This window comes from Tasmannia lanceolata, unplaced genomic scaffold (genome assembly GCF_043159265.1).
Source record: "Tasmannia lanceolata isolate RefF3 unplaced genomic scaffold, GAP_Taslan_0.1 ptg000048l, whole genome shotgun sequence".
Classification (NCBI taxonomy): Eukaryota; Viridiplantae; Streptophyta; class Magnoliopsida; order Canellales; family Winteraceae; genus Tasmannia; species Tasmannia lanceolata.
This window is the reverse complement of record NW_027518725.1, coordinates 2961455-3022585: the sequence shown is the minus strand read 5'-3', so window position 1 is coordinate 3022585 and position 61131 is coordinate 2961455. Positions and strand designations below refer to the sequence as shown.

General features: G+C 38.3%; 2 protein-coding genes, 2 long non-coding RNA genes and 1 pseudogene across 5 annotated transcripts; 2 read left to right on the top strand and 3 right to left on the bottom strand.

The window, feature by feature from the left end:
• Nucleotides 1-3345: 3345 nt before the first annotated feature.
• On the bottom strand, nucleotides 3346-21074 carry LOC143864175 (Major facilitator superfamily protein). Its single transcript, XM_077375049.1, has 14 exons — nucleotides 20746-21074; nucleotides 17850-17961; nucleotides 14909-15021; nucleotides 8132-8254; nucleotides 7612-7811; nucleotides 6832-6907; nucleotides 6153-6239; nucleotides 5977-6057; nucleotides 5859-5891; nucleotides 5596-5649; nucleotides 5463-5504; nucleotides 4050-4128; nucleotides 3900-3970; nucleotides 3346-3821 (listed from the first exon to the last, which is right to left on the bottom strand). Exons 1-14 carry the CDS (start codon nucleotides 20905-20907, stop codon nucleotides 3732-3734), a joined length of 1323 nt encoding a protein of 440 aa, XP_077231164.1. The 5' UTR covers nucleotides 20908-21074; the 3' UTR covers nucleotides 3346-3731.
• Nucleotides 21075-39248: 18174 nt separating this feature from the next.
• Nucleotides 39249-40733, top strand: LOC143864362 (uncharacterized). The gene is made up of 2 exons (XR_013241144.1): nucleotides 39249-39982; nucleotides 40398-40733. It is a non-coding gene; the product is annotated as an uncharacterized LOC143864362 (long non-coding RNA).
• Nucleotides 40734-41768: 1035 nt separating this feature from the next.
• On the bottom strand, nucleotides 41769-43370 carry LOC143864382 (24-methylenesterol C-methyltransferase 2-like). The gene is made up of 3 exons (XM_077375312.1): nucleotides 42817-43370; nucleotides 42053-42672; nucleotides 41769-41933 (listed from the first exon to the last, which is right to left on the bottom strand). Exons 1-2 carry the CDS (start codon nucleotides 43288-43290, stop codon nucleotides 42076-42078), a joined length of 1071 nt encoding a protein of 356 aa, XP_077231427.1. The 5' UTR covers nucleotides 43291-43370; the 3' UTR covers nucleotides 41769-41933; nucleotides 42053-42075.
• Nucleotides 43371-46475: 3105 nt separating this feature from the next.
• Nucleotides 46476-50334, bottom strand: LOC143864352 (uncharacterized). 2 transcript variants are annotated; one of them, XR_013241142.1, is made up of 4 exons: nucleotides 50183-50334; nucleotides 50000-50098; nucleotides 49102-49179; nucleotides 46476-46709 (listed from the first exon to the last, which is right to left on the bottom strand). It is a non-coding gene; the product is annotated as an uncharacterized LOC143864352 (long non-coding RNA). The 2 variants fall into 2 exon arrangements; XR_013241141.1 differs by lacking the exon at nucleotides 46476-46709 and adding an exon at nucleotides 46713-46964.
• Nucleotides 50335-56170: 5836 nt separating this feature from the next.
• LOC143864455 (pentatricopeptide repeat-containing protein CRR2, chloroplastic pseudogene) lies at nucleotides 56171-57574 on the top strand (annotated as a pseudogene).
• The last annotated feature ends 3557 nt before the right edge of the window (nucleotides 57575-61131 follow it).

Genomic DNA, 61131 nt, shown 5'->3' with positions numbered 1-61131 from the left:
GCGATTGGGTTTTTGAGAGGCCAACTTCAGTTTAGCATTCATAAAGAATATTATATATAATGGTAAAACATGGGTGTCATGAGCATGCCCCAAGCCATTTAAAACTATACAAACAGTTATATGTAGCTTTCCATAGATCCTAGATATTTTGGGAAAACTTTGGTGGTCATTCGAGGCGGTTTAAAAAGAACAAAAGGTTCTCTATCGCAACACTTCTGCAATAAAACAAGGAAGATACGTTGAATCCCAACGAAAGCCAAAAACACTGTGAAAATGCCCAAATCATCTGTCATTTTCACTTCCGTCTTTATTTCCAGAATGGGTTTTTGTTTTGGGAAGTATTTTCTTAGGTTTTAGCATAAAACTGTTCCTGCAGAGCTCATTGACTGATCATTGGTCATAAAACTTGCACCCAACTTGACACTGATTTAGTTTATAATTGAATCCTCTATAAGATCACTACAAGAAATAAAGTTTTTGGCGATGAACATAATCTGTCGCCAAAAGGTACAAATCCTTCACTATACAGAATTGGCGATGGAGAAAACCATTGCAATTAGGGGCATTGCTAAGGGCCTTTGGCGACGGAACTAGGGAGAATTAGTTACCTGTTACCATTTGCTGGATAAAAGGCGAGAGATATTAACCGTTTCTAAATTTTATTTAAAAATAAAAGAAATTAATTATGTCATTAGCGACGGATTGTAACCATCGCTAAAATACTTCGGGGGGGTGACAAAGGAAACCGTCCCTCTTCTTTAAATTCAAGCATTTTCTACTAATGATGTATGGAATTGCCCATAATGTGTATTGTGAAGCTTGCTGGAACACTCGCTGTTGCACTTGATTAATTGCTCATTGTTCTTCAAAATAAAAGGTTTCATTTTTGTAATTTTCTAATCGTTCCAAATTATCGTAACTAGCATTAATCAAACTCTCTTTTTCTCGTTCTATCTCAGAGTATACATTCACTCGAAAGTCGTGTGCTTCCATTTCCACTTTTCTGTAAGTGAGCCTCAGCTTTTTCCGCCTGCTCAATGGCTCTTCCATGTAGTTCTTATGAATTGCGAATAATGCTCAAGATCCTCCATCTAATAAATCACTTAGGGCCCGTTTGGATACCTCATGCATTTGTATTTTGATTTGGATTTGAGTTTTGGATACAAAACACATCAATCATCTTCACGATCATGTTTTAAGAGAGAGAGAGAGATTTCTCGTTGCTGCCGGAGCAACGTCGAGGAGCAGCGATGGTGACGGAAGTTGCCACAAATATTGATTTCCAAATAATGTCTCGCATAAAAGATTTGAAAATCGGATTTTTTTGCACTGCTGTAGCTGATTTGGAAATCCGGTCCAATTCAAAATATCAACTAAATCCAAATCTAAATCTTGTTGGTATCCAAACATAATGAAAGTAGATTATCTTCTCCATCAGATTGGGCTCCACAATCCCTTATGAGTAGTGGAGTGAGAACACTTTTACTTGTTGGCAGGCCCAAAGGATGATAGAGGGCAGTTTCTTCTTTGTATTAATTGATTTCCCTACATATTTCATATTTTTTTTTCTATTTTGTTCTATTGTTATTGAACATATCGGTCATTGGGCTTCACCCCTTTCTATAATAAAATTTCACTATATGCAAAAAAAAAATGACAGCGGGCAGTTTCTACTTCAACTTAGTTATGCAACCTCTCTCTTTAATAATTACTGCATTTACTTATAAACTAAAAGGGCCATGCTAGGAAGAATTACCCAATTACTCATTTTCTTTTAAATCGGTCTGGCCCACCATACACGTGGCACTTTCTTGGGATCAACTTTATTGATCTCTAGATGCCACCCTAACTAGGTATATTGCATTCGGTCCGACCATGATCGGATGATCATGAGACATTGATCATCAGATTCAGTTCGCCTGCTCCCGGATCCAATAATAGTTCGAAAGGTTGACCTATTTAGGAATCTGTGAATCTAGGCTTATTTTCAATTCTCAGGAGCATTTCGTCCCTTGCTATGCCCTTCTTGATCGGAAAAGGATCAATAGAACAAGAAATAATCGGAATCGACGAATGTCTTTCTCGAAACAATATTCAGATGAAACATTAATAATGAATAACTAAGCCAAGACACCTTTTAGACATTTTTTTTTATCAATGTGCCGATCAATGGCTTAGAATCAAGTGATTATGTTTGAAAAAGAGAGAAAGGTTCAGATTAGTGGTGGACCACTAAATCAACAGAGCCAATCACCACGAAGTACCATATGTACAGTGAGCCAGACGAATTTACCAAAGGCTGAATTGTATTTGAATCAAGCACTTTCCCCAATTAAACCCCTCTTAATGTTTTGATAAGATTAGATTATGGGTGTAATTTGGGTCAGCTCAGGTTAAGCTTTAACCTATGATTTGTGGACACGGACACGGAGTGTCAGACACGGCAAATCCCCAAATTTAAGAAACGGAGATACGTTAAAATAGAAAGTATATGCAATCATGATTTGTGGATATGGATTCGTGTGTCCAGTTTCGATATGGATACGAGTTGTCTAAATAAGGAAAACACAATATTCAATAAAAAAAATAGAATCTCACACTTGACACGGTACAAAAAATGTCTACACACCCACATTAATTCTAACACTTCCAGCAATACAAGTAGAAGTGTCCAAAGGAGTGTTGACACGTGTGGACACGGGTGTCGTGTCAGACACGGCAGGATATGTGAGTCGGCAATAAATTCGAAGTGTCGGCCAAATAATAGGCTTTAACTGAAAAATAAATTGGAATCAATCCGAACCCAACCCAATTTTACAGTAAAAGCTCCAAAAAAAAAAAAAAACACCCAAAGATCGACCCGACTTGCACCCCTAGATTAGATCTCCTCATGCTTGGTGTGTTTCTTGATGTGTGGCCCATCCATGATAGGGCCCACATCTCGGCCAATTTCAATCACCATACAAGGCCCAGTACTGTACATTGGAGATTATCCAAGGAAGAACATCAGAATGTCCAATCTAATGATCTCAAATACATGTTTAGTTTGTCACCATTTATTATTATTCATGTTACTAATTGAGAGCTGACTCTATAATCTTTGGTGGTAACACAAGAGTCTGTTAAAGGTATAATGTAGATGCTTGCTAAACCATTATACCTTTGCTTGATCTTCCAAATCATCATTGTTTTTTTTCTTTTTAAACTCTTGTTATGATTGCATCAATGAGAGAAAAAATTGGTTCAGACAGCACAAAGTTGCATCAATGTTAGGAATAGAATAGATTGAATTTCCAAAGCCAACTTTTAGTTGTCATATGAAGACAGACATAGAAAGAGAGAAGGTAGGCCAAAGCAAGATATAGAACAACTAAACATAAGGATTTACATGCAAAAACAATACAAATAATAGAATGATAGGTTACATTGCGGTCATGCTTACAAGGTTATCCTCAATTCCAGGATCAAAGCCTCTTTCATATTGGGCTGAAAAAGATCCAAACTAACTGCAATTGAGTTCATGCGAACAATGGAGAATAGTCCTCCTTGGTGTGGGATCACTAGCATATTTTTCAAGTTGTATCATTTTCATTCAACTCAAGAACGTTGGTTCCTCTGCATCTCAGCTTTCTTTTGTAGATGTAAACTTTTCGATCAATTGAGAGCGCCCATTAGGAACTAGTCAACGGAGAGTTGTGGTTTGAGCTTTCGAGCATTCACACCCACAAAATCTAGGCATGCCCATAGCTGTTATTGGTAATATCATGTCCTGAGATTGGAGGAGCAGTCCTCATCATAACACTTTGTATGAAAGCTATCATCTGCAAGGAAAGTAAAACTTATCAAAATCAATTTCTAATTGAAGTAACAAAAAAAGCATACATAATGCAGGTACTTACCGATGCTAATCCAGCGCACATTATACTGAGACCAGGAAAATGAAAAGGTGCATTTTCTGAAAGGAACAAAGCTGGAAGAGTGCAATTAACGTTATTTAGTGTAGGATTACCCAATGCCTGAAACAAGGTTTAATCAAAGAAAACAGTTACCTGTGAGGGGAGTGAAAGCTAATGGGGATATGATGCTTGCAAAGGAGCATATTCCTGAAATGCACCCTTGAGCCTTCCCCTGAAATAAGTTGCAGCTCTTAGAAAACTGAGCAGCATTGATATGCTACATGACACAAGCCTAGTTTCAAGTAGCTGTAATTTCTCTGGAAAAGAAAGGGACAATTCTACAAAACTATAAATTGAATTTTTTTTTGGGGGGGCTTTTGTTATTAGGTATGCCTACCGTACTCAGATTAACTATCCAGAATGTGTATGATATTCTCTAACTTTGCATTACTCAGAGCATTTATTTTAGTTACATGTCGTTTAAAATTAAAGAATAATGGTTGGTTATTATGATTATGAATTGTGGTTTTATTTAGTGCCTATTATGTTAAAGTATAAAAGATAAATAACGCCTTTCTCCAACAGCTTAAGCTTCTGGAGAAGTTGGTAAATTAACATGGTATCAGAGCCAAAGGTCTCAAGTTCAAACCTCCCGGATAGCAAAAAATCCACATGCGATGGTCGGCCCAAAGTGGGACCACACGTGCCACGTGTTTGCCAAGTGGGCCACACGTGCAGGGGAGTGTTAAAGTATAAAAGATAAATTACGCCTTTCTCCAACAGCTTAAGCTTTTGGAGAAGTTGGTAAGTTAACAATTAAAGAATTAGCCTTGGATAATTATGGGAAAATATATCAGTGTAACAATTTCAATAAAAGTATCACTTAGCATCTGTGACAAAGCTACAAGTTTGGACTTCTATTGACATCTGCATTCTGGGTAAGTTGTAATTCCACAGAAATCATCAATTAGAAAGTACTTGTATCAAGTTTTGGCTTCAGGATCACAACTTTGGGTACTCCTTACTTTTTGGATCCATATCTGGAATTCCAGTGAAATCTATTCTTTCTAGGTTTTTCTTCAGAAAAAATAGTAGTAGGGAAGATCATTAAACCTGCCTTATCTGCGAGTTCATAATCTTGGTTATTTACATAGTCTAGGCTATATGGGAATAATAGTTCATCAGTACTTCATAGTAGTGAAGGCACCTTCAGTCAAACTCTCTTAGAAGATATGATAGCCAAGGAACAAAGGATGATTTGATACCATGAAAATTACATATTAATAGTAAAATAGTACCTTTCTATATTGTTGGAAAAAAGATACAACAAAAAGAAGGAATGGAAAAATATTGAATAAAGAATTAGGGAAAGATAAGAAATGACTACTCAATAATTATCCATTTAAATTATAGAAAGTAAATAGGAAAATATTTATGCTACTGAAGAACTCATCAACTATTGCTAAACATTTTTCAAAGAGAAAATAGCGCTTGGATCAAGTTTAGAAGGAAAAAAAAAAGAAAAAGAAATACTGGAAGTTAAAAACTCATATATGTAATAACTACCTGCTCATCAGACCCAACTTGTTTGGATGCAATGCTCCTTATCTACACACATGGCACATGAATAAGAAACATAACCTCATCAAAGTAACACTCAGACGAGCAGAACAAAACTAAGGAGACGTAAAATACATACACATGGGGGGGTGAAAACAGCCAGAACCCAGAACAACGAAGCAACATATGGAACCTGCAAATTATTAAAATGTCAACAAAGATAATATTCTAACTGGTGGTTAAGTTTAACATCTAGCACTAGATCACAGAGAACACATACTATAAATTGCACTTGGATAAAACTTAGGGAATACTATAACAGACAAGAATATTCATGAAAACTACAAAATCCACAGTGGAAATAGCAAGAGGAAACTAAGATTTAGTTGAAGAGAGATGTACCCAGAAAGACCATGCTATGCCAATAAGAAATATCTGCAACATTGCGGACCAAATATTAATAACACTTAAATTAACAGATTTTCTGCATACAGAACTAAAATAGACGAGGTAGACTTACATGTGCCCAACTTGCAAAGAGCCCTATAGTAAGCAACTTCCCTTCTCCTAAATAAGGTGCTAATATGGGCATAAAAAGCAACTGCATGACCAAGTCAATTTTTAGCTGTGTACAACAGTTGAATAAAAATGTACAAATAACAAGCATAAGAATGTGGCATCACATAAAAAACATACCTGCGAGACGGCCCCTGCAACCCCGGTAATCAGCAACAAATCAGCAAACTGATTTTTGTTGAAGTGAAACTGTGCTTTTAAATAGTACTGCAACAAGACTCAATTAGTGAGAATTATAGTTTTGATCAATGGCCATCCAATGATCCAATAATGAGTACACAATGAGATCCCAAAAGCACATGAAACAGAACTATATTTTCGTATTCCAGGCACATAAAATTAATAATTGAATCAAATGCTTGTACAGTTTTCATCTTTGTCAGGGTCTACTACATTTGGTGAAAAAAATCTCATTGAAGATCATTGAGTGAGGACTACTAGTCTACTATCTTTAGTGAAAAAAAAATGCTTGTATGGTTTTCCTGGTTGTCAGAAGACGACTACATTTAGAGACAAAGATCATAGAGCTAGAATCTCCTTTAAGATCATTTCATATCAAATATCAAATCTTGAGTTCTTGATGTTTCTATGAGTTTATCTTTGTTCATTTTGAAAGTCTATTGAATTCTCATCAGTTGTACTTTTTTGGAGATTTTCTATGAAATATGGTTCTGATTGTATTTTGACATGGCATTTCCGGTCTCCAAAATGCTGTGAAAATCTTCGTAATTCATAAACCTCCCTGTCTTTCATCTCTTGATTTGAGTTCCTTTATATAAATGATAACAAAGAAAGGTACCAGTAAGGAAGCTTGAAGGCCACTCTCCCCAAGACTGTTGAAGAATGCGATGATTGCTGTTTGTGAGAATGTCATGCTGCATCATGATTTTCTATTACCATCCAAAACATGTGACATATAACATAGTAGAGTGAAGATGCATAAAAAATCCAAATTCTAAGCACTCAGCAAATTTTTTAATTCAGAAAAATATGGATGGAGAAGATATTTAATAGAGGTAAATTCAATATTCAATAAACCCTATATCCTTGTATTTTTGTTGGGTACCTGACCAATACGCCAAAATCACTAGAGCTAATGGGAGGTGTTAAGCTAGGCCCTTTAAGCCCATCCCATACCATGTTGGGTCCCACCTAGGCAAGCCACTGCTAACATTTCACCATGCTTCCACATCCGCCGTCCTCGGCGGCCCAGTCTCGTCTTTTTTCAATGTAGCCCTTTCCACAGGTCACCTATCCTATGACTGAAGTGGAATATGACTATGATACGAAATGTTAGATACCCAATACGCCAAAAGCTCTAGAGCTTATAGAACACATTAGGCTAGGCCTTTTAAACCTGTCACATACTAGGCTGGGTCCCACCTAGTCTCATACAGTCATACCATGGCAAGCCCCCACTTAACAATTCTCTGGTACCTTTTTCAAAAAATAATCATTAATTCAATAAATCCTAAAAATCTCAACTCAACTCAACAAAGCCTTTGTCCCAAACTAGTTGGGGTCGGCTCAATAAATCCTAAAAATAAAGTAGTTAATTAATTCAAAGGAATTCATTTACCTGCTCCTCAACAAGCATGTCATATCATCCAAAGATGGAATTTTTCTAAAGATCTGCTTCTTCCGAGAATCCTCGCCGTCCAAAAGAACACCTTGCCGAATTTTCAAGATAGTCTGAGAAGCGTCTCGTGGACAGCTACTTAAATCCGTCAAGAAATATTTCATATAAATGGCTGCTAGAACTGCGATGGATGCGGCCACCTGGAAGCCATGAACGAAATTTTTTTTGTAGAATCTGACAATGTGTTGAAATATAAATGATTAAATAACATCAACTCTAACTGCATAAGCTTTTGGAGTAATTGGTTGTTTCACATGGTATCTGTCAGAGCGTAGTCCCGGGTTCAAAACCCAACAACTCCTTAATATTTAAAATCCACACATGTAGCGCTAACACAAAAAAGTGGGGCCACACATGAGGTGGAGTGTTAAGTATAAATGATTAAATAATACCAACTCTAACAGCTTAAACAATTTGATGAAGATGAAATTGAAGAGAAAAAAGGAGAAAAGAACAAAACCTGAAAAGTGGAAGAAGTGGAAAGGAAACGAGCAGTAATGGTTCCGGCGACAAATGCGGTGGAAGTGACTCCGGAGAGGAAGCCGAAGGCCGAAGCTCGCTGGGTGTGTGGAACATTGTCTGCCTGAGGAAGGAGGGAAATTTTGAATGAGTGCAATGACCAAAATGCTACTCATACAAACTGAAATATACCAATGGCCCCGCTGAATGAACCAATAAGGGCGAGTCTGTATTGTTTCCAGTAAGACGAGTCTGATCTTTTCATTTACGTTGAACATTGTTACTAAGTTTTCCCATGAGTAGAAATCCTTGGATAGGCTATTCTTGATATTGAATGCCTTGCTTGGATAATTTTTATTCGGAATAAGCCCCTGAGATAGGTAACCTTTCTTGCTTATAGTATTAATTAGGGCTGCAACAGGGTCGGGTTGGGTCGGGTTTTTCAAAACCTTAGCCCAACCCCGGAACCCATTATCGAGTCAGGGCCGAAAAATCTCAACCCATTGCCCGCCCTACAGGGCTCAGTGCTGGCCCTGGCCCGCCCTGATTGGCCCTGATTGGGCCGGGCCGGCCCTAATTGACCCTAGTGCAAATACCTGTTAAGAGTGCCAAAAATAAAGCAACCACTTATCATATAGAACAAAATGATCAATAAACAGAGAAAGGGAACAAAATATGACAATATGAATTCAACAACATGACGGGCAACAGAGACAATTAATAATAATAATCTAAAGAAACATCAATCTAAGATAATAGAAAACATTAGCAAAAGAAACATGCACAGATGGCTCAATTCTATAATAGAAAGCTTATGGTCGGGCCGGGTCAGGGTACCCGAGGCATTAACCTAGAACCCGACCCGACCTGAGCCAGGGTCTTAAAAAATAAACCTTGACCCGCCCTCAGGGTTGGAAAATCCAGCCCTAACCCTGTTCAGGCTCAGGGCGGGTAAGGGCTGACAGGGCCAAACTTGCACCCCTAGTATTAATATATCGTACGCATTGGACTGTTCCTCACACGAACAGAGGAAAGCAACCCTATCCAAGGATAAAATAAGCCTCGGCTTACTATCTCTATGGGGTCTCAAATTTATTTTTTTGGGAATTTTTTCTTTCCACACTTTCAAAGTAAATGATATGATTATGGTTAATGTAGAAGGATATAATCCTTAAATGAAGATCTCTCCATATAAAAATTGAATCGGGTTGGTTCAAATTATCTTTTTTTAAGAGAAATAGCTCATTTTGTAGAGCTCCGCTCTTGGAATTGGGTCGTTGTAATTACAGGTTGGATGTCAAATTGTGAAGGCCCTTATGGGCCATGCTGGCGGAGGTCACGACGATCAATGGAATTAATCAATATAAGTGTCATGTGTATGAGTATCAGATCATGTTATCAAAAAAATACTAACATGAATGTATAACCAATGACTTTTCTAGATTAATTTATTGTAAGCTAGGGGAAGAGTGTCAACGTCATAGTTACAACATTCTAGGTATAAATGATAAAATTCTTAAAAAATCTTAAACATTTGATCCCTCATTTTAAACTTTTAAAAACCTCGAATAATTTAAGCAATTTTGATGAATATTTCATTAATTTCTCATAAAATTGAACTCACATCCTAATCTACCTACCAAACACACGTACCCATCATTTCATGCCTTCTGTTGTTTTTTTTTTGTGTGTGCGTGCGCGCGTGCATACTAAATAGAAAAAAGAAAAAGAAATAAGGCATGCGATTATTTCAAATATTTCCAAAATCTTCTCAAACATATAGTAATTTCTACACCGAAGCTCATTTATAGTATATCAAATTGACATAAATGTGGCCGCATGCCTATTTGTTGATCAACTATAGTGAATTGTGGCTCGTCACGATGTTCGCATAACATTCGCATTAGCCTGTTTTTAGAGAGTTGATATTCATACTCACAGGCATGGTTTTAAATTTCAGTTTCGGCCTCAGCCGAAAACAAAATTTCGGTGGCAATTTCGGTTTCGGTGGGAATTTCGGTGAAAATCTTATAATTTAGGCTGAAATTTTTAAATTTCAATTTCCGTTTTAAATTTCTGTCCCTGCCGAAATCTGAAATTTCAGACCTATTTCGACTGAAATTTAAAACCATGCTCACAAGTGCCAGTCCACTTTTTATTTTGTAGTGTACTAATTAGTTTTTAAGGAGGGAATTTGAATGTGCTGATTTTTCTTTTCAAATTCACTAAAAGCTTAAAATAACAATTTTGTTTAATGATATAGATTTCATTTTACTCTCTTCGAATGGCATGGATCTTGTATTTCATAACGATATTATTTCATCCGGTATTGATGATTAAGAGAGGAAGAGATAGAAAATAGATGACGCAAGTGGAGAGGGAGAGACGGCCTCACCCAATTCAGTTGTAGAACAAAAATGGCAACAAAAATAGGGTGTGATTGCTCTAATATAAGGGGTGAAAATATCATTTCTTATTAAACAACTAGAAATAAAGAGAGTGCCTAATTTTTTTAAATTTTATTTTATTTATTATTTATTATTATTTCTTAAGTGTAAATAAAGAGATGAGTGCCTATTTTTTATTTTTACTATTTATTCTTATTATTTAAAAAAAAATTATTTTCATTTACTGAAATGTAAATAAAGGGTGGCATTTTTATTTTTATTATTTTAAAATTGGGAAAATTCTCAAAAAAAATGTGTTTTTGATATGAAAATCTCAAAAAAGAGTGAAGTTGGCTAATTGCTCAAAAAGGGGTGAAATGCATCCCAAGGATTGTTTTAGGACCAAAATGCCCTTCTGTTGGTTTTTCCCCCAAGAAAATAAGCAACGGATCCCAATGCATTTCACCTAACATTTTGACATTTTTACCTTCTTTTTCCACACGCCAAAATGAAACTCCATTGTCTAGGAAATGTTGTAAAAATCCGTTTAAATTACATTGCAGAGAGGTGAAAGTCCCCTTACCTAAAATCAAGATTTTATAGGATCTCTTTATTTTGCTTTGGCTATGAAACCTAAGCTTTTCTTTTAGGTCCATTGTGATACATATGCATAGTTTTAACATGTTCCTTACAATGCTATGGTGTATTGTCATCATCTTGGGTATTTGTTAGGGATTTGTTATGGTTTTGTTAGGCATTTGTTATTGTCATCATCCTCTTTATAATGTTATGGTGTATTGTCATAATCTCTATATCTCTTTACTGCCCTCTATGTTTCTATTTAGAGTAAACCTGGATGAAAATCATGTCTATACAATTACAACCACTATTTAAATATGTAGGAGTAATATTTTGTTATCGGAACCACTGTTGATATCTGGGAACCAATATTTAAACACTCATAAGCACAAATTATACTTAGGAACCACTATTTACCACTGTGTAGTGGTTTCGAGGTATAAGTAGAAGATCCAAGGTATAAATGGTGGTTCCAGAGTAGAAATATTGCTTCACACAATCTAATAGTATTTCAGAGCGTGTCAAAGTTGCAATAAATGGACAATGGGTTAAATAGTTGTCTAAGCAGTCAGATCTTATGGTAGTTCATAGTTTAGATAGCTTAATGCTTGTTCCGAGAGTTTAAATTATGAGATTGAAAAGTTATGCAGTCAAAACCACTATAAAAAGTGAGAATGACTGTATTTATAGGGTTTTAATCACTCAGAAACACTCATTATACTTAGGAACCACTATTTACCACTTTGTAGTGGTTCTGAGGTATAAATAGTGGTTCCAAGGTATAAATAGTGGTTCCAGAGTAGAAATATTGTTTCACACAATCTAATAGTACTTCATTGGGTGTCAATCTTGGAATGAATTATGTAGGAACCACTAATTATACCTAGAAACCACAATTTACCATTATGTAGTGGTTCCAAGGTATAAATAGTGGTTCAAGAGTATAAATATTGCTTCACACAATCTAATAGTACTTCATTGGGTGTCAATCTTGCAATGAATTATGTGGTGGTTCCTATGAACCACTAATTATTCCTAGGAACCACTATTTATCATTATGTAGTGGATCTGAGGTATAAATAGTGGTTCCGGAGTAGAAATATTGCTTCACACAATCTAATAGTACTTCATTGGGTGTCAATGTTGCAAATGAATTTATGAACAATGTGTTAAATAGGTGTCTAAATAGTCAGATCTTATGGTGGTTCATAGTTTAGATGGCCTAATACTTGTTCAGAGAGTTTAAATTGTGATTATAAGAAGTTATGCAGTCAAAACCACTATAAAAAGTGAGAATGACTATATTTATAGGGTTTCAATTACCTAGGAACCACTAATTATACCTAGGAACCACTATTTACCATTAGGTAGTGGTTCCAAGGTATAAATAATGGTTCCAATGTATAAATAGCGGATCCAAGGTATAAATAGTGGTTCCAAGGTTTAAATGTTTCTTCACACAATCTAATAGTATTTCATTGGGTGTGAAAGTTGTCATGAATTTATGTACAGTTGTAAAATATTAACTTAAAGCCTCAGATGTTACAATGGAAAGAGGGGAGTGGAGAAATTTAGGGTTTGGGGAGGAAACACACGGTTGTAGGGGGGGAGGTGTGGAAGTGGTCTTTATGGGGAGTGGTTTCCGCAAATGACGTTTGGTTTTAAAAAATAAATCGCAAAAAACCAGTTGACCTGTAGGTTGACCTTTTCATATGTTTTAAACCTGTCTGACGGGATGGTGGAAAGGTCGATATCCAGGTCGACCAGTTTTTTTGCGATTTTTTTTTACATTCTTCTTCCCCATGATGACAATAACAAATGCCTAACAAAACCATAACAAATCATTAACAAATAAACAAGATAATGGCAATACACCATAACATTGTAAGGAACATGTTAAACCTATGCAAAATGTATCACAATTGACCTACCTGAGAAGCTTAGGTTTGATAGCCAAAGAGAAATAAAGAGACCTAATAAAATCTAGATTTTAGGAGAGGGGAGTTTCACCTCTCTGCAATGGATTTTCAATGGATTTTTACAACAGAGAATGGAGTTTCATTTTGGCTTGGGGAAGAAGAAGGTAAAAAGGTTAAAATGTTAGGTGAAATGCATTGGGCTCCGTTGCTTACTTTCTTGGAGGGAAAACCAACACAAGGGCATTTTTGTCCTCAAACACTCCTTGAGATGCGTTTGACCATTTTTTGAGAAATTAGCCAACTCCACCTTTTTTTGAGAATTTCAGATAAAAAACACATTTTTTTGAGAATTTTCCCTTTAAAATTTTAAATTAAATGATATTTTTTATCGGTAAGCTAGGGTTAGGCGGATCCCTACCTGAATATTAATTAAAGAATAAAAGAAAGAATGCCACTCCCCAATCCTTTGAGCAATGAAAATTAAATGAAAATATCTATTATCTATTATTTTTATTATTTTTAATTATTTTTAATTTTACTTTTTTCTTCTGTCCTAGTGAAAAGGAAGACAGAAGATGATTTTAAGTCGATGAAAGATAGCCAGGCTGTTCTTCTCTTTTCATGTTCGGGTGGGTGGATGACATTTTCATCGAATTTATGTCAATTTATGTCAAATTCAACACTATTGAATATTGATTTAGAAGAAATTCACTATCGAAACCAAACCGTGTAGAATATCCTTTTACCTAGAAAGATAAAATGTTACATCCAAAGGTCCCCCTAAAAGTTGATACAATTCTAAAGATGCTCTAACCAGTAAAAAAGTATATTGGTCAAGGACTGCCATTATCAAAATAAGGAAGTGTGGATATTATTAACTTTTCTTTCTGTCTCTGTCTTTGATATGTAAGCTGTGATGTGATTGAAGTCGTGACTTTCAAGTTCCATACATGGCAATTAATCAAATAGTCATCAATATCCAAATGGAAGCACATTTCTATAACACCCATCATGATGTGGCTCACCAACTTCATACGTTCAAGTTTCAACCATTTGTCACTAATATCTTGAAGATTAGGTTTGCCACCACTTGGCGTATTGACCAAGCTATCATACTAGGTTTTTATTTCTCATTGAGGGTCACTACGAAAACATAAATTCATTAAGGTCATGATGTTTGGAAACCATAATTTTTTTTCCATGGAATATTAGCTTGCCCAATGGTATGAGACAATGGTGAAGGAAGAAACCTGAGAAGGACTCAATGAGGATAGTGCAATAAAAGGAAGAAACCTGAGAAGGACTCAATGAGGATAGTGCAATAAAGGCTGAAACCGGAAGGGGTGGTGGTGGTTGTGGTGGTGTAGCCATATCTTATCCTCCTGTCAAGTGTCTTTCTCCTACTCTCTCTCTCTCTTACCACTTTAATTATAAACTAACATTCCATGGAAAAAAGTTTCAAGGTGGTCAGACATGGCCTAAAGCTCGCTTTCTTTGAGGCTCTGTTGAAAATACCTGCTTAGGCCCTGTTCATTTCAGATTATGACAGCCGATTGTGAGCCCCCCAACCGATTGTTGGCTAAAAATTATGTTGAATTTTCAGCAAATAATCAGATGGGCCTCACAACCGGTTGTCATAATCTGAAGCGAGCAGGGCCTTAGTGGAGATGGACCAATGGGGGTGCCCTTGCAGCTTGTTTTCGCAAGGGCACCCTTCATTCTATCATTCATCTTATAACAAATTGAAGTTCACACTATTAAAAGTTGCACGGGGTTGGGTCAAGTTGTCATTTTTAGTGTGTCAAACAAATAGGAAATTTTAGAAATGTTTTTCTTTTCCAAAATATTCCTCCGATCCAAAGAGGGAAAACAAAGGAAACTAAAGGAGCTTACCACATAAGCCAGAGCAAGGCAGTGGACACTACCCTCGCAAACCATACCACTGAAAATCTTCAGCACATAGTACGCATAATAGTAGTTCTTCGTCCTGTTGTAGCCTAATATAGCTGAAATAATCATGTGTTAACCACATCAGGCTCGAAATAAACGTTTATTAATACATGCCAAATAATTCATGTATAACCATTCAATATCATGCAAGATATTTTGTAATTTATCTACAAATATAAATATGTTGTTTTGTCAAAAGAAATTTTTGAAGTCTAAGTAATGAGATCTGTAAATATAAAATTTTTGTGGGCCATGGTTAGACAATGATTTTTATTCATACATGCAGTAAAACCTATAATTAAAACTAAATGATCCTACCAAATTCCACTCTAACTTGGTCAATCTCTTGAAATTTTATAGCTATAAATCTCAAAGAAGCCATCATCTCCAAAATTTCCTGAAACTCACATTGGAAGAGGAGAAGAAGAGTTATATCCTTAATCCCTTTCTTTATTATTGTAATTTTTTATGATCATTCATGTAGAGAAGATCCTACTTAGGAACACATGGCAATTAGAAGGTTTCTCGACCACCTTCACACAAGTGTGCCTTCATGCTATTTTGCTTGATAGATCGAGATTGAGTCTAAGAGCACCATATGGATACCACTTTAGAGTTATTTGCATATAATCTTACAGGCAAATAATGGTTAATGGATAGGTTTATATCTATCTTAAATGTTTGCTTCCAAAGTAGCCTAGTCTCCCACTTACAAATAAGATGAACTTAAAATAGTCTTACTTACAGATAAGGGCCGATTTTGGTGGTCCCTAAGGGTGGAAACCTCAAAGTATTTGATACAATCTTATATGCAAATAATGGTTACAATAGTTTATATTTATCTTCAAATTATATGGTAATGGCTTCCAAAGAATCCTTAGGCCATGTTTGTCAACCATGAATTTTTTTTCATGGAATATTAGCTTACCAAGTGTTGATGGAGGGAGAGGGAGAGGGAGAGGGAGAGAATTGAGAGAGTCTGAGTGAGGGAGACAAATTTTCTTTTCTCTATTTTCAGCCACTTCTCAGTTCTCACCCTCTCCTCACACATGCCCTCACAATTCTCTCCCTCTCCCACTCTCCTTGTCCCTCTCCCACCACTTGATAAACTAATATTCAATGGAAAAACAATTCATGGACGCCAAACGTGATTTTAATCTTCACATTGATCTTAAGATCTTACCATCTTACATGGACCCGCTTAGAGACACTGACTCAACAATAGCTGAGATCGAGGTGCCCCGAGTTGGCATCATTGATGGTGACTCTCTCAACGTTTCATTGATGGTGACTCTCTCAACGTCACCATTCTTGCTAACACGGATTCCCATATGTATCATGGTGGATTGCTGACTCCTCGAGGTTCTCAAAATCTTTGATCAAGTACACATCCCTAGGGTCAATTGTTAGTTAATGGTGCCATCGAAAGATTGCATGCCGTGTGTTTTCAAATCAGCTTTGATGCTTTTTAAGTATGTTTTTCAGCCAATAATACACCAAAAGGAGAAGATAATGGAATCTTGCTCTTGCCCTTGCCCCACCAGAGTACTTAGTGGGAGAAAATTCTTTTAACTATGGATTGAACATCATGGGGCATTTTAATTTTGTGCCATGCTCGGGAAAGAGCAACAAAAAAGCATTCAAATATACAAAAGACAATGAAATAATCACACTAGTGTGTCATAGTGACGCGATTCGCCATCTTCACCGACACTTGGTGCGGTGTATCGTGGTCGGTGGTGTTGATCGATGGCCCACCATTTGGATGCCACTTACAAAAACATGTAATTGGAAGATGATTTTTGACTTATGCATTCTCCTTATGAAAATCATTATAAAGCATTTGACAATTGACTACAGGCAAATTTGGTGTATAGCGTGTATAGACTGTTCCCCTTTCATCTAGCCACGTCGTATTTTATGAACCCACAATCGAATTTAAATTCAATTGGGGCCTGTTTGGATACCTCCCATTTTTTATTTGGATTTGGAATTGAGTTTTGAATACAAATTCAATACATCTGGCAGCTCATGTAGAGGGAGACAGAGAGGGAAGGGGGTACTTCCTAATGGAGGGGAGAGGTTGAGGAACAAAGAGGGTGAAGGAAACTGCCAGATTTGTGGATTCCCAATTTCTCATTTCCATAGCAAATTTAGAAATCTGATTTTTTTTCACTCTCAGCTGCTGAATTAGAAATCCAGGCCTGCAAATGTGAGAAATCCAAATCAAAATCTTCTCAGCATCCAAACGGGCCCTTGATTCATTCATTTTTAGATGCATAAAATAATTAGATATCTAGATTTATGATTAAGTTATTTTCCGGAATCATCTGAAGGAAAACCTAGCAAGTACTGATTGATTCTAAAGCAAATTAAACTAGATCCAAATTTAAAACCCTTTTGATTTGCATCTTGATTTTTGCCTATGCCTTTTGATAGGTGGCATTGAATGGATCTAACGGCTCAGATCATTTGTGGCTCCGCTTAATCGTCTAAGTGCACTACATATTTATGGAAACCAAAAGCTGTGGATATGGAGAAGGGAGATTTTATTTGGTGTAAGCCCTTATAGTCCATTATTTTTCAAAAAAGTATTGTACGGACCATATAATAGGATGATCCAAACCGTACATGTGATGGAACACAAGTTAAATAGGTTGTGCACCGAAAATCATTTCCATATTATGTAGTACAGTCCCTCTATAGATCGGAGGCTTGGGATCATCCTATGGAAATGATTTTCGGTGCACAACCTATTTATGTTGTGGCTCAACGTATGGACGATTTGGAACATCCTATAGTGTGGTCCGTACAGTACTTTTTGAAAAAATACAGGACTATAAGGGCTTACACCATATAGAAACTCGAAGAGAAGAAAACCTACCTAGGGGAAGAATGGTGATGATCATTGGGAGAGTGAGCAATGCCTTTCTCCCATACTCGTCTGAGAGATTTCCGACCAGCGGAGTCACCATAAGAGCTCCCACCCCTGTGATCTGCATGAAGAATACATTGATTTATAGATTATTATTTACTTAGCTCAATTATATATGTATATATAGGTACCATTCAAAAAAAAAATGTAGACATCGGTATTTGCTAGGAAATTTCATATAATGCCATTTTGCGGTTGCAAAACCACTTTTGCAGGAGAGAACAACCACCTCAGATGAATTAAATGAATAAGACAAAATCTGCTAAAAGGTGAGCCTGTGTGGTTGTTCTCTCTTGCAAAAGTGATTGCGAAATGGCTTTCGCGGCCTAGCTAAGTAGCTGAGAAATTTCATAAGAAGCCATTTCCCGTCACTTTTTTTTTTTCGTTTGGTGACGCAAGGTGTCTCCACCCCCTTCGGGAGTAGGACTATTTCCTACCGATGCACGCAGTGGCTCACAAACCACGCGCATCAGGATAAGCCCCGGGGATTCGGACACTCGTCACCAGGGAGCAAACCCTTGACTTTATGCCGAAGAGCAAACACCCGTTTTGAAGGAGAGTGACCCCATGATTTCCCGTCACTTTGGAAGGAGAGTGACCCCATGATTTTTTTTTTATTGGAAAAAATCATCTGAGGTGGTTACTCTGCTGAACAAGACAAAATCTACTGTGAGGTTGTTGTTCCCTCCTACAAGTTGTACCGATATCAGTAAGAGAGACAGATATAGATAGAGGAATGCTAAACTGAAGGGCGCCCAAACAAACACAAGCGACAAGGGCACCCCATTGGACAATCTCACTAAAGTGCCACAAGGCACCCCTATCGGACAATCTCACCAAAGTACATTTATAATGGCACAGAAAAAAAAGAAAGGAATATATAATTCTGTGAAATACTTAATGCGATGGTCCCTAGCAAATCACTAATTATTATAATAGTTTTAAAGATGATATAATTAATGGCTTCCAAAGAGGCCTTACTAACTAATCTTCAAAATAAGATTGAATTAAAATAATATTCCCTGCAAATAAGGACTAATTTTGATGGGCATCCCAAGAGGCCCTTAATGTCCCATTAGAAAGGTGACCTCATGCAATCATTCACACCGAATTTTCGGTGTATTCAAGCATTGAAAGCCTTGGTTTCCACGAATAGAAGATACCTGTAGTGGAACACCATTCGAAACGAACAAAGTGTGGGCATATATACCAAGCTAGTATCTAGGGGTGCCGCATGAAACAGATCATAAGTGTGGCCCACAACTGGTGGTCCCCACATGCAAACAGAATCCAATTATACTTCACAATCCTTGCACCGAAAATTTTGTGTAAGTGAATACACCAGATCATTCCTCTATACCAAAGATTTCAATGAATATTACACATGTATTTGTGTGTATATGCTTGCCTAGGCCCAAGAATCATCTTAATTTTGTTGTAACTACCTTACTAGGATCCCATTCCTCAAAAAGGATCCCTCCCTAATAGCAGGGATGAAATATCGAGAAAAAATCACCATAATTTGAGGAAGAGTGAGAGAATCAGGAAGTTGAGTACGAGGATTAAGGGTGTCAATTTTGGCTCGGGCTCGGAGGCTCACTCGAGCTCGGCTCGAATCCTTAACGAGCCGAGCCGAGCCGGCTCACCAGGCTCGTTAAGCTTAACGAGCCGAGCTGGCTCACCAGGCTCGTTAAGCTTAATGAGCCGAGCCGGCTCACCAGGCCAGGCTCGGCTCGGCTCGTTAAGGCTCGTTAAGAATTTAATATATTTAAATATATATTATATATTAATTTATACATTAAAAGGGTTGTCCAGGGAGTGAAAGGGGGGGGGGGGCAAAATATGTCACTTCATTTTTGGAACCCCATTTGTTACTAGGACCACCCCCCATAGTGTAAAAAGAGTAGTCAAATTACACTAGTAGGGCTGTCGAGGGAAGATGAGGGGTGTGAACATAATATAACCCGAGCTCGGTAAGGCTCGTGAGCCTGACTGAGCCTTAGCCCGAGCCGAGCTCGAGCCGAGCCGAGCTTTTGAGCTTAACGAGCCGAACCGAGCCTGGCCAAGCTCGGCTCGGCTCGGCTCGTTTACACCCCTAACGAGGATGATAGACGTTCTTGATTATTAGGGGTCAATTTGGTTCTTGAGATCCTCTCTGTTTTCACTTTTCCTTAGATATTACTTCTAAGGATAGGTCTTGTCTTTGTTCCCATGGTTTGTGACCCTAATCTTGTGAGAGGGTTAGTGTTTTGTTAGTAGAGTGTAGTATCTTCCACATTTTAATAAACTAGTAGGGGTCCCCGCCAAACCCCGGCTCAGCTATGAGAGAAAAAAAAAAAATCTTACTAGAGATTGTCTAGGAAATTTCTCAAAAAGGCATTTTGCGGCTACACTTTTACAGTAGAGAACAACCAGATTCCAATTAATTAAAAAAATAAGACAAATTCCACTACGAGGTGGTTGTTCTCTCCTGCAAAAGTGAGCTGTAGAATGGCTTTCTGCGAAATTGCTCAGAGAGTCCCATCTTATTAAGAAGAATTATTCTAACCTGGAATTTACGAGGCAATTTTACGGATTACCTCATTTTTCCGAATAAAAAACAAAAAAGAAAAACATCTATATGTTTTAAAATCAAGTTAAAGACTCTGGTTTTTTCCTTCCTATACAGTCTAAACTCTAAAGAGAGCATTTCTTATTCCATGTGAAGGTTTAAGAACATAAACAAGTTTTAAAATTTGCATAATTCAAGAGATGAAAAGAAAACAAAAGAGGAAAAAAATATGAGAATTAAATAAGAAAAAATTATTAAAAGAGAGGGTATGATAAGGAAGAGGCATAAACATACAGCTTGTTGAAATCCAGTGAGATAAATGGCGAGAGAGCATTCGTCTTTTCCAGGGCAAAGCGCGGCCATGGTTACATCTGTTATGGCCGGAATGACCATGAATATAGAGAAATTGTAGAGAAAAACAGTCACAAATAGGTGACCCAACACTGCAAATTCCATCTCACTCTATCTCTCTATCTCTATCTCTATCTCTATTCTTGTATACTTGTAGTAGAGTTTTAATCTCTATTCTTGTAGACTTGTAGTAGAGTTTTAAGGAAGCAAGAAAAGATAAAAGCAAAAGAAAGGGAGCACAAAACAAAGGGAGCACCAAATCTTTATCTTTAATAAAAGCACGAATTGGATAATAAAAGAAGAGAACCCCTTAATTTAAAGAGAAGAATACTGATATTGGCACTACCTGTTTTGATAATTACACTAAATCAGTATTGTCTATTATTTATTAAACAGCTGTTAAAGGTCATTACAGTTCCCAAAAAGCTCTTAGACAAGGTGAGTTTGTGCAGTTATTAAAACATGGTAGTGCCAATATCAATAAACAAAAGAGAAAGCAGCATTGAAGTTTAGAGCGAGAGTCCCCATCATAGTTTTACCTGTCTTAACCGACACCATGAAAAAATAGACGAATAAGAGTAGCTTTTACGTCAAGCGGGATGCAAAGTCACCTCATTCTAATATAATACATTAATACCCCGCGCTCACAATAATCTAGTGGGCCCCACTTTTTAATGATCTGAACCGTCTATTTGACATAATATACCAAGAAAGGCCTACCAAGTCTACGGTTCAGATCAGTTGAAGGTGGGACCCACTAGAGGATGCTTTAGCGTGCGGCCTCATTCTAATAAAATAAGCCGGTTTCTATAGTGTATTGGGTCCCACTTTTGAACGATCTGAACCGTCCATTGACACAATATACAAAGGAAGGCCTATCAAGTATATGGTTCAGATTAGACCTCGCAAAAGCGACCCGTGCCCACGGGTCGACCCGACCCACCAGCAAATTTGAGGGCACAGGTCTGAGTTTTAGTGACCCGTCAAAACTAACCCGCAGGTGACCCAACCCGCAAAAACACGGGTCAGGTCGGGTCAACCCGCGGGCACCCGCAAGTCACTTGGCTTTTTAAAGGGCGGTGATTTTGTTATGCTAATCTAGTTAGATGACTTTTTAAAGGGTGGTGATTTTATCATGCTAATCTATTTTTTAAAGGTTTGATGCCTAAATAGGTTATGGCTGGCACCATAGAATATAAATAGGTTGTGGCTAGCACCATAGGTTGATCCCAACCCTCCGATTTGAATGTTAGAGGGTTGATCACTTGATCCTAATCCTCTATAGATCGGAGGGATGGGATCAACCTATTGAAATGATTTTTTGGGCACAACCTATTTAGGCTGTGGGCCATCTAATGGACGGTTTGGATCATCCCACGGTGCCGGTCATACCCCCCTCATCAAAATCCAGTGATAATATTTTCCAAAAATGCGGGTCATCTCCTGCCCAACCCGTGTGACCCGCACCCGCATCACCTGCGGGTTGACGCGGCCCGACCCACCTGTTTGCCAGGTCTTTAGTTCAGTTCAGTTGAAGGTGGCCCCCACTATGGGGCGTGCCAGTGTGCCACATTCCACCTACGGTCAATGGAATGTGATATATTTAGTTATTATTCACACAGCACTACGCTCCCTTTTAATCCAATAACCATTTCTGTGGGACCAAATTGGGTCATCGCCTTCCACGAAATTACTATTTTACCATCGGCATATTCGGTTGGAATGGGTCATGGCACTTGGACAAGGGCTGATGGTGAATGCCCTTTTGGAGTCGTCTGTCTTTAAACAAAACTAATAAAGAAGGGTGTCGTTACTAATTTTTTTTGTCATTTCCCTTGCACCAATTGTTACATATCCCTTCGTCACATGACATGATGTAGGGCTCATATTGGCCGGTACAGGCACCAATTAATTGCATCAATAGGAAGGATATGATTTCCAAGGTCCCTAATGATTATTGAACTGGTTTTATTTGGACCAGAAAAACATTTCCAAGGCCCCTAATGAGTATTGAACTGGTTTTATTTGGACCAGAGAGCTGCTAGCAAACCAGGATTATTATGCTCATAGTAGATCATTGTGCCCTCTACGTGGAGGTAGGGGAATCTATTATCATTTGTTGCTCCATTGCAAGTATGCTAGAGCGGTTTGGGCTAAAATTATTATCTAGTTTAGATAAGAATATGAGTGTGGTTTGTTGCTCCGTATGGCGTTGGCTTGTTGGCTGGTGTTCTGGGTGTACTTCCCATAGACGTGAGACTGACTCCCTAGGGCTTACCCGATGCACGTGGTTTACGAGTGATTGTGCACATGCGTAGGGAATAGTCTTGCCCTAAAAATAGGGTAAGGGATACTTGTTGGGGTTCCACACAAAAGCAAAGATCCCACATCGGAAAAGTGAGAGATGTGGATGGGCTTTATATGGGAATGGGCACCCTCCCCTTAAGGGCTAGCTTTTGAGGGTGAGGTCCACCCAGGTCCCAACAATACCCTATGTCAACAAAAAAATAAAATAAAAAAAATAAAAAAAGTTTAGAATCTCTTGGGTTTGGAATCGCCATGCACTAAATTACCATTTTACCATTGGTGGATTTGAATGGGTCATGTCACTTGCACATGGGGTGATGGTGAATGCCCTTACTGTTTTTTCTGTCATTTCCCTTGCACCAAATGTTATATATCCCTTGGTGAGATGACGATTTATCGCTCATATTGGTATAGGCACCCATTAATTGTATCAATAGGCAGGATATGACTTCCAAGTAGGGTTGCAACTCGAGCCGGGTTTTACCCGACCCGACCCGAAAATAACCTGGGTCGGGTTCAGGTTTCATGGGTTTCGGGTCGAGCCGGGTTGAGCATTCAAAAGCCCGCATGAATCTCGGGTCGAGTCGGGTCGGGCCCGACCCGACCCGAGTTACATAAGTTATAGTATGTACATTTTTTTCTATTGTTAGTTACAAGTTAAAAGTGAAAACCCACGCACCCACTGTTATTGTATGTGAGTGTAATTTCTACTTCTATGAGTTTAGTTGATTCAAGCGTTTGATTCAGCATTGTTTGATTGTAATTACAACATTGTTTGATTACGGCATTGTTTGATTCAAGTGTAATGTGAGTGTAATTACATCATTGTTTGATTCAAGTGTAATGTGAGTGTAATTTCTACTTCTATGAGTTGAGTTGCCTTGCCAAACAAGAATTTTCCTTGAAAAATTGCGTCAACGTGAAAAAATCCGACCCGACCCGACCCGACCCGACCCGAGATTTATCATGGGTAGGGCCGGGTTTGGGAATCGTGGGTTTTCTGAAAAAAAAACCCAACCCGACCCGACCCGACCCGAGATAATTCTCGAGTAGGGTTGGGTTCTCCAAAACCCGACCCGCCCGACCTGAGTTGCAGCCCTACTTCCAAGGTCCCCAATGACAATTGAACTAGTTTTATTTGGAATAGAGAGCTGCTAGAAACCGAGATCCCGTTTTGCTTTAAAAAAGGGGGTCTCTATTTGGCTACAGGTGCTTAGAGAGACAGAGCTGGGGAATCTGTGAATCATTTGTTACTCCACTGCAAATATGCTAAAGCAGTTTGGGCTAAAATTCTTGTCATGTTTGGAATGAATCTCTGGAGTTTTTCCGGCTCATTTTGTCAACCTCCAGGATCTCTGGTTTTTTTCCACTTGGCCTAGGAAAGGCTTGATCTTATGGATAGGGGTGCAACTCAGGTAGGGTTGGATTGGGTTGAGGCCAACCCTAACCCAATCGAAGATAGCAATCCTTGAACCCTAACCCGGCCCAACCCAAGCCTCGGGTCGAGGATGGTCAACCCGAACCCGACCCGATTTAAAAGTAAAAGCTCAACCCAAACTCCCGAAAAATCAGCCCAAGTAGCATCCCTAACTTTTAGTCATTTAAAGTCATAAATTTTATTTTCAGAAGGGAGCCCCTTTTTAGAAGTAAATGCAAAATTTTGTTTATTAAATAGTTATTATAGGAAAAATGTTCTACAATACTTGTTCTTTTTCCACAATAAAAACAGAGATAAACTCGTACGGGTTTGGCTCTTTGGCGAAAGTCATGGGTATGCTTCCCATTGGCGAGTTCAAATCCCCCCGGGCTTGCCCAATGCGAGTGGTTTATGGGTGATTGTCCTGTAACAGTCCCGCCTAGGGGTGTAAACGAGCCGAACCGAGTCGAGCTTGGCCAGGCTCGGCTCGGGCTCGGCTTGAGCTCGGTCAGGCTCAAGCTCGGCTCGGCTCGGTCAGGCTCAGCCAGGCTCGCGAGCCTTACCGAGCTCGGGTTATATTAAGTTCACACCCCTCATCTTCCCTGGACAGCCCTATCTAGTGTAATTTGACTACTTTTTTTACACTATGGGGGGTGGTCCAAGTAACAAATGGGGTTCCAAAAATGAAGTGACATATTTTGCCTCCCCCGTTCACTCCCTGGACAACCCTTTTAGTGTATATATTAATATATAATATATATATTAAATTCTTAACGAGCCTTAACAAGCCGAGCCGAGCCGAGCCTGGCCTAAATCGGGCTCGGCTCGTTAAGCTTAACGAGCCTGGCGAGCCGGCTCGGCTCGGCTCGTTAAGGATTCGAGCCGAGCTCGAGCGAGCTTCCGAGCCCGAGCCAAAATTGACACCCTTAGTCCCGCCTAAAAATTGGGGTGGGGATACACTATGTCATAAAATTTTTTAAAAAAAAAGACGTAAAAAGATAAAAATACACTTATTCATGGTTTAAATTTTCAGACAAATGGCATATTTATTAAAGTTATCACCTGCAATAAGATGCGACAAGTGCCGAACGTGGTCTCTCTACCTAGCCACTACGGTGTTAGAGGAGAGTGCGACTGGTGGTTTGGTGGCCTAAGGAAAACCAATAAAAAAATGATAGGAAAACACTTTTCTTTTTAGAAAATAAGAACAAAAGTTGAAAATGACCCCGATTTGGTCATTTTCACACCATTTTCTACATTTAGAAAATGACCCCGGATTCGAGCTCTCTTCTTTGTCATCTTGAGCTCGTGTTACGACTTACGACCATAGTTAGCAAAACTTCATTTTTAACAATATTGTTTTTCAAAAAAAGAAGAAAAAACTCATTTTGTAGGTTCGTCATTTAATACTTTGTTGAAATCTTTTTACGACGAAAAAAGACACTTTTTTAAAGAAAAATGTCTTAAGCGTATTAAATGTGTTTTTTGACCAACTTTTAGTTTTTACCCAGCTATATTTTGCAAATGACCATTTGTTTTTGTTTTCTTGTTTTTTTTTTTTTTTTGTGTTTTCATTTATTTGACCCTTTTTTACTTTTTTTTTTTAAGGCAATACCATATTAAAATTTAATTTTTCCCATTCCATTCTCTTTTTTTGCCTTACCATGTTTTGCTAACTACAATCACGCATGGTTTAAAATCTCGGACCAAAATTTCGGATACCGGTGGGGACCGAAACCGGAATTTTCCGAAATTCCATTTTTCACCGATTTTGGTCCGAAATTTCCGTTTAATGACATTATTTATTAAAAAAAAGTGATACAAAATTTTGGTCCGAAATTTCTAAATTTGGGCCCGGAATTTGGAACCAAATTACCAAATTTCGGACCAAAATTTCGGTTTTTGGTGGGGTCCGCAACGGTTACCAAAACCGAAATTTTAAACCTTGCAATCACGACAAAGTGTCCCATTTTTTCAATAAACGGATTTCCGTTTTATCCTCCAACTCACCTTTTGTACCATATAAACGGATTTTTTCAATGACCATTCGAAACCCACCTTTTGTCTGTTGGAATATTCTCCAACTCTGCATTAATCAAATGAAGCGACTACAACGTTTGCCGCATTTGGTTGCCATACCTTGTTGTTTTTTAATGGGTAAGCTAGGGTTAGGCAGACCCTTACCAGATATGGAAGGGGGGACAAAGACAATTGATGACTTATAATCTGGTATAATGGTTAGAGATAAATCAATCCTCTTACCTTTGAAACTTATGATTCTCGAAATAACACTAGAATTTGGATATGGAAGAAAAGAATAATTGTTTTGTGCACGTATATAAGTTATGGCCTTGAGTGTAAGTTGTCAACATGGGATCTCTTATTTTATATTATTATCTCTATAGAAGTATGTTCCAATTGTTATAAGAGAAATGTATTTGATCATAAAATGTTAGGTCCGGGTAGTTTTTTAAAGATCTCTTTTCATAAAAAAAAAAAACTATCAATGGTTTGCACTGATTAAACCACATTAAACAAGCTTGGAATATATGAATACAACGAAACAAGCCTCCCTAGACCGAGCTAGTTAAGGGCTAACACTAAACAAACAACAACGGGCCGATGTTTTTACTAAGCCACTTGGCAAGGACCATTTTCATCGCCTAATACACAAGCTGGGCATGATCGACATACATGCACCACCTTGAGGTGGAGTATTACCGTTGCCATAGCAATCCAAAATGTTGCCGTTGCCATAGCAATCCGGAAATCACGTGATTAGATTCTCAAGCATTCGTACAGCAACATCCCATATGACAATCTCTTAATTATAGCAATGTGGGTTTCCATTTATCTTCACATGCCTTATGGCAATATGGGTTTCCATTTAGCCTCACACGATTCCTTTCTCATGTATATTCCAAGTTTCTATGTATAACCATTCTTTCCTCGTCAATCCCATAATCAAGGGATTTGATATTATTTGTAATATGCATATATACATCTGTTTATTGGAATAGAAAACATATACGTTTAACACTAGTTTCTCACTTTCTATAAAAATAAATACAACAAAACACTAAGGAAAACAAATTAAAAACAAAAGCAAATACAACAAAACCCTTATGGAGTAGGGGATAAAAAAACCCTTTCTTTATTTTTTTTCAAATGATGAAATTTTATTAATAAAAAACAGACTTACAACCAAGGAGGTTGAGAGAACATAGAAAATACAATGCAGGAGAAAAGGATGATACACAAATCACAATCAAGGAAGTAAATAGTAAAAAATCTCGAGTTAGGGGAGATGAATATTTCTAGCTCGAGCAAGACGATCGGCATCGTCATTAGCCGACTTTTGAGTATGCTGAAACCAAACCGAGTGGCCCTCCACTATTCCAAGTCTCATCTACCATATTGTAGAATCTCCAAGCGTGAGGGTGCCCTCCTGATTATGTTAGATTCACCCTCTACAATAATGTTATCAGTGTTAGAAAAAATTGATGTGCAAATCTGTAATTTAGGATTCGAAAAATACCTTATAAGAAATTAATCTCACAACTTGAAGACAGAGATTACTAATACTATTTTCTGCAATAATAATCTGTGAAGGAAAAAGAAATCGTTAGATCACTTATCGAGTTGAGGCACGAAGAATCTTCGCTGTCCTTAAGGCAAATCTCGCCCCCACTATGACGAATCAACGGTACAGATGGGCGTCTCGGCGTATGCCTCCAGGATACAACAACTCTCGCTCCAGGGGTGTGCACTCACGCAGCCCGGATGCCTAAGAACTCGCTTATATTTGCCAAAAGCCTTGAGCAGAAAACCAGAGAGAAAGCCAGAGAAGAGAAAGAGCAGAAGAAGAATCCGTCAAGGATGATCTTCTGTTTTCTCTAAAACCGATTTATATAGAAAGGTAATCGATCCGTTATGATGAAACGTCTCACTCTTTTAGTGCGTGAGAGACGTTTTCCAAACGGTCACTAAACCACGATTAAGGAATCTCAAACGGTAAAAAAAGAATTAAAACAAAATAAATAAATTCTTGACCGTTAAAAGGAAAAATAAATAATAGAAAAAGAAAAGCCTAAGGTCCACGCGCGCGGCCGGCCGCGCCGGGCGGCGCGCGTGCGTGGTAAGATCAAAAGCCCACCGGACCCAAGTGGGCGATCCGTGCGCGTAGGATCCCCATAACCTCTTGCTCATTTACAAGGATAAGAGAGTGAAAGTATATATATGGCCACTCTCATCCTCTCACACTTCCCATCTAGGACTAAAGTTTTCTCATGACTTTAGTCTTTTTGGAGGGAAGCCCAAAAGCATACATAAAATTACTAAAAACACCCCATTGTAAGTTTGAATTACAAAAAGACTTATTTTCACATAAAGAGTCAACAATCCCCCACTAATTCAAAATTACAAGAAATAAATAAATCATAAATGTAAATAGATTTGATCAAGGCAAGATGTGTTATGCGTCAGTAGAGGTGTCTTTTGGACTTGAACCTTTACTTAGTGTAGGTATATCGAGTTTATCAAGTACTCGGTGAACATACGTCTTGAACCAAGCACTTTTAGTAATAAACTGAGACAACATACCACACACACAACACAGAAGGCATAAGCAAGTTCATACGGTGTCGCACTTTTCGGCCATGTGCTATGTCCTGTTTTCATGAGCGCTCTAGAGAAATTAGCCCATTCTCATAGGAAGCGGCCACACTTCCACACTCATATAGGTGTATCTATCAGGAGTGCCCTGTAACTACGCACCCCACTGACAATCAGCTAGTCAGCTATAGATAACATTAAGAGTCCTACAACTCACCCTCTTTTTGTTACAGGTTGCACCCATATTATAGGGATAGGCTTAGTGAACTTAATTCACATACAACTTGGTGCAAACAGATCACTCAAATAACTTGTTTTTCCCATTGAACCTACTTCTTGGGATCTCCAGTCAGATAGGTTGGGTTCCTGTTATAGGTGATCTAAACAGTGGGCTTCAGCCCCATCCCCCTCGATGTGCTCATGACTAAATTTTTATTTAGTCCTTTTGTAAGACAATCTGATATATTATCACTTGATCTTACATAATCAATGGTTATCACTCCATTCTTCAACAACTGTCTTATGGAGTTATGTCTCCGACGAATGTGTCGGGATTTACCATCATATACATTATTACCTGCTCTCCCAATAGCAGCTTGACAATCACAGTGGATTGTAATACCCGATACTGGCTTATTCCAAAATGGAATATCAGTTAGAAGGTTTATAAGCCATTCAGCTTCCTCACTTGCTTTTTCTAAAGCAATAAACTCAGACTCCATAGTTGATCTGGCTATACACGTTTGCTTGGTTGATTTCTAAGAAACTGCTGCACTTCCTAGAGTGAAAACATATCCACTCCTTGATTTGGTCTCAAATCCAGATACCCAATTTGCATCGCTATACCCTTCTAGTACAACAGGATATTTAGTGAAATGCAAACTATAGTCTATGGTTCCTTTAAGATATTTCAATACTCTAATTAGAGCTTCCCAATGATCACTACCAGGATTACTGGTATAGCTGCTGAGTCTACCTACTGCATAGGCTATGTCTGGCCTAGTACAGTTCATTAAATACATTAGACTCCCTATAACTCTAGAGTATTCAAGTGGATTTACTCCACTTCCTTTATTCTTACATAATCTTATACTAGAATCATATGGGGTAGCCACAGGTTTACAATCAAATTGATTAAACCTTCTAAGAATTTTTTCTACATAATGAGACTGAGATAGAATTATTTCTTCTGGGTTTCTTTTAATTTTGATACCCAAGATTACATCTGCCTTTCCCAGATCTTTCATATAAAAATTATTCGATAAATTTTTTTTAGTGCCTTTAATTACACTAATGACTGTTCCAATGATTAACATATCATCTACATACAGACAAACAATAACACCACTATCCCCTCTAAATTTGCTGTATACACATTTATCTGATTCATTTATTATGAATTCATTTGATAGCATCACACTATCAAACTTCTCATGCTATTGTTTTGGGGCTTGTTTCAAACCATATAGAGATTTTATAAGTTTACACACCTTTTGCTCTTGGCCTTGGATTACAAAGCCTTCAGGTTGATCCATATAGATCTCCTCATCTAATTCACCATTCAAAAATGCAGTTTTGATATCCATTTGATGGATTTCCAGGTTATAGATTGCAGCTATGGCAATTAAAATTCTTATTGTAGTTATTCTGGTTACAGGTGAATAGGTGTCAAAGAAGTCCATTCCTTCTTTTTGCTTGAACCCTTTAGCTACTAATCTAGCTTTATATTTATCTATAGTTCCATCAGTTTTTAATTTCTTCCTAAAGATCCACTTGCAACCAATAGGTTTGCAACCAGGAGGCAGATCTGTCAAGATCCATGTCCCATTACTCAAAATGGAGTCTATTTCACTCTTGACAGCTTCTTTCCAGAATGAAGAATCTGGAAGGGACATTGCCTCTTTATATGTCTTTGGATCTCCTTCTAGAAGATAGGCAATGAACTTTGGACCAAAGTTTTTCTCTACTCTTGCCCTTTTACTTCTTCTAGGCTCTATTGATTCTTCAGACAATAGATGGTCTTTATTTATAGATTCAATGGGTCTTTTAAGTGTGTTCTCATTTAGAATAGTCTTATAAGGGAATAAGGTTTCAAAGAATTCAGCATCTCTGGATTCTATTATAGTGTTAGGTTGCATATTAACATGATCTGACCTATAAATCAAGAACCTATATGCACTACTGTTTTGTGCATATCCAATGAATGCACAATCAACAGTCTTAGGACCTAACTTAGTACTTTTAGGATCTGGAATCCTAACTTTAGCTAAGCACCCACACACTTTAAGGTATTTATAATGTGGTTTTCTATTCTTCCATAACTCGTAAGGAGTTTTGTCAGAATCTTTAAAAGTTATCTTGTTCAGAATATAACAAGCAGGGAGAAGAGCCTCTCCCCATAAATTTTGAGGTAATCCTGAACTTCCTAACATAGAATTTACCATGTTCATTAGAGTTCTGTTTTTAAGTTCAGCAATTCCATTTTGCTGTGGAGAGTATGGTGCAGTAACTTGATGTATTATGCCTTGTTTTTCACAAAATTCACTAAAAGCATTAGAAGTGTATTCACCACCTCTATCAGATCTTAAAATTTTGATCTTCTTTTCTAACTGATTTTCTACTTCAGTTTTATATGTAATGAATTTATCAAAAGATCATCTTTATTTCTAATAAGATAAACAGTACAATATCTAGAGAAATCATCTATAAATGTAATAAAATACCTTTTACCTCCTCTAGTTAAAACATTGTTTAAGTCACATACATCACTGTGAATTAAATTTAATAGTTCTGTTTTTCTTTCTTCTACTTTATGAAAAGGCTTCTTAGAGTACTTTGATTGCACACATACTTCACATTTCTCTACTACTTGATCACTTTTAGGAATTAAACCTATTGTCATCATTTTCTTTAAAGATGCATAGTTAACATGACCTAGTCTACCATGCCATAAACAAGAAGAATCAGTAATATAAGCAGAAGAAGATGAAGCTTTATTCATAATGTTCTCAGTTACATTCAGTTTGAATAAGCCCTCACTAGAGTAACCCTTTCCTACAAATTCACCACTTTTAGTGATTACAAATTTATCAGCCTCAAAAACCAGTTTAAAACCTTTCTTGATCAGAAGTGACCCAGACACCAGATTCTTTCTTATATCTGGTACATGAAGGACATCACAGAGCTTCAGAACTTTTCCAGATGTAAGCTTCAACAGCACTGTTCCTTTACCCGTCACAACAGATGAGGACGAGTTTCCCATGAAAAGCTGCTCTCCATCCCTTACAAGCTCGTAGGAAGAAAATACACTTCTGTCACTACAGATGTGTCTGGTGGCACCAGTGTCCACCCACCAGTCATTCACGTTACTAACCAGGTTCACTTCAGATACTACTGCCGACAGATATTGATCTTCAGCCACATTAGCCTGAGGTGCAATGTTTCCTTGAGGGTTTTTCTTCTTATCATTTTTCCGACAGTTTTTAGCATAGTGACCTGCTTTCCCACACACAAAGCAGTTACCCTTCTTTTTCTTGAAATCCTTATTATTTTTCTTGAAATGACCTTTTCTTGATCCAGATGCAGGTTTAGAAAAAGTTTTCTTTCCAGATGAAGATTCAGTGAGATTTGCCTTAGAGTTAAACTCATAGGCCTTAGATTTCAGTTTTCTGAAACGATTTTCATCTTCAGTTCTAAGATAAACAAACAAGTCTTGAAGAGAAAAATCATTTATGTCATGCAATAATGTGTCTTGAAATTTCTCCCATGAAGGTGGTAGTTTTTCAATAATTGCACCAATTTGGATCTGTTCTTCTATTTTGATCCCTCTAGCAAGAATGTCAGAAACAATCAATTGGATCTCATTCACTTGATCCATAATGGATTTTCCATCTATCATCTGATATCGAAAATATTTTCCAATTAGATGTTTCTTAGAACCCGCTGCTTCGACTAGGTATTTCTTCTCTAGAGTTTCCCACAACACTTTTGCAGACTCAATTCTAAAAAATACATCAAATAATTGATTACTGAGACAACTCAGTATATGACCTTTACAGAGATAGTTATCTCCTTTTCTTTTCTCAGTGAGATGAGATCTTGCAGGTTCTTCCTCATCAGGTAATGAGTCAGGATCCTTCAAGATATAGTCTAAGTTTAGAAAAGTCAGAAAGAATCGCATTTTTTCCTGCCATCTACCGAAATCCGATCCGTCAAATTTCTCCGGTCTTTCGGTTTGGGAAGCCATGATGAGTAATTTCCACTAATCGAAATCCCAAAAAATTACAGATCACAGATCGAAGATTTGCCTTAAGAATGTTAGAAAAAATTGATGTGCAAATCTGTAATTTAGGATTCGAAAAATACCTTATAAGAAATTAATCTCACAACTTGAAGACATAGATTACTAATACTATTTTCTGCAATAATAATCTGTGAAGGAAAAATAAATCGTTAGATCACTTATCGAGTTGAGGCACGAAGAATCTTCGCTGTCCTTAAGGCAAATCTCGCCCCCACTATGACGAATCAACGGTGCAGATGGGCGTCTCGGCGTATGCCTCCAGGATACAACAACTCTCGCTCCAGGGGTGTGCACTCACGCAGCCCGGATGCCTAAGAACTCGCTTATATTTGCCAAAAGCCTTGAGCAGAAAACCAGAGAGAAAGCCAGAGAAGAGAAAGAGCAGAAGAAGAATCCGTCAAGGATGATCTTCTGTTTTCTCTAAAACCGATTTATATAGAAAGGTAATCGATCCGTTATGATGAAACGTCTCACTCTTTTAGTGCGTGAGAGACGTTTTCCAAACGGTCACTAAACCACGATTAAGGAATCTCAAACGGTAAAAAAAGAATTAAAACAAAATAAATAAATTCTTGACCGTTAAAAGGAAAAATAAATAATAGAAAAAGAAAAGCCTAAGGTCCACGCGCGTGGCCGGCCGCGCCGGGCGGCGCGCGTGCGTGGTAAGATCAAAAGCCCACCGGACCCAAGTGGGCGATCCGTGCTCGTAGGATCCCCATAACCTCTTGCTCATTTACAAGGTTAAGAGAGTGAAAGTATATATATGGCCACTCTCATCCTCTCACACTTCCCATCTAGGACTAAAGTTTTCTCATGACTTTAGTCTTTTTGGAGGGAAGCCCAAAAGCATACATAAAATTACTAAAAACACCCCATTGTAAGTTTGAATTACAAAAAGACTTCTTTTCACATAAAGAGTCAACAATCAGTTTCTCCTCACCTTGAATAAAAACAACCTCGGTGTTAGCAGACTGAAAGACATGCTAGAAATATGTCGCATACTCGGCTCCTCTATCATAGCCAGGATCTCAATATTATCACTGTACCTCCAAGGTTAAGTCCCTTCTGGTCATTCGTTTAAGATTCTCAGATCGTAGATGACATAAATAAGGTGAACCTGGATGTTGATTGTTGCTCTATCCTTTTCTTAAACCACCTTCCAATAACGCGTGCAATCTCACCTCTAAGATAGGCCCATCAGATGATAGACCAATCAAATGAAGGGTCCAAATCAAGCTAACAACATATGGGTATGTAGGCCCCAATCAGACTTCTAATGCAAGACTCCTATCAAATTGTATTATCTATGTCCCCCACTCCCCTTTTCATGCTTATTAAAGACCAAGGGCTCTTGGCAAAACGGGATTTCGTTTGGAAGATAATGACGAAATCTCATGTTGTGACACATGCACAAAAGACAACGAATTGAGCTTGTATACCCACGCAATGTAAAAATAAAAAATAAAGGTGTGGAATTGATCAAATCGTCGGTCAATTCCACTTTGGTCTTTATTTTGAAAATGAAATCCCGTTTTGGAACTGTTTTACTTTTGGGTAGTTGGGGTGGACAGACCGACCGACCACTCACCTTCAAATAAAATCCTAAAATACCTCTCTCTCTCATGCCTTTTGCCGTGTCCACTTTCATATGAAAACAAAAAATAGAATACCTTCACGTAGAATTCACGTATGCCTTCCTATGTCTCTGGATCTTCCAAAAGCAACCGCCGAAAGAAAAAGGAAGAGAACCACATTCCTCTGTTTAGTCCTCTCCAATCTCCACTGAAATCAGGTCTACAACGACCTTGTATTCTCAATGTTGTTTCCAAACCTTCCCATGACATTTATGTGAAGCCCAATTTCTGAATATTTGAAATTTAGCCAATTTTTGTAACGACACCACCAAGTACTAAAAGGCTATAGCTCCTTTCATTTTGTCCGCTATTCATTTAATTGGATTTAGTATCCCATTGGACACGAGGCTTTTATAATCCAGGATTGTAAAATCTAGATTTTATTAGCTACGACCTAGACCGGCCGTACATTATTAGGATTATAAAATCTAGGTTTTAGCTTATAAAATCCAGGTTTTAGCATGTACAATCCAATCCTCGATGTGTATTATTTGTCGTTGAATCTGAACCATTATAAGTTGGAACTATACTAACTCCAAAGCCCGGGACTATTCCCGACGTCCAAGTAAGGAACCTTGATAAGTTGGAACAATGTCATTGATCTTCTTTTAGCTTTTTGAGAGGAATCATTTTAACGTGTAGGATCTTGTTGGGAACCGGGTAGAACTTGTTAAAGTATAAAAGGATTAAATAACGCTCTTCCATCGGCTTAAGCTTTGGGAATAATTGGTTGTTTCACATGGTACCAGAGCAATTGGCCTCAGTTCAAACCTTCTTAATATTAAAAATTCACATGTAATGGCCACACCCAAAAAGGGGGGCCACATGTGCCATGCGTAGGCCAACCTTAAAAAAGGGACCCCACATAGGGGTGCAACTTGGGTCGGGCTTACGGCGCAACCCGATTTTGGCTCAGGTTGGGTTTGCATTTCCTCAGGTTCCGTTGGGAAAAGGAAACCTAATTTAATTTCAGATTGGGATAGGGTTGAGGCCTTGGCAGCCCGACCCGAACCTGAACTCCGTCCTCTAATATTGTCATGATTTTCTTTGGATTGTATTTTTTCTTTTACTTTTCTGTTACGCCCTAGGTGAACCTGAACCCAACCCAACCCGATTTTGGGTTAGATAGGTTGGGTTAGGGTTGGAGATTTAAAGGCGGGTTGGCTTAGGGTTGAGCATCTTCAACCCAGGGCTCGGGTTGAGCTAGGGCTGACCTCAACAGGATCAAACCCGACATGAGTTGCACCCCTAGCCACACGTGAGGGGGAGTGTTAAAGTATAAGAAGATTAAATTCATGGAATTTTTGTTTACCCAATGTGAAAGAGGGATAGGAGGGCTGGTGGGAGAGAGATTTGAGAGGGCAGTGAGTGAGAAGAGCATGTGACGGGATTAGAAAACAGAGGGAAAAAATTCCATGTTTAAATAAGTTTTCTATTTTCTCATTCAACAATATTTAACTTATTTTCAAGTAGGTCTTACTCTAGCCAATTTATGGGTGAAGATGTGAAGGACTCAATCAGTTTCCTCCATCAATCACTGCTTCCCCTATTATACACTCTAAGAATGAACTTATGAGAGAGGGATTTAGAATTTTCTAAGGCCACGTTTGGATACCAAATCAGCTACAACGGTGCAAAAAAATCCAATTTTCAAATCTGTTCTGTGAGACATTATTTGGAAATCAATATTTGTGGCAACTTCCTTCACCATCGCTGCTCCGGCAGCTGCAAGACATCTCTCTCTCTCTTAAAACATGATCATGAAGATAATTGATGTGTTTTGATCCTCTCAAACAAAGTAATTCCGCCGGGGGATTATCAGATTTTTGAAGGTATTTATGATGGAATGAATGTTGCCGTGAAGCGGGTTTGGTCGGACCATATAGGAACACCGAATGAAGTTGTTATTTATAGAGATACACACTTGAATAGAAATATCGTCATGTACTATGGAGTGGAGGAGGGAGATCAATTCTGTTACATCATCTTAGAACGTTGGACTTGCTACCTATCTGTTCTTATTCTTCGCTTTTCGAAAACTGTCAATCGAAGGTTGGAAATTTTAAACGGAATTCCCCAAGATTTGGTGCTATGGAATAATCAACTTCCTTCATCCCTGATGACAAAACTAGGGCTGCAACTCGAGCTGGGTTTTACTCGACCCGCATCGACCCGACCCGAAAATAGCCTGGGTTGGGTTCAGGTTTCATGGGTTTCGGGTCGAGCCGGGTTGAGCATTCAAAAGCCCGCATGAATCTCGGGTCGAGCCGGGTTTGAAGGGGCCCAACCCGACCCGATCCGACCCGAGTTACAAAAGTTATAATATGTACATTTTTTTCTATTGTTAGTTAAAAGTTAAAAGTGAAAACCCACGCACCCACTGTTACTGTATGTGAGTGTAATTTCTCCTTCTGTTAGTTGAGTTGATTCAAGTGTTTGATTCAGCATTGTTTGATTGTAATTACAACATTGTTTAATTACAGCATTGTTTGATTCAAGTGTGATGTGAGTGTAATTACATCATTGTTTGATTCAAGTGTAATGTGAGTGTAATTTTTGCTTCTATGAGTTAAGTTGCCTTGCCAAACAAGAATTTTCCTTAAAAAATTGTGTCAACGTGAAAAAACCCGACCCGACCCGAGATTTATCATGGGTAGGGCTGGGTTTGGGAATCGTGGGTTTTCTGAAAAAAAAATCCGACCCGACCCGACCCGAGAATTTCTCGGGTAGGGTTGGGTTCTCCAAAACCCGACCCGCCCGACCCGAGTTGCAGCCCAATACAAAACTGACGAGGTAATATTTTTCATTGGATGATGCCGATTTCTTAGTTTTTGTTTACATAATTTTTTTTCATGATATTAACTTTTGCCACTTATGTGTAATGAAGGGCTTTGGTCATAGGGGTTTCATTTTTGCACGAAAAGGGAATCACTGATTTGAAATTAAATCCAAAACAAATCGTGATATGCACAAAAGGATTGTCAAGCACAGAAGGACGGATATTTCTTTGCAATGCCAGTGACCTGGCACAGTCAGATCAGTTGAGTAACTATGATCATTTTAAGAAACTACAGAAATACGGGTTGTGTAAAGACTGGGGTGCGAAATTGGGACTTGATTGTATGAAGGAACTTAAAACTCACAGATCGTATAACACTAGCAGCACTATTGATCAATTGAGGGCAATCTGAAATATAACAAATCATCATATGGACCATTATGGAGAATTCCAGGTGATTTCTGTTTTATTTCTTAACAAAGTTATTTTCTCTTGTTCTGTTTCATACTGAATACTGAGTACAGCTTATTGTTCCTATCTTAGGCCCTTATGCCAGTTCCAGAAAGGTTGAACTATGTTATAACAACGAGATTTCCAGTACTACTAATTGAAGTTTATAATGCTTTATCTAAAAGCTGCAAGGGACATCCAAGCTTTAAGAAATATTTTTGAAGGAATTGTGACTATCTCTCTCATGGTGAGTTCCAACTTCAGGATTCTTAATTACATCCAAACACTTCAATTGACCCACTACTAAATTCTTAAGTTGATTACATCCAAACAGTTCGGCATTCAGTTATCTGCATGTGTGAGCATTGTGTTCTGTAGCTATGTTCAATGTGAACATGCCTATCAATTCGTTATTCATACACTATCTTTGTAGCATGTTTCCTGCAGCTATGTTTGATGTGAATATGCTTGTGTTTCCTACGCTATTCTTTTTCATACACTATTGTTGTTTCAAAAGGTTAATTTGTTAATAGGAATCACCTTGCTTTTACTTTATTGATTAGTCATGACCTGCTTGAAATTAAATGTTTGGACACTTCAGAACCTTACCACACCCCCAACCCACCCACTTGGACACTTCAGAACCTTACCACACCCCCAACCCACCCACACACACACCAACTCCGCATACACACATAGGGCGAGTTTGGATTGCGGGAATGGGGAAATAGTAACGGTATTTGATTCTATTTTCGCTCACTCCCACGTTTGGCTTGCACACTGTATCGAAATGGGAAATGAGCGGCAGAAATTTTGGTGGAATATTTGTAGGAATCTGTTACCCACTGAGAGAGATGGGTGCTATTTCTCTCTCTTGGTGGAATATTTGTAGGAATCTGTTACCCACCGAGATGGGTGCTATCTCTCTCTCTCTCTCACACACACACACACACACTTGTACATTGAAATGCCCTTCCTCATGCAACCCTCCCTCTCTTCTTTTACCTACACCCCAGAACCTTCTCTAGAACCTACATCACCATTAAAGTAGATATTTAGGGTTTTGAGGCATATTTCAAGCAGATTTTCATCTCTGTTTTTTTATCAAAATTTTTATCTCGGTTTTTATCATTTCAGCAGATTTTAATCCTTTTTTTTTTTTTTTTTTTTTTAATCTCTGGGTGTTTTTTTATATTCCTAGTTCATCCTCTTTTATTGCTTGTTTTAGGAAGGAAGGAAAGAGAAAGGCCATTATCACCATCTGTATTTTAGAAGTAAAGAAAGAGAAGAGATGGCTCTCTGTTGAAACCCTAACTCTGAACCTACTTAAACTTAGAAAAAAAAATAATGACTGTAGATCTCTTCATTTCCTCCTTATAAATTTTGTTTTGCTTTTGATGCTATCCAAAATAGCTTTTTTTTTTAAATTTTCAAACAAAAAAACAAAAAAAAGCTTGTTTTTTCAATGCCAGAAAGGAAAAAGAAAAATCCTGTGTTATCTTCTAGAGATTGAAGCAAGGAACCCTTCTTTTGTAAAATCTTGCCCTATTAGCTTACTGATTCCCTTGAGGAAACATAACGGCTTACCCAAACACTATAAATGGAAATGCCATTCCGTTTACAGGGGTGATTAGAATAGGCTTGGAATGTGATTTCCATACTGATTCCTAATTCAGGTAATCCAAACGCACCCATATAGCTAATTAAAGTTCCATCCAGAATGATTTTCAGGGATATAGTGAGCAAATTCAAGTTTTACCTAGTTCTTAATATTTAATTGAAACAAACCCTTCTACGCGAGCACGGAGATGAGAGCAGGCTTCGTAGTTTCATTGTGAGTGTTGCCTAGAAAGGACCACGACACTGAATTATTTTAGGTTCACCTCTTCGTAGGTTCTATGCAAGGGCTCCCTTGTATCTATCATTCCTCCATTAAGATAGTTAGGTTCTGTTTCTCGTCAATAATTAAAGAGACATTCATTTCACTGTTAAGATGTTTTCTTGTGGTAGAAGTTTTTTATTTATCCATAATGAAAGTTGTTGGACTTACATTTTGATTGTTTTGGTGTTCATTTTATGTTTCTTGTTCAGTTGTTTTCAAGCTGCAAACTATCTGAACATAAAGAGCCTGTTGGACCTGACTTGCCAAACAGTGGCGGATATGATAAAGGGCAAGAACCCTGATGAAATCCAAAAGACATTCAATATCAAGAACGATTACACCGAGGAAGAAGAAGTTTGTAGGGAGAACCAGTGGGCGTTAGAGTGATTGGATCGTCCATGAACCCCAACAGAATCTGTGATAACTGATTTTGTTGTGAATGATCGATTATTGTCCATGAACCCCAACAGAATCTGTGATTACTGATTTTTTTTGTGAATGAACGATTGATCATCTCATGTTTAAGTTTTCCCATCGTTGACCTACATATGAGTTCCACATAGAATTACCATAGACCATCTTAATCATATAGATTTGCATCAAATTCCTACTTTCCACTACTAGATGCACTCATTTCTTGACATATGGTATGAGATTGCAGACTAATATTCAGGAATTTAATATATCCAGTAACAGAACCTCTATTTTGTATATGTTCCCCAAAACCCCTATCGGCATTGAGGAATTTCTCTGTCTTGCAAGTTATATTTGAGCGTTAGAATTTTGTTATATATTCATTTATACTTTTTTTATTTTTTTTGCAAGTTAGACAATATGAAAGCCATTATTGTACATTGGCATCCTCAGTTCGGATCTTGGACACTCACATCAGATTTTATAACTAAGTCTGGTCACAACCCATAATAATTTTTAATTATGTTCATTCAGACATACAAAAACTGTGTGCTAAAGAACTTAATAACTTGGTTTTTCTTTCTAATTTAGCTTCCAACGAATCCCACAAAACCGCAGGAAACAAGCCAAATCCTAACACACTGTAGCTTGTCCATCCTAAATTGCATCATCCCAAAACATTATCTTCTACAATTTAATTCAATTGTATGGCATAGGTCTAACTTTATTCCAAGACAATTTCTATGTAAATGGTCTACTAACATCTAAAATAAAATACACAAATTCCACAAGGAGCGTGAGCAAGATTCCAAACACATACGTGAGACTCAGTGCAATGCATAGCTAAGATGAGATCCAAGGAGAAGATCCAGAAATGAGATTTCTAATTTCTAATAAACAGAACAAAATATGCACTGTGCTACTGTCAATACATTAGGCTTTACATAATGACAGTAGAACTTTTAGGAAGAAAAAGAGGCATAGTTCTTTTTTGGCTTTAGTATGTTTCTATTTTATTCTCTCAACTCATCCTGAAATAAATTCAAAGCACCCATATAAAATTTTCTATAAAATAAAGCCCCCACATATATTTCAAATTTCAGGCATTCTTTAATCCCACCTCCATTGAAGAAAGGAAAGAAAGAAAAGAAAAACAGCAGTTAACATAGACAAAATAAGAGGAGATTTTTAATTCATAAAGTATCTTTTCCTACCAACAGACATCCAATTTCCCTATGAAAGAGTAACAATAACTCAAATAAAAAAGCAGCTCCATTATCTTCTCCATCTCCCCATACAATGACAAAAATCTATCTGGTTGTATTCATATCCTGGAATGTAAAGTGAAGAAAGGAGTGTCATTACAAAAATACAAGCACAATAAACAAAAAAAGAACAAAACAGAGGAAAACAGAGGCTACCATAAAAAAGAAAGGAAAACAGAGACTACCTCCATCTCTCCCCCTCAAATTTTCAAGATGCTGGTTTTCTGCAGAGAATCATATGCATAGGAGTAAAGATCCCAGTTTCTCCACCACACGTCAAATACTCCGCGGTCTTACACAGCATCTCATGAACATCCACAACTCCTTTCGGCGCAATCCCCAAAAACCCCAGAACAGAAACCACCAAATGGTTCCTCCAATACGCAATCCTTCCCATCTTCAACCTCTTCCACCATTCTCCATTTGGTGGTTTCGCCAAATCCCTCTCTTCCAAAACTTCAAACCCAACACTTCTCGCAATCTCCCCAATCTCATCATACCTCCTCAACCCCGGCAATGCATCTCCCCTCTCAATCCCTTGTATAATCTCCACATGTTTTAAATTCTCCGGCTGAAATTCGCTCGTAGTGACCCACTCATAGGACACATACAACGCGCCGGGCTTCAAAACCCGGTAAATCTCTGCATAAACTTCCTCTAATTTCGGCGCGTGACATGTTGCTTCAATGGAGTAAGCTCCATCAAAGCAATTATCTTCGAATGGCATCTCGAGGAAATTCCCACAAATGACTTCGCAGAGTGAATCCAGCCCTGATTTTTTGTTGTGGGATCTGGCGCGGGTGACCTGATAAAAATGAAAGAGAAAGGATTACAAGTGCACTTCTTGGTGTAATGATTGCCCTATGTACAATACCTAGTGTTAGAATTTCGAACCCAGATGTTAAAATTTAAACTCAAAATTTTGCAGGGAAGATTCAAAATAAAGAACCTGGTATTCGTTAATTGTGATCCCAACCACATTGGCTTTGGAATGAGCGGCAATGGCCCGCATCGGACCGCCGACCCCACAACCGACGTCTAGGATTTTATCGCCGGGTTTGACGGAGAGGAGATCGACGGCCATTTCTTCATGGATTCGGGTTGCGTCTTTATGGGATTTTCCGGGGATGGAAGGGGAGAAATGGAAGGATTGGCCCCACCCCCATTCGTAGATATCGGTGACGAGGTTGTAGAAGGTGTCTACGAATTGTGGGACTTTTTCGGATTTTTCAAGTTCTTTAGGACGGCGGAAGAAGGACCAATATTGTTTGTAATTGTCTTGAACATTTTCGCGGGAGATGGAGCCGCCCGAGAGGTGAACAGCGCGCTTGCCTTTACGTTCGGCGGAGCCTAGGATGAAGAAGAACCAATAGAGGCTGATGGAGAGGAGGGCGAAGGTGAAGAAGAGGGAGAGAGAATCCATGAAAAAGTGTGTGTGTGTGTGTTTGGTGAGTGGTGGGGGATTTTATGGGGAGTTTAGTTTTGGATCCCTCTTATCCCGTGAGAGTCATAGTGGGAGTAGGAAAGCTGGGATATTTGTCCTATTAATTTGGGATTTTTTTTTTTTTTGGAAGAAAAGTCAAAAATATCTTTGAAATAGGAGATTTGCTAGGGAGAATAGCAGAAGGCATTTCGCGCTCTGGCTGTCGCATGTGAGAGCAGCCACATCAGATGAATAAATAAAAAAGACAAAATCTGGACCTATGTGGCTGCTCTCACATGCAACAGCCCAAGCGCCAAATGCCTTCTGGGATGGTCACTAGCTAATCCCTGAAATAGTTATTAAAATTAGGGGACTCAATATATCGATTTCGGATAGGATCCACTTGGATTCTTATCGATCCGATCCCTCTTGGATCTTACTTATGGATCACCATCTATTTCATATTGGATCGTTTGTCGGAGTCTCGTAGGTCCTACTTATGCTGTACACTATAGCGTCCGAATCTGTTTCCCACACCAAATGGTGGGACCAAGGGCAATAGGCTGGGCTTGGGATGTATCCATAGGAAAACAACAATACTTCATTTCTTTTAGGCTATGGCCCACTTGTCATGGGGCCCAAAATTGATGCACTCTTATGCCTATTAGTGGGCCCATGTTTTGGAACAATTTTACAGAAATAGCCTTATTGCTACTGTCACACGCTCCTCTATTTTTTTATCCTTGCTTTGGGGCCTATGGATGAGTCTGTAATAATTTCTTTAAATAATGGAAATTGATATGGAGACCCAGAGCATGGGACCTGCAATTAGAAAATGCCATGTGTATAAAAAAAATTACTTTTTCTTGATTTTCCTAAATCTATGGGATTTCTCACGTCACTTGGGATGATATGGCAATAATCTATTTGTCTGGTCCCCTTTTAGGTCCTGCTCTCGGTTTCAGTACCCTAATAAAAGATAAGATGGGCTAGTGCAGTTATCAAAACTTGGTATTGCCAATATCAGCACCCTATTGTTCAAAAATGAAAATGACTTGACAGCTGTATCCATCACCCGAAAGAAAGACAAGAGTAGGAAAGTAAGGTGGCAAAGGACTCGGTCGCATGGACCATCCGAATTCGAACTTAAACAGACAGGACATACACATTGGCAAGATCCATGGACACATTTTGGGACCCTATCATAGGATCCGAAATTCTTACCGATCGGATCCAGAGAACCAACAGAAGCCCACAGGACAGTCCGAAATCCAATTGTATTATACTATTTTATGAAAATACCCTCCAACTTTCTATACCTTTAAGTAATATTTTAAGGGTATTTTAGTAAAAAAATAAGCCATGTGCATTTCTCCAAAAGATTCTTATTTTAATATTTCTCATTCATCTCTTAGGTCTCATGTCACCCTCTTCTCTTCCTTCTCTAACCATTGATGACAAGTCCTTAGCCCATTGTGTTGCCACCGAATCATGCTCGCAGCTAGTCCAGTCAAGTTTGCATTTGCCATCTTTTGAGAATTTTAACTATGAAAATGTAAGTAGGACCTATGACACTCAGATGGATGGTCCGATTTGAAATGTATCGTGATTGTGACATAGGAAGTAGGATCCGAAGAAAACTGTGAATCTGATCAGACCGATAAGAGATATGAATGGATCCTATCCTACACCACCTTGGTCATGGTTGCCATTTTAGTAATAAAGAAGCATAGTGTGATTTTCCTTGAACGGTGGAAAATGCTTCTTGTGTGAAAGCAAGTAGGATGTTCATGTAAAATCAGCCACTCAATTCCAGCAAGAAATTGAGCGACAAATGGCTTTCCCTTCACGCTGGTTTCAAATTCCCTTGTTTTAGGCAAATATGACGGTTTTGCACTTGGGATACTAGTAAAAAGTGCACGTGCCTTGCACGTGGGACTGATGGCAATATAACAAATAGAGAAGTTTTAGACATAAAAAAGAAAGAAGAAAATCATACATATGTATACTTCTAGGAAATATGCGAAGCTGATTGCAAGCAAACCTGCACATGTATCAGTGGTCACCAAGCAAGTTAATAAACCTTGAGATTCCATAAAGATGGAACTTTGCATAAAGCATAAACACTGAAATTTTGCTTGTTCAATGTCTGTTCTTCTCTGAAAATATGAATATTAGTGATATAAATTCTCAATATTTTGCAAGTGCGAATTTATACAAATTAACCTTTAGTAGTAGCTCCTCTTCTAATTTTCATACCTCTCATCTTGAGATATTCAAGGTAAAGATAGAGAATAGAAACACAGGTGACATTATAGGTAACATATCGGTTCCTTTGAAATATAGGTGATCATAATCCCCAACAACCAACATAATCCCCTACGGTCAACAAAGACAACAAATGTGAAATGATTCATAACATTATTCTCATATCTGTTTTACTTTGAATTGAAGGAATGGATGAGGTGAAGGTCATGTAATGAATTTTTTTTATCTCAATTCAAACACCATATGTAATCCATCAATGGATGTAACATACGATTTACCCTTTTCAAAGTTTATCCAAGGGTAGGAACCCGATAAACGAAAAATAAAGTGAAAAGAAATTCATATTTTCTTGATTTTAAATAATTAGAGAATGGCATGACTGCGGATCAAGAAGCAAATTACAAATATCGAACCAAAAATTGAATGATAATGAGCGCCAATTTTCGGTTCATTGCCATCCACAGAAAATACCATATTCAACACTACCATAAGAGTTCAAGTAGATACTCTTATGATGAGGCTTTGGCAAGTTATGAATTCATCAAGCCTCTTGACGAATGTCATATGATATTAAGGAGATGCAATTTGTCTTTAATGGCATATTTGCTGCTTCTTGAACTTTTTTAATTAGCTTGTGCAAAGTTAACTCAGTAAAGGTTTGAAGTTACAGAGAATAAAATTAAATAGAATACAAGAAACAAAATGGAGGGGAAGTTATAGAGAATGCAAATTTAAGAAAGGAAATAGAGACACATACAATCCAAAAAATAGTTGACAGCTAAAGGAGCATCTTTGAATGATACATGTGCAATCCCAAAGTCATAGATCTTCATTTTGAAATCTGCATTCGAAAGGATATTTTTCGGACTCAAATCTCACACGATATGGATGAAGAATTTGGGAACCGAGATATAATGAAGTCAAAATTGAAATATGCAGTGAGGTCACATTTCTTGGGACACCGCTTAGAGGATTCCCTATTTCAATTTTAGCATAATACAACCTAAAACCGTCCAAATAAGAAATCAATCCCTTAAAAAAACAAACAGATAATTAAATAAGACAAAATTAAATTCTGCTCTAAAAAGAAGAAAAAAATGATACATGATCTTTCAAATCCTCAAGCAATCATACTGGTGAAAGGCATGTACCTGTGACAGCAACATTAACATGGTATTATCCAATGTTATAAAAATTTGTTGTGAGATCAAAGTCAAAGTATCTGGCCCACAACTTGCTTAAAAGCTACAACTGAGATTTGGACTAACAAACAAAGCTGAGACCAACAAAGCAGAGTTAAGAAATGAAAATAATGTACAGCCCACAACTTGCTTAAAAGCTAGTTAATCTTCTAAGCTCTATGAATTCACTTGTCCTTGGGTCTTAAAAACCATGTCCAATATGATCTGCAAATACATAAAAGCATGGCATTAAAGGGGCACAAGGGGTTATTTGAGAGTTGAAGCCACTTTTCAATCATGCAAATTGAAATCTGAGCTTCACATGAATTTGATTGTGTTTACAGTTTTTCATAAATGGTGGGAGTTTCTAAAGCTTTTGTCTTGTAATGTAGTGTAATAAATTCCAATGTGAGGTCAGCAGGCGTGCTTCGCGGGTTTTATTAACATCGTAATCATAGAGATGGAAGAAAATGACAGATGAAAATAGTGTAAAACCCTCTTTGAAAGAGGTATAACAATGATACAAATGGAGAAGAAAGGGGGAAGATTTTGAGTTGTGATCACCAAGCCTCTTGTCCATGATGCTGAACCTCTTATTCATATTAAACCAGATTGGTGTGGCCCATCTGACCAACGACCTGTCTTCTGGTGTCATGTTCTGGTCTAGTGCTCTGCTACCAGTTAAAATCTCCATTAATATATTGTCAAAGGTATAGACGTCGCTTTTTTGTGTCAAATATCCTTAAGATATCCTTAAGATGAATAAAACCAGCTTTAGGAAACCATACATATAAGGAATTTGCTAGGGTCCATCACAAAAGGCATTTCGCAGCTGGTCTATCGCATGTCAAAACAACCATCTCATGAATGAAGACAACAGCTTTTGTCTCCATTCACGAGGTGGTTGATCTGACATGCAAAAGACCAGCCGCGAAATACCTTTTGCAATGGACGCTAGCAATTCCCTAAATATAAACATATATACTTGTAGAATGACAAGGTTGCAAGCTGCATCGAATAGGATATAATCATCCATGCTGAACTTATTTGTGCTGTGAGAACAAAGGGAAACAACCGAATAAGAAAACATGTCAGGAGCAAAAAATACATGTTTTATATTTAGTGTAAGTACTAAACAGGAAATGATTGCATAATCATAAATATGATAGGCTTAAGAAATCTGCACGTCCTGGTCTACCTTCATTCTAAATTGCATCTGTTGTTCTCGAGACTAATTTTTCTTCCTTTTATTTTTCCTAGGGTAGCAAGATTCCCAATAATGTTTAAAGTTTTATTTTAAAATATTTAAAATGATGGATTTATTTTCTATTTCTATCTAGAGTTTCCAAAACTGCAGATATGTTCTCCAAAATAATCTACTGCCCATGGAGCCATTGGAAAAACACCTAACAAGCTTGTCATTGCAGCAAAGAGCCTCTTTTAAGCCACCCACCAATCATCTTATATACAGTTTCACATTGAAGCAAACACTTTTACATACATAAATCAAATGAAGAAAACCCACTCCGCAGAGCTAACTTTGCTTTAGCTCCAACGAACAACCATACATATCTCTAACAAAAAATGGTTTTTTTTTATGGAAATGAAATCTTCATTTGATCCTCAGAAGTGAAATCCGCAAAGAAGGCAAGAACCCAAATTATTCTCTCTCTTCTGCCATGAATCGTTCAAGGGTCTCCTATAGATTGTAGCTGAATATGAGGAGTTTGATAACCGATTTGCAGGCATTTCTTTTAGAGATGCCTAAGGATTTGCAAATTTTCTATTACATCTGAATTATAGATCAGTAAAAATCCAATAACACTAACCTGTCCATCACTAAGAATGTTTTCAAAGAAATGAAAACTTACTCAACCCAATTAGTCCGATACTTTGATTTCATATTTCTTGTAAATATGAAATGTAACATACCTAGGAATATAACCAGTATACAATGGACACTTCACTTCTTTGAAGAGCTGCTATGTATTCCCAAACTTGCGTTCAAATATCAATCTAAATTTGATTATAATCTCCAAAATTAAGGACTTCAAACATCATATGATCATAACAGTAATAAATTCATCCATAACCTCCAAACTTAAGAACTTTGATGTCAAATAATCATAGTTCAATACAGAGCTTTCATAACTCGCCTAAAACACCACTCATTATGGCTCTAATCTCATGGGAAACAGCTGCCAATAATTGCAGAAGATGTAGTAGCTCCACTACATATCATAAACCAGATGAGAATAAGATGAAGATTTATAATATGAAGTCAGGTCTTGAAAATAATAGTGTCTGCTATCCTAACTATTCGACAATATATGTGAATTTACGAAATGCAAATATCAACTACCAGAATGGAAACTCCTTGGGTCTTCATGATCCCTTGTCCATGGATGCTAGCGGTGCATACTCTATCGGATTGTCTTTCCTGAAAAACAAAGCATACAATATGTAAGCAAACTATGCTACTTTACTTCGAAATAAGTTTGTTGAAATTGATACAAAGGAATGAACTGAAGAGGCATTTTAGAAAATATAATACATTGTTCATCAACCATGTCTGTAAGCCAGTAAACAAAAATCATAAACCCCTCATGGAAGGCAAAACAATTCAATTGCAGAATAATATGATACAATCCAACAGCAGAAATTAAAAATTAAAGAACTTCCTATCAACCAATTGCAGAATAGTATGATACAATATATCAAATTTCACTCCTTCCTCCGCAAGTCTGACCCCCTCCCCCCTCCTCGGCTCCTATCTCACAAACATTTTGTCAACTAAATATCAGAAAGGAGAACAACATTTACATAAAACCTCAAAGATAAAATATGCAACTCCTTCGTAGAAACAAAAGTGTAGGAATCCTAAAACTGTCTTTTGCCAAAAAGAAAAAAAACCCACTAAAGTGTAGGAATTTGTCATATGTACATAACTCAAAATGATAAGATCTTGTAGACAAAGAAATCAAATTATTTCAGTTTATACATTTTTCAGGTGGCTGATACTCCAAATTTCATTGAAATTATTTTTTAATTTGGTAAATTCGTCAAATCAAATGGGATAAAGAACTCAAAATTAAAACCAGCAACAAAATGAAAAATGCAAAAATTTAGTGGGATTTCTCATGCTCTCTGTATGCTTTCTCCACTCCTTCCTTATTGTTCTCTTCATTAAAAGGTCAACACAGATTTCCATTCCCATCTCATCTCTGATTCTCTTACAGTTGCAGAGAGACTTGACTAACCTTGATGTTTACATCGAAAGTTCCAGATTGGAGAGATGGAGCAGCAGCAGCACATGAAGAATATAAAAAGGAAAAAATCAAAATATTCCACCAAATCATCTGCATAGAAAGAAATTCAAAACAGAGATCAAATTAGGTTAGGAAAAAGAAAGAAAAACAGAAAAAAAGGGAAAAGGCAAGCACCTTAATTCAAAAATAGACCCTCTTGCAAATGCCAAGGAGATCAGGCGGTGTACACAGAATGCCGAACATTCAAAAATCCTACCATGATGGAATAGAGCTCCGGAAGCTAAAACCCTCGCCAGATGGAAGAGAGCTCGAGAAGAAGTACTACACCCGGGTGGAGGTTTTGTTAAAATCCGTTTGTAATGGATTAATTCAATGCGAAAGTGGGAGTGTGGGACACGTATCTGCTGCCGGAGAAACCAAAGGAAGCACATGAAAAACATAACATGACGCGTGACATTGGGAGACTACAGCTCGCGGGATTTCTACACAAACCTTTCAGAAGGGCAAAATGGCGTAAATGCCGTCTTGAAATCGGACATATAAGGAAGATTAGGAAAACGCATTATGGGATACACACGGACAAAGCACCTGACGAATTTTCATCATCCAAAGTTTTTTGGATGCATGTGGAGGGGCAAAGAAGGACGCTGGTATGACGAGAATACCCTGCAAAAGTGGGACATATTTGGAAGTTTACAAAATGAAAGGCAGGACGTAGATGGAATTTTGACTAAAGATGCTTGACGAAATTTCTAGGTTTAGGCTTTTAGAATAGTAAGGATTATTATTATTATTATGACATAAGGTATCCCCACCCCATTTTCAAATTCCTATGGATACACGCAATCACCGTTTTGCACTTTGCTACGCAATTTCGAGGAAAGCCATTTTGCGGCCCATTATTGATAGGGGTGCAACTCGGGTTAGGTTCAACCTAGAAGAAAAGTCGGCTCAGGTTCAACCTGGAAGAAAAGTCGGGTCGGGTTGGGTTGAGTCCGGGGTCGGGTTCAGGTTCGGGTTCGGGTAGAGTTTTCCCAAACAAGCCATTATACTTTAATTATAATTTTAGATCATCAGCCTTAATGCCTTGATTGCTTCACGCTCCAAGCCAAAATGTCCTCCTTTGATCGGATCAAATCTCCACACTTGGTCCACTTTAAGCCCTACATACATAGGTGGTATTATATTTCTTCTTTCCAATTCTCTTCAGTTTTGGCCGCCTAAGTGGGGTCATTATAAGCATCAGTGAACCTGAATGGCTCAAGTTATATTTCAATGGCTTATCTCTTGGCAACCCTGTGCCAGAACAGATGAGAGGATTACTTGAGTTAGATAGAGATGAGGAGGGAGGGATGAGATGTATTTTTTGGGGCGCCACTGGATCAAAGATTCTAATGAGGTAGAGGTGAGAGTGGTTCTTTAGGATATTAGGATTACCGATAATAGTCTCTTGTATAGGCTAATTATATTGTAGTGGGAGATTCCTTAAATACCTTTAGATGGTTGGACAGTAGCAGCGCTAACCCATGGAGATTTGTGGAGCTGTTTGATGAGATCCAAGATCATGTGGAGTAGCATTTGATTTGATATCAGCATGTACGTTGTTCATTCAATAGCGTGGTGGACCGTCTTGCCAAAGCTGGGCTTAACCAAGCGAGTCTAGTATTTTTTTTAGGGAAATGATTACAGCGTGTTAGAGAATAAAATCAGATCTCTCAAGATCTTAGATTGATTAGACATAGTTTAAGCATATTGATTTGAATAGGTAATTAGATTAGATTATGTTTATCTCTTCCCGTTCTTATCAGTAATAAAATCAGATCTCTAAAGATCTTAGATTGATTAGGCATAGTTTAGGCATACTGATTTGAATAGGTAATTAGATTAGATTATGTTTATCTCTTTCCGTTCTTATCAGTATCTCTTTCTATGTATATCCCATGAGTGTTATATATAAACACTCTTTGGGCTCTTTGTAATGTATCCAAGATTTAGTGAAATATCAGAATTTATCAGAGCGCTACCATGTTCTGATAAAGATGCGCGATAACTGTGATATTATTCTCGTAGCACTTCAAATGCTAAACGTTAAGATGCTTCGCGCATCATTATCAAAACATGTAGCGCTGAAATCATTTCCCTTTTGTTATTATCTACCCTTTTGAGCTTCGCTTCTTCATTATCAGTGTTCTTTTCTTTTTTCCTTTGTTGTTGGGGACCTCCTCGGTCTTGATGTTTACCCTCCCCTATTAATATAATTTGCACCATTTCAAAAAAAAAAAAAAAGCTTCTTTTAGACAACTGATATCCCCACTACATGTTTTGATAATGAGACAAACTCGCCTATCTTTCATTATTTAACCAACTGTCAAAAGCTATCAGACTTCCCAAAATGCTCTCACTAGATAATTAAATTAGAAAGGACGTCTTGTTACCAAAACATGTTAGTGCAAATATCAGTAGCCTTCTTTAAGGGAAATGATATATTCACCCCTTTTTCTTCCTTGGGCCAGCCCCTTGTAGTGTATAGGGGTAGTCATAAATACACTAGGGGTGGCCTAAGGAAGAAAATGGGGTGATTATATCACTTCCCTTCTTTAATCATGCGTATAATTGCATCTCATCACCTGAATTGAAACACATTAAAATTCTCATTTTCTATGAGGTCTAGGAGATGGAATATTTTAAGGAACAAGTAAATCATAATGATTTTCATCTCCATTCACAAGCATCTTTGCATGTTGTGCAATAGATTCGGGAATCCGAGCTTTCTAACTATGATTTAGACGTAGGGATCTCAACTTCCTGTACAATTATATAAGTTTGTAAAGAGCAAAGTGGGTCCCTACATAATAATCCTTAAAGATTAAGATTATGAACTCTGAGAAGATTCATATGATTAGTTAAGAAACTTCTCTAAGCCGTGTTTCTTCAATACTGAAAAGAGTTATGAATAGGAGATTGGTCATACCCGATGGCCCAACGGCGGCCGGGAGACGTTGACGTCAGATTTCCTTTAAATATAAAGACTAAATAAAAAGGAAAAAAAATACTTGAATTGCCCGCCGCATATTTGATGTCAACACGCGGTTGGCCTATGGTTTTTCACCAATATATTTATTTATATATTTACATATATTTTACATTATTTGTAGAATGTCCAGCTGAGGAACACTAAAATTAGCCTGAATACAGAACATTGGCAGTTATCCAACACATCCTTTCCCTTCACATCTACGCGCTATTACACTTTGATTTCCGCGCAACATTAGCTCTTTTCATGTGAGGGGTCGGTGGTGATACCATTTCTTTATATTTCTCTGACCACATGGAGCCACCACTTCAACCTATCTATATTTTACATTGTGTAATGATATTACAAGATTCCTATCTGAAGCTAAGGGAAAACCCTTTTGATTAATGAGCATAAATCTCGAGGACTGAATTTGACTTTGTTTAATTGGCAAAAGATGCTCATTAACACTAAAAAACGATCTACGTTAGGGTTCTATCCTAACCACCAACCTCGGCTCTCATTAACCCTAAAAATGGATCGCCGTTAGGGTTCAATCCTAACCATAGATCTCAGGTCCAATGTGGTATTGTTGACCCAGTAGACCATCATGAGACAACCTACATGATTCAATTTGATGCCGAACAGACATCTCATCCATAAGCTTAAGCTAGGATCATCTAATCAAGGCGGAACTAAGGGCAATCAGGCCGGAATTGAGTGTTGGGTCAATTGCTAGGACTACAATTGTAAAACGGGTCCAATCACCACTGGGATCAATGCTAGTGTTCGATTTTTGAGTCCTAACTGGTGTATCTATCTTAAAATCGAGACAGTTGATCCTATAGAAGATTATGAGGCGTGACCCACATCTTTGTCTTTACATGAGTAAGATAAAATGACTAAACAAATCAACGGTTTAGCTTTGCTTTGCCTGGAGGAACCTTAACCAAAGCTTAATTAGTAAATCGAGGTTCTAGGCTCGTACGATCAACATTTTATCAGAATCACAGTCGGTGTTTTGGATCAATGATCATGTCCAAGTGCCACATGTGGGCCAAAAAGTGGTTGTTAGGAAAAAGCCTACTAGCCACTAGTCATTTAGCATTTCTTTTTCTTCATGTGATGCCCCAAAAGTCAAATGCTACTTCATGAAATGTAGGTCTTTTGCCTTTGCTTCAATCCCAAATACCGTTTTTCTATTCTATCTGGAGGAACATTATTTTATGTAGATACATAGACCACCATGAACTTGGTTTCGTACCACCCTAGTTCATGAGCTGGTGTAACTTCTATATAACTCCTCGAGGCACATGGGTGCCTATGATAAGAATAAGAGAGAGAGAGAGAGAGAGAGAGAGAGAGAGAGAGAGAGAGAAAAGATGGTAGAGATGGAAAGAAGATTTCTCGATCAAAATGCAGCGATTCTCCGGCGAGATTGCCGGACTCCGGCAAGGGTTCGAAATCAAAAGAACATGAAGAGCAATCTATTAGAAGCCATAAACCAGGTGCATGGTAAGGTTGGTGTTTCGGAGAGCGAGGACGGTGGTGGGGTCCAAATGAAGATTCTGTTGAGCAAACAACAATTGAGTCATCTTATGACATTGATCGGAAATGGATGGAATGGAGCCCATGAATTGTCGGCTTCATCGGTGGGGTCCTCTCCACCGCCGTCCTTGGATCAACTACTACGTGTGATACAAAGGAGACATTTGAGGAGACAAGATTCATTGAAGGGAAATCGTGCGGCTTGGAGGCCTGTTCTTCAGAGCATCCCTGAGGAGCTTTGAATATAATCTTCTTCTTCTTCTTCTTCTTCACTTAGCTGTGCATCTAACATGTTGATAGTCTATTTGTATAACTTACATTTTAATCTTATATTTGCTTTCCTTTTTTTTTTTTTGAACATCCTTTTCAATGAAATAGGAACTCTCTCTCTCTCTCTCTCTCTCTCTCTCTCTCTCTCTCTCTCTCTCTCTGGTTGAATCTTAATTCTATGAAGTAGGTCCCACCATCAATCCTGCATTAGTAGATGTTCCTAACAACTCAAGGAGTGGGCCCACCATAAATCACATGTTTAAAATAGGTGAATGGTGATCCATCCACCTGAAAGTGGGGCCCATCATGAATTCCTTGTTCCAAGATGATCCTAACCTCCAGTGAGTACAACCCATGGATCATGAGATGCTTCCCTGATTAGATGATGCTAATCATTCAATGAGTGGGCCTCGCTATGAACCGACTGCCTACGGTAGATCCTAATTCCTAACCATCCAAGGAGTGGGCCACACTATGAATAACATCTGTCCTTGTTTTTCTTCGTATTTGTCTTCTTCTATACCTTCCTCTTGAAGACCTCAAAAACAAGAACAGATGGAGACAAAACTTGCTCAAAATCCAGAATTTTTTCATGTCAAGAAGAGAAGTACGCGGACGAGAAGCTGCAACATACCATTCTATCTAGGGGAGCAACTTCGGTCGGGCTCAACCCGAACCCGATGGGTTCTACCTGATTTGGACTCCAGTTAGATTGGCATTTTCTCTGGTTTGGTTGAGAAAATTAAACATGATTTAATTTCGGGTTGTGTTAGGATTGAGGCCTTGGGCAACTAGACCAACCCAAACCTCACCTCTCCTCTAATTTTATCATGATTTTCAATATCATAGGGTTTTTTTATTTTTTAGCTTTAGGCTAACCTGAACCCAACCCAACCCAAACCGATGTATGAAAAACAAGTTAGACCATCCTTGACGCGGGTTTGGGTAGGGTTGACCATCCTTGACCCAAGGCTCAAGTTGGGTCGGGTTAAGGTTGAGGGAAAGCCATCTCAGGTTAGGCTAGGGTTGGCCTCAACCCGACCCAATCCAGGCCGAGTTGCACCCCAATTTTGAAAACATACCAATTTTGAACCTAACGGAGTAACGGCAGAGGCTCTAATCCCACATATAGCCCTTACAAACTCATCAAATTCAAAACATGGCCCTTACAAACACCGTGCGACACCCCAATTTACTTTCATGAGTTAACGTTAAGCCCCTCCACCCCCAACGTTTAAGTTAGCCAAAATCTCCAAATGCCAAAACTTCCAATTCGACCCCTCACAGACCGGAGACACCACCTCTTAGCCCTTATTCAAACGTGCCCCGATATGTTCCGACTAAAACAAATCATAGCCCAAGTCATTCTCGCCGGACTCCGGCAAGACAGCCTCATCGCTGCCCGTCTCGTGGCCTTCACTGCCACATCGGATTCCGGCGATCTCCACTACGCCCGCTTAATCTTCGATCAATCCGAAAACCCAACCGCATTTTCTTATAACGCCATGATCCGAGGCTACTCTACTAGTACCACCCCAATTCAATCTCTTTACCTCTTTCACGACATGCTAGAAAACGGAATCTACGCCGATAAATATGCATTCCCCTTCCTTCTCAAGGCATGCACACGCGCCACTTCTTTTTCTCAAGGAAAAAAATTCCATTCTCTCCTCGTAAAATGCGGGTTCGAGACCGATGTGTACATACAAACTAGTCTCTTACACTTGTACGCCGCATCGAATTGTGTCGGATCGAGTAAAAGAGTGTTCGATGAAATGCCCCAACGAAGCACGGTGACATGGAACGCCATAATTTCTTGTTATTTAAAATCAAGGCGCGAAGTAGAGAGCTTGATTTTGTTTGGGGAGATGATGAGAGAGAAGGTAGAGGTGAATGAGGATACAATGGTGGGTGTGTTATCTTCGTGCGCGAGCTTAGGAGCGTTAAAATTGGGGAAATGTGTTCATGGGTTCATAACACGTAAGGGTGTGGATTTATCGGGTAGCGTTCAATTGGGCACGAGTTTGGTACACATGTATGCCAAGTGTGGGTGTCTAGATAGTGGGACCCGAGTATTTGAGGAGATCGACGGACGAGATGTGTCAACATGGACGGCCATGATTGGTGGGTTGGCGATGCATGGTCATGGGAGAGAAGCACTCTCCCTCTTTGAGAAGATGTTACAAGGAGGGACTAATCCGGATAGTGTCACATTTACTGCTGTGTTACATGCTTGTAGCCATTCAGGCTTAGTTGAGGAGGGACTAAAGGCCTTCAACGCTATGAGACATGTTTATGGAATCCACGAACGGATTGAGCATTATGGGTGTGTGGTCGACCTTCTGGGGCGTGCCGGGCACCTAGAAGAAGCCGAGCGGTTCATGGAATCGATGCCCGTTGAACCCGGGGGACTAGTGTGGAGTTCGCTTATGAATTCGTGTGTGATTAAGGGAGAATTGGCGGCGGGTGAGCGGATAAGGAAGCGGGTTTTAGGGTTAGGGTTAGAAGGGTTAGATGATTCTTTCTATGTGTTGGTGTCTAATTTGTATGCCAAGGAGGGGAAATGGGATGAGGTTAAAAAGGTTAGGGAGATGGTTTTTGAGAGTGGGCAAGGGAAGGAATGTGGGTATAGCTTGGTGGAGGTGTATGGGAGAGTTCACAAGTTCTTGGCAGGAGATACTACACATCCTCTCACAATGGAAATTCATGGATTGTTAAATGGAATCACACAATAATGGTTTTTTACATTGAGTTTCCTTCGAAATTCACTTTGTAGAGGTAGTCATGGTGTGAATTGTAAATGCATACGAGCATGAGTAAGAAAAATTAAAGGTGGGACCCATTTACTCGACGATCCAAACCATTCATCTGCTAACCCAGATGATCCGAACCATTCATCTACTAAGGCTTGCTATATAGTTGGGTCAACCGGTCAAGGCAAAAATAAACTGTACATGTTGGATTACCTTAGGTTAGGCCATGCTCATTTTGGATTTTGAGAATCAATTTTGGGTCCAAAACTGATCATTAGTCAGACTTAAACACAATTTTGACTCCAATAATCAGTTCTGTAATCAAAATCAATTCTCAAAATCCGAAACGAATATGGCCTTAGTTTGGTACTAGGGCCTAACTGTTAAAGTATAAAAGATTAAATAACACCTTCTCCAACAGCTTTAGCTTTTGGAGTAACCGGTCGTTTGACATAGTATCAGAGCAAAAGGTCCTGAGTTCATCAGTTTGCTTCCTTAGTTTTTGTAGCTCGTGTATGGTTCACAACTTTTTTACAAACCCGGTTCGTTAGGAGCGAGAGCTTCATTAGGGCATCTTCGGATACCGCCAACATTGATCCGTATTTGCAAATAAGACTATTAACTTAGGGATTGAGCCTCTAGCTCAATGGTCGAGGCTTTTGTCTTCGACCTTGGGGTCAGAGGTTCGATCCCAGCTTACCTACCAGAAAAAAGGCTATATTAAGTTAACCTTATTTGCAAATCGGAAGGAAGGCGACTTTGTAAATGTGTAAGACTATATGCATATAAAGTTCCAGGGTGGTCTGGTAGGTTTTCAGTTAGGGCCCATTTGGATACCTCATATTTTGTATTTGGATTTGGAATTGAGTTTTGAATACAAAATGAATAGATCCGACAGCTCCAGTTGAGGGAGAGAGAGAGGGAGGGAGGGGGGTACTTCCTACTGGAGGGGAGAGGTTGAGGAGCAAAGAGGGTGAAGGAAACTGCCAGATCTATGGATTTCCAATTACTTATTACCACAGCATATTTGGAAATCTGATTTTTTCACTGTCAGACGCTGATTTGGAAATCCAAGGATTTGATCCGGATCCAAATCACAATGCAAAAAGGGCTGCAAATGTGAGAAATCAAAATCAAAATCTTCTCGGCATCCAAACGGGCCCTTAGGACATCTTCTAAAGCAAGGATAATTTTTTATTGCAGAAAAAAATCCATGATAAATGAGTTTACAAAACAGTCACTTTGGGCCCCACATGTAGGACATTGATGTGACTGTATCCGTTCATTGGATAACCTCAGGACGATTTCACTTACTTACACCTTGATTTGGATGATCAAGTCACTTACTTACACGAAGTGCGCCTTCTCTGGGCCTATCGATATCAAGGATCCCAAAGAAGCAAAAGTGAGGGCTGCTCTTCAAGGCATCATGTTGTTGGTTAGAGGACCTGGATAATATTTTTGTGGAAGATTTGGTCCAAAAGAAAAATTTATTGTGGAAGGTATATAACTCCCTTAACGTAATCAGATGGCTAATTTGATTTTAAAGATCTTTCCATTTTCCTCTCAGGCTCTCACTCCAACCCTCTCAAGCTGAGAATATCTCTTACAACTGGCCACACAAATAATCCAAATAATCCATGGAATATTTTTTTTTCAATGTTGCAAAACATGGCCTAAGGTAAACAAAGAGGCATAACAAATTCGCCTCCTTTTTACTAGGAATTTGGAACACCAACTTTTAATATTTTTATGAATAAAGATAAAATGGTTCAATAGTTGTTTTACCTCTGTTTAAAAGCCTTCCAAGTTCCAATAGAGCTTCCCAGTAACTCGCCCGATTCGATTCCCGTTTATCTTGACTTAGTACAAGTTTTGTCATACAGCGTCAATAAAAAGCTCCTTAATTTGACTCGTTCAGTTATAAAATGTTAATCGTGCCAACATTGACTCACCCGAGTCGACTCTCTTTTACCTTGGTCGAGTATCTGTGGAGCACATGTTCTTAAACACTATGAAACCACTAGGTATGTCTCACCCATGTCAGTTATCTTATCCAATTTAATTTTTTTTTTGTCTTTTTGTTTACACATAGGACAAACTTATATGGTGTCACCCTGCCTTATATGGTGTCACCCTGCCTTTAAGCAAATACTACTACCCATTCTTCTAATTTTCTTTTTTTCTTTCTCAAAATAAAGAATTATATTAAACTAGGTAACATGGCCTCTAGCAATACAAAATGGTGAAAAGTCCATCAAAATATAAAGAGCAATAAAGCCATGTGGGTGGTTCCTCAATTTACATTTACATCACCATCATTTTTCCTAAAATTCGTTACTTCACCCTTTTCGCCGGTCTGTCCCCCACACTGTTTGTTTATGGATACTGGTGACAAGTTGGCCACTGATCGAATTGACTCCAGAGAACATGACACGGTCTTCTATTCTTGATCTCAACTTTCAAGGAGGAAGTACTTACTATTTCCCTTTCTATTCAAGCACAAGGATCAATGTGGTAAGTGTCCACGGTTTGTAAGGAAAGCCACCATAAAGTGAATTGAAATCACAAGGGCAATCAATAAATAATCAATAAATCTTGGTGGGCAGAAGTATTGACCTTTTGTCATCTCAACTGTTGTTGCTCTCCATTGTGATTGCTAGGGAACTCATTGTAACCCTTCATGGACCCCCTTCTTAAATCCAAACTTGTGTGAACTAAGTCAAGTCTAGATGTTACTCCATCTTTCGTCTTTAAACATTAATAGGCATAGCTGTTTATGTGGGACTTCTACATCGACAAGCAAAAGTACAAGTAGGTGTGGCCACTTGTTCAATGATACAATCCATTCACCTCTTGGGCCTTGCTATATAAATGGGTGTTAGAATATGTGAGAACTCACTGTTGGATTGGGTTGAGATCTCACCATTAGATCATCTTGGTATTAGATTAGGCAAGTTGTTTAGATGGCTAACATGGATAGATTAGGAAACTAGGTTGGATAAGTATTAGGATAGTTTTCTTCAATAATTAGCTTGATTCCATTCTATGTTTATCATGTGAGTGCTCTGTATAAACACTGATTAGTATCTAATGTAATCAAGCAAAAGATTATTGAAAATCTCATTTGATTTATAAATGGTTCATGGGAAAACATTTACACATCGAACAATCCTAAAAACTCTGCAATTTGGATTACATTACAAAAAGGACAACAATTAATCCATAATCATCAAGAAATTGGGATGGAGATGGGGATTGAGTTAGAGATGGAGGTGACTGGCGGTGATGGAAATGGCCGTGAGAAGATGGAGAGAGGCGGGGTGGATTTTAGTGGGGGTTGGGGGCACCAAGGAATGCCGGAGATGGTGTCTCCGCCTCCTCATTTCTCCTCTCTCTTGCTTCTCCTTAGAAGTCCCCTCTTTTAATTGCATTTTAGATTTTTATATAACCCTAAGTTGGAAAATTGATCTGAGCCGTCCATTTACCATCAATGACCTAAATGGCCTTTTTGCTTTGGAATTCTCTAGAAGCTATGC

Bases quoted from the DNA above. Each gene is read 5' to 3' on its own strand.
- LOC143864382 (XM_077375312.1), bottom strand. From the start codon at position 43,290: ATGGATTCTCTCTCCCTCTTCTTCACCTTCGCCCTCCTCTCCATCAGC. The intron at 42,673-42,816 runs GTTCTTTATTTT...CATTTTTATCAG, and splicing joins TCACAATTAACGAATACCAG to GTCACCCGCGCCAGATCCCA.
- LOC143864175 (XM_077375049.1), bottom strand. From the start codon at position 20,907: ATGGAATTTGCAGTGTTGGGTCACCTATTTGTGACTGTTTTTCTCTAC. The intron at 4,129-5,462 runs GTAGTTATTACA...AACTTATTTCAG, and splicing joins AAGTTGGGTCTGATGAGCAG to GGGAAGGCTCAAGGGTGCAT. The intron at 3,971-4,049 runs GTAACTGTTTTC...GCACTCTTCCAG, and splicing joins AGCTTTCACTCCCCTCACAG to CTTTGTTCCTTTCAGAAAAT.